This window comes from Coptis chinensis, chromosome 1 (assembly GCF_015680905.1).
Source record: "Coptis chinensis isolate HL-2020 chromosome 1, ASM1568090v1, whole genome shotgun sequence".
NCBI lineage: Eukaryota > Viridiplantae > Streptophyta > Magnoliopsida > Ranunculales > Ranunculaceae > Coptis > Coptis chinensis.
This window is the reverse complement of record NC_141456.1, coordinates 2,623,890-2,695,389: the sequence shown is the minus strand read 5'-3', so window position 1 is coordinate 2,695,389 and position 71,500 is coordinate 2,623,890. Positions and strand designations below refer to the sequence as shown.

At 35.4% G+C, this 71,500-nt stretch overlaps 6 protein-coding genes across 13 annotated transcripts; 3 read left to right on the top strand and 3 right to left on the bottom strand.

The window, feature by feature from the left end:
- Positions 1–297: 297 nt before the first annotated feature.
- On the top strand, positions 298–4,769 carry LOC147521283 (uncharacterized protein At4g15970-like). Of its 3 annotated transcripts, none has more exons than XM_086604339.1 (5): positions 298–711; positions 1,638–2,003; positions 3,133–3,614; positions 3,801–3,880; positions 4,430–4,769. In XM_086604339.1, exons 1-4 carry the CDS (start codon positions 463–465, stop codon positions 3,859–3,861), a joined length of 1,158 nt encoding a protein of 385 aa, XP_086460465.1. In that variant the 5' UTR covers positions 298–462; the 3' UTR covers positions 3,862–3,880; positions 4,430–4,769. The 3 variants fall into 3 exon arrangements, with proteins under 3 accessions (XP_086460465.1, XP_086460504.1, XP_086460540.1); XM_086604378.1 differs by having other exon boundaries at positions 326–711; positions 4,427–4,769; XM_086604414.1 differs by lacking the exon at positions 4,430–4,769 and adding an exon at positions 4,344–4,418 and having other exon boundaries at positions 326–711.
- Positions 4,770–11,989: 7,220 nt separating this feature from the next.
- On the top strand, positions 11,990–18,665 carry CYP59 (cyclophilin 59). Its single transcript, XM_086604229.1, has 14 exons — positions 11,990–12,272; positions 12,340–12,444; positions 12,520–12,637; positions 13,137–13,187; positions 13,284–13,375; positions 13,496–13,595; positions 14,136–14,258; positions 14,336–14,413; positions 14,670–14,716; positions 14,835–14,890; positions 15,483–15,523; positions 17,278–17,383; positions 17,794–17,929; positions 18,018–18,665. Exons 1-14 carry the CDS (start codon positions 12,175–12,177, stop codon positions 18,499–18,501), a joined length of 1,635 nt encoding a protein of 544 aa, XP_086460355.1. The 5' UTR covers positions 11,990–12,174; the 3' UTR covers positions 18,502–18,665.
- A 1,177-nt stretch (positions 18,666–19,842) lies between these two features.
- On the bottom strand, positions 19,843–29,658 carry ARC3 (GTP binding protein). Of its 4 annotated transcripts, none has more exons than XM_086604090.1 (16): positions 29,321–29,658; positions 29,183–29,241; positions 29,051–29,112; positions 28,161–28,295; positions 27,687–27,735; positions 27,112–27,227; positions 26,892–26,963; positions 26,510–26,620; positions 25,460–25,641; positions 24,814–25,098; positions 24,647–24,732; positions 23,496–23,893; positions 22,790–22,894; positions 22,565–22,702; positions 22,038–22,204; positions 19,843–20,468 (listed from the first exon to the last, which is right to left on the bottom strand). In XM_086604090.1, exons 1-16 carry the CDS (start codon positions 29,620–29,622, stop codon positions 20,408–20,410), a joined length of 2,328 nt encoding a protein of 775 aa, XP_086460216.1. In that variant the 5' UTR covers positions 29,623–29,658; the 3' UTR covers positions 19,843–20,407. The 4 variants fall into 4 exon arrangements, with proteins under 4 accessions (XP_086460216.1, XP_086460265.1, XP_086460238.1 ...); XM_086604139.1 differs by having other exon boundaries at positions 24,838–25,098; XM_086604112.1 differs by having other exon boundaries at positions 27,112–27,224.
- Positions 29,659–30,357: 699 nt separating this feature from the next.
- LOC147521280 (amino acid permease 6-like) lies at positions 30,358–35,214 on the top strand. The gene is made up of 7 exons (XM_086604282.1): positions 30,358–30,701; positions 30,812–31,045; positions 32,504–32,597; positions 32,688–32,902; positions 33,051–33,193; positions 34,099–34,326; positions 34,649–35,214. Exons 1-7 carry the CDS (start codon positions 30,596–30,598, stop codon positions 35,063–35,065), a joined length of 1,437 nt encoding a protein of 478 aa, XP_086460408.1. The 5' UTR covers positions 30,358–30,595; the 3' UTR covers positions 35,066–35,214.
- A 3,918-nt stretch (positions 35,215–39,132) lies between these two features.
- LOC147521279 (protein indeterminate-domain 4, chloroplastic-like) lies at positions 39,133–43,612 on the bottom strand. 3 transcript variants are annotated; one of them, XM_086604020.1, is made up of 4 exons: positions 43,467–43,612; positions 42,768–42,953; positions 42,158–42,554; positions 39,133–40,756 (listed from the first exon to the last, which is right to left on the bottom strand). In XM_086604020.1, exons 2-4 carry the CDS (start codon positions 42,916–42,918, stop codon positions 39,472–39,474), a joined length of 1,833 nt encoding a protein of 610 aa, XP_086460146.1. In that variant the 5' UTR covers positions 42,919–42,953; positions 43,467–43,612; the 3' UTR covers positions 39,133–39,471. The 3 variants fall into 3 exon arrangements, with proteins under 3 accessions (XP_086460146.1, XP_086460176.1, XP_086460111.1); XM_086604050.1 differs by lacking the exon at positions 43,467–43,612 and adding an exon at positions 43,254–43,415; XM_086603985.1 differs by lacking the exon at positions 43,467–43,612 and adding an exon at positions 43,262–43,412.
- Positions 43,613–54,612: 11,000 nt separating this feature from the next.
- LOC147521278 (protein CHROMATIN REMODELING 19-like) lies at positions 54,613–62,260 on the bottom strand. The gene is given in 13 exon segments (XM_086603941.1): positions 54,613–55,188; positions 55,277–55,495; positions 55,939–56,075; positions 56,392–56,469; positions 56,838–56,996; positions 57,078–57,251; positions 57,406–57,591; positions 59,238–59,258; positions 59,260–59,419; positions 59,487–59,737; positions 59,827–59,867; positions 61,424–61,541; positions 61,613–62,260. Coding segments are annotated over 13 exon segments (2,220 nt in total). The 5' UTR covers positions 62,126–62,260; the 3' UTR covers positions 54,613–55,025.
- Positions 62,261–71,500: the final 9,240 nt, after the last annotated feature.

Genomic DNA, 71,500 nt, shown 5'->3' with positions numbered 1-71,500 from the left:
ATACAAATTGATGTGACTAGAGGGTATTAGGCGATTAGGTTAGATAGCTCGAGATAACTAGAATCCCCAACAGAGGAAATCTCGCTTTGCTTGGGATTTGGGACCAAGTTTATCTAAACAGCTAAACTAAACTATACTTTGAATTTTGAAATTGACCAACATAGAAAGTTGGAAACAGTCAAAGTACAAAGATTTCATAACATCACAATCAATGCCACGTGCTGATTAAAAACGTTTGATAAACCCTTAATGACGGTTTAGTCTTTAAAATTAACACTCCTCTTAAACTCCTAACCCCTCTACGTCCACAACTAATATACATCAGCTTTGAAACCAATTCACACTTATATAAAAAGAGTTCCACATCAGCTTTGAAACTATAAAAAGAGTTCCGTCCTCGAAAGTTGTATTCTTTTTTCACACAATGGAAAAGAAGAAGAAATTAAGCCCTAGTTTTAATCGATGAGGAGAACGGGAAGATCGCGAAGAAGATCGACAATAATGTTGAAGATATTTCGTTCATACGGAAATACCAATACTGAAATTTCGTCAGATTCCGGCTTTATTTTTCGTCGGGTTCTGACATTCATGTTGTTTTTAGCAGCTGTCGCGTTTCCTTGTTTAGTAATTTATCAAGCTGCTTCTTCGTTTTCTTCTTCTTCAACCGTTGTTATTGATCACTCTACGTTCGACACCATCAATTCTACTTCGGTAACTGTTTCAATTCAATTAACATGTTTGTTTTTTTTTTCTTGTGTTTGCTGCACTTTTCGGCGCACGTTAGCATGTTTAGGTGCACGTTAGAGAGTTGAGAACTGATATGCTGTTTCAGTCGTAACTTTTAAGAGCATAGGTTGGTCTATGAAAAGTTGCCACGTGGAATAGTTAATTGGGCCAATACTTAATAGTTTACCTACGACCACGGAATCCTTTTCTAGAAACTGTTTTGATATGTTTTGACTTGGGAGTGTTGTGTGTTGGACTTGGTCTCGTTTCGCAACAATGTAACCTCAATGTCGAAGTCACCATTATATTTAATCAACATAATTTAGCATATAAAATTATGCACTTGGATATCATAATTGACTAGCGTAAAAGGCAAGAGTAGCACCTCTTATGTAGCGTATTGAATTGTTTCTCTACAAAATGGAGAGTTATTTACCAAAAGTAAGATATATGGTAATTCATCTATAAAACACACAGGTGGCAATTTTGGGATTTCACACTTGCATTGAACCCAGGCTTACGCAGATAAGAACTTGAGGTGTATCATAGGAAAAGGTTCTAGGCTTACATAAACATTGTGACATTATAGTATTATGAATATATTTGTAGTATTATCGGGAAAAAAAATGAATATATTTGTGGGCATTACACGGGTAGTTAGGCTCTTTTTATTATGAAGCCCAATATTTGTTAATGTACTATTCCCAAATGTATCAACTCGTGAATGGATATTGGCGGTCATTCTTTCTAATAGCTGTTGAAGAGCTGAACCAGACACCCCCCCCCCCCTTCTTTACCCATTCACATTGGAAGAATATATGTAAAGAGGATTCTTCAAATATTTGACAGAAGGGGCAAGAAAAGCCCAGGCTCATGATTTGCGTTTCATATATATATATATATATATGCAGGAACCTGATGAAGTTAGGCTGGATAGAGTTCTAAAGGAGGCATCAATGGATGATGGAACTGTTATACTGACGACTTTGAATGAAGCTTGGGCAGCCTCAGATTCAATTATTGATCTCTTTCTTGAGAGTTTCCGAATTGGAAATCAGACACATAGGCTTTTGAAGCATTTGGTGATCATTACATTGGACCGGAAAGCATACATTCGTTGCTTGGCCCTACACACCCATTGCTTTGCTCTTACCACAGAAGGGCTTGATTTCTCCAAGGAGGCATATTTTATGACACCTGACTACCTGAAGATGATGTGGAGAAGGATAGATTTTTTACGGTCTGTTCTTGAGATGGGATACAACTTCGTTTTTACGGTACTCTCTCTGTCTCTCTCTCCACATGTGTATCTTTGTGATAAATGTGTTTGCACATACACTCGTTTATGTTGAATAGACAATAACATGCTGTTTTATTTGATTATCAGAATACTACTGCAATCTGTGTTAATGAATCATAGTTGCTTTGCTACCCGCTACAGTAAGGCAGAATAGGGTTATAGAGATCTATCCACTTTACTGTCTTCTAAGAAGTATAATTTTTATATCTGTGGTCCTTCAGAAGAAGAGAAGCATATTGCTTATGGTTCAGTAATAACTAATAACTTCTTCTTCTTTTTCTTCCCTATCTTATAAGATGTATAATTTTTATATCTGTAGTCCTTCAGAAGAAGAGAAGCATATTGCTTATTGCTTATGGTTCAGTAATAACTATATTCTTCTTCTTCTTCTTCTTCTTATTGCCCTTTAACCATTAAATTTGTAGTTGAAGAACGTTTAGAACTTGTGCAAATTATTTTGCTCAAAAACAAAAATGCAATTGTAGGCATTGTTGTTTAGTACATTCTCTTCCATAGTTTATCTGATCAGCTGTAATTATGCGTCTAAAACGGAAGAATGATAGCTCCTGGATTTCATATATATGTAAGTTGATTCTTGGAGATATGCTCTTACTTCTGATTTGATGTTGTATAAATTATTTTCTTTCTTCTTTTTATGTTTCTCTAAAAAGAAATTTGGATGTTTGCCTATTAGGGTTATTGGCTTTAAATTATATTAGATAATATGAGGAGGATAAAAGTTGACTGGTTTAATTGGTAGGATGTCTGCCTCAGTTCAGCTTTCCTTTGGAATGCAATAAACTGTCCTATCCTTCCCCCCTCTTCCACACACACACACAATCCCAAAATTATATAAAAAGAACGGGAAAATCCCCGAGCCATCCCCAGATGATGAGAATAGAACTTGAACCCTGGATCTTTGGTACAACCACCAAAGGCCTGGGCATGATCTATTCAAGGAGTAGAAAGTCAACTTATCTTGCAAGCAAAGTGACATTCTTTATTCCTCATTCACCCTCCATAGTTATCTGTTCGTAAATCTTAACTTTTTTGCTCCATAGCTATTTTTACTCATTCTATTAGTTTTGGATGGTTTAATATTTCAGGATGCTGATGTAATGTGGTTTCGAGACCCATTTCCGCGCTTTTATTTAGATGCAGATTTCCAGATTGCTTGTGATCACTTTATGGGTAATTCCTTTGACCTCAATAATAAACCGAATGGTGGGTTTAACTATGTCAAATCCAATAACCGCACAATAGCATTCTACAAATATTGGTACTCTTCGAGAGAGACCCATCCAGGATACCATGATCAGGACGTGCTTAATATGATCAAGTTTGATCCTTTCATCACTGAAATCGGACTAACGATGAGATTTCTGAATACTGCTTACTTCGGTGGGTTATGTGAACCTAGCAAAAGTTTAAATCAAGTTTGTACGATGCATGCAAATTGTTGCTATGGTATGGATAGCAAGCTTCATGATTTGCGAATTATGCTTGAGGATTGGAGAAAGTTCATGACTCTGCCACCTAGTGTGAAGAGAGCATCGCTTTCATCTTGGAGGATCCCACAGAATTGCAGGTAGAAAATAAAATATTTTATCAAATTATTGCATGTTGTTCTCATCCATATCAAAGTATTCGTTATGTGGTCAATAACATATTCTGGATGATCTTAGACAAAAATCTCTTTTAGATAGTTTTTAACTTCTGTATTTCATTATTGTCTACTGCTACATGATTTTGTTTGACAACAATAATTTTTCAGTCTTGCATCCCTCCGTCATTATAGTTCAAGTTCACCTGTACAAGAAGAGGGGAAAGATTGACAGTGCAGACATTTCAAAGGTAAATCCCCATCCCCATCCCCCCCCCCCCCTCTTTTCTCACTCTCCTTTTTGTTTGTTTCAAATATTTTTCTTTTCTCAGTGTTGTTAGAAGGAAATTTGTCCTTTTCATGCTAGTGTTTCTCATTGAAATCAGTAAGATGTCAGTATATGATGAATATTACGACTTTTTGATTTTGTATTAAATAAAATGTGGGTATTCATACTATGGAAAACGAGATAGAAGCAATTGTTGGCGTACTATGGAAAACGAGATAGAAGCATACTAGGAAAAGTCTTAGGTTTTAAGTTGTCTGTTTTACTTCTTTTTTTTTCTGTAACACTTGCATTTCCATAACTGTTCTTCTATTCGACTTGCATTTTCTTTCTTTAAGTTGCTTATGTTTCTGATTTGTTTTGTATGACCTTGTCTTATTGTGGCTTGCTTGTTTAGATCCCCCTCCAAACCTGTTTTCTTTTTATAGGATTGTCCCCTCTTCAGGATGCTTTTGTAACATGCTTAAGCTAAATTCCCTTACTGAGTTTCAGCATTGCGTTTCTGCTTCAGCAGGTCTTAAACTGTGTTCTTCCTTCAAAGTTGTGGACAAAGGAGAAACTCCTCGCCATCTTGCTCTGTGAGGTGAATTTGTTGGGGCAAGCATCTAGTTGTTGCTGCCTGTGAATAAGTTTCCATCCGGCATTCTCATCAAACGGATTTTGGACAGCTTTAATGAAGCTTCACCGTCATACCATTCCCTATCTGTATTCTGTGTATACGTACACCATCCCTTTTTTTCCCCATAATTATTCTTGTAAGTTTTCTAGGTTTACAATTAGCACATTTTACCTGGTAAATTTTCTCATTTTTGTTCCTACACTGTATATATATATATTTTTTATATTGCCAACTATTATCTGTCTCAAACATTGTTCCATTGAAAGAAAAGAAGTGTGTTTAACATTATTAATGTAAAACCCACTGATTATTTTATGAGCTTTTGTGATGGCTATGGCTGCTCCGTTTTTTATGTGCATAAAATCAGCAAAATCATCTATATCTCTTCCAGCTCTTTTATCATTTAAGTGTGCAGTTGGTAAGAATCCTCGTAATAATGAAAATACGTAGGCATTCAATCGGCAGTCCTCGGGTTCTAAGCATATATATCTCAACTAGTAAAGGATGAGTGTACCTACTTCACGCAATTATGTATGCATGGAATGTAAGGCAAAGATGTAAAGACATTTATTTGTATATGGTTTACTAATAATACCATTGTATGCAATAGTAGGCTGCATAGGCTGTGCAAAGGAAAACCAGATACTGTAAAAGTAAAACAAAACACAAAATGTTCCCATGGAGAAGCAATTTTAGTGGATGATTACAATATTACACTGGTTAACTAACTAATATATCGGAATTTCCATAAAAACATCCTTAGAGCATCTCTAGGTGGACGTATCCATGGTCGCATTCTTCAAATTTGAAGAAATGCCCGGAATTTCACGAATTCCATTTCTAGGTTGGAGGTCTATCACCGCTTTGTTCGTGATTTTTGTTAAATTTGGCAATTTTGCGGATGCGGGCTCATAATAGTAATGAAAAAGTAGGATACCGCCATTACTAACAAGTAAATTGACTTTGACCCATCTAGAGTACGCCACTAAGTCTTTAATGTTGCTCAACGGGCAAAAAACGATTTCTACCTTCTATATCTACAAAAAATCTTCATTTTACACTCAACTCAAACATTTGTATCAAACAACTCAACCATTTCACATCAATCCTTAACAAACAACACACACATTATCGTAAAAAATGGATCATGAAGTAATGAGATATTTCCGCTTTAAGTCTTCATCTTCATCTTCATCTTCATCATTCGATTCTTCTTCTTCATCTCCTCCTTGAAGACTTCGGTAGATAGTCTTGATGAAGAATTTGTTAATGTCATGCCTCTTATGAAACACATCTTTTATTTATAGTTAAGTACATGCTCGAAAGGCACCACATGGTGGTTCAAAGAAGGTCGAAAAAATTAAACATAGAAAATATGCTCGACTTTGGAAATCTTGAAGAACAATGGCCGTCGATAATGTCTTTCGAAAAGAGGATTTCAAACGGCACTTTAGTGATGAAAAATCTTTATTTGTTCACATCTTCAACGATATTCAAACTCATTTTAAGTTTTTCACCTAAAGTTAACAACCGTAAACCCGGTATAGATCCTCCGGGTCAAAATTAAATTCTTGGTTATACAAAAAATCCGATCAACTTGACGATCAATTATACAAAAAAGCAAAGTGGAAAAAGCGTTGAGGCAACGTGATGCAATTATCAAAAAGTTCAAATCTAAAAAAAATATTGCGATATCTGAAACGCTTGCTTGCACATTTTACACGCGTGGATGGCGGGTATGTTGGAAAGCATTGATTGTATGCATTGGGAATGGCATAATTGTTGGATGGCAAACGATTGAGGTCGATTCGAAAAACCATCCGTTACTATAAAAAGACCACGTGGATATGGCATTCTTTCTTTTGGGATGCCGGGGAACACAATGACATCAATGTTGGACAACTCGCCCGGTATTTGAGCACGTGATCAATGGTACTTCTCCACCTATTTCTTTTGATGTAAATCAAAGATAACTATAATATGGGTTATTAAACGATGGTATCTATCCCGACTATCGGCATTTATACAAACAATTTCAAACCCTAATGCTCTAAAGTGGTTCGCAAGGATGCAAGAAGTCGCAAGAAAAGATATTAAAAAGAGCTTTTGGGGCAAAAAAGCTAAATTTAGTATTTTGGCAAAAGCTTGCAAATTATGGCATGTGGAGACAATGAGTATCGCATTATGAAGCATAATCATATCAACAATATGGTAATCGGATTAAGAATAAAAATTATGAAATGAGGAGGTACATTCACATCCGAGGAAGGGCAACTACAGATTCCACCTAAACACTAATTGAAGGGACTCTACGACGAGTTCAATCAAAGACTATGCATGATAACTTAAAACGACCTTGTCTTATCTAAGCATTAGGGGTTACATTGATTGTTGTAATCTTTTATTTATTTATTATATAATTAGAGTAACTCTAGTAGTATGTAATAAGGGTGATATGTAATAGTTATCTTTTATTTATTTATTTTTTTATTTTATGTGTTTGCAATCATGTATTAGTTGTCGTTCTATTAATAAAATTGTAATTCATTTTGCTAAATCAAATGAAGTAAATTATAAAAACAACATAATAATAACCAACAACATATCACCACAACATAATAATAATGACACAACATATCAAAATGATCAAATGAACAATTCTAAATCACCACAAATAATAATAATCATTATACAACAACCTCCTAGACTATCCTAAAAATGCAAGTGAACTCCTCCTTCTTCAAACTCTAATCGTCCATGCCGTGATGAACTCACCCTTGTCAGGCGATCAATGCAAATCATCAATGGCGTTGCAAATCGTCATAATCCAAATGAGCCTGGGAAAGAATAATTTGTAAGGAATCGAGGAAGCGGAAGCAAACACGAATGCTTGTCTCATATCTCATGCGAGGGTCAATAAATAATTATTCATTAATAATTTTTGACATTTTCATAATAAACCAAAATAATAAAACAAAACCAAAAAAAAATAATTAAGAGATAGATGAAAGGTCGCTCTGGATGCAGTGAGTGGCATCAATAGAAGAAATGGGTCGGTAAATCGTCCGCCACTCGGATCGCTCAAAAAAAACCAAGGCCAATTTGGAAGGGGATGCGGTCGAACAAATGTAACAGTCCATCTTTGAAGCGTGTCGGCGGATTGGCCAATTAACTGAATTCACGCGTCGAAATTTAAATTGCTAACCGAAAATGAATGTTGCATGCGATGCAAACCCATACCGGGAGCAAATGAATAGGAACCCGATGCGGTAGTTTGCTCATTCCGCAATGTAACTAGGTCTCGTCAGAGCTAAGTCCAATGTATACTTGACTTGCTCTAAGGTTTCCTTAGCCTCGATACATGGGTAGGTGGATCGGGGAGGGATACCAAAAGTATGGTGTGAAACTTAACATCTATCCCCTAAATACCACTCCATATCATCCCACAAGTGAATACCAATGAGAAATGAACAATGCATATCTGAATTGGCGGTGTTGATGATGTCCTCAAGGCCTCCAAACAATAGAAGCACATGTGGTGCTAAGCTCAATCTGGGTTTGGATAGAAGTTATGTTATGACCGATCTCACCGGGTCGACGCTCGACAAGGTGGTGCCAAGCCCTCGAGCCTAGGCCTCTCATCGGTATACTCTGTGAGGATAGGATTTAAACACGAAAATACTCATAAAACCATACCTCTAAAGAGAATGACAAACCTTCCCATCCGGGGAAAATCGACAACCAACTATGTGAGGCCTTCTATCTAAACAACGCAACAAATGATGATATGGCTCTACCAAAATTACACTCATGCAAGTGCTCAAAGTTAGCTAGATATCCCAAATTAATCGTGGAATGAGATGAAGGAAAAAAAAGACACCCATCAAATACATACATAAAGCTCTTTACATACTCATCAACATGTGTTTGACCATCATCGGAATCAAGTGACAAATAATCTATCAAAACTGCAATCCGAATCGGTAGTCAACGGTGTAATGTATGACCTTGATAGAAACTTGCCATACGACTCCTCGGTCGAATAAGGGAAGAAAGTCATCATTTGGGCACAACTCTCGAATTTTATTACATCTCAACGGATTACCTAATCCTATACTCAAACCGGATATCATGCAAAAATCTAATGGAGTGAAACCCAACTCTCCCCGAGGGAAGTGAAAAGTATGTGTACTATCCCACCATCTCTCAACTAAACCATTAATAACTCCCAATGTCGGTCTTATTATAAGGGATGTCAACTAGATGAGCAAAGGAGTCGCTAAAATTGCATCTCTAACATGGGTGACCGACTTTCTTAATATCATCCCACCACGCCCTAAGATGCGTGGAGTAACCGATACATAAACATCTCTACATGAAAATGAAACTAAAATTAAAAAAAATAAAAATAAAATATACGATTATTGAACTACTAAAATTAACTACTACTACTACTAATTTATGAAATTAAAATACATACCGTTGTTCAAGAACAACTCTTGAGACATGCCTATCATGAAATCTCTTAGACACCGGCCTAAGATTTGGAAATCAATAGCCTCCTCAGAAATTCAAAATCGACTTGGCGATATTGAAGCAAAGCAATGGATCGTCGACCTCTTGATTTCCTTGATTTCCGGCCGAAGTGGTTGGTTCATCATCTAGATTTTTACTTTGGGATTATCCCAAACGTATGCTTGTTTTCTTCTTCCTCATCTCCAAAGACTCCATCGTGTTTGGTTATTATAGGCAGGATTATGGTGTTGAAACTCATTTTTTTCCTACTAACTAGAATGAGTTGAAAAAAATTTGTAAAATGACAAAAGTCCATTTGGTAGCGACATTAAATAAAAACATGGCACGCGACATTAAAATCGGGCGCAGCCAGGCCGCCAAGATTAACCAGCATCGCTTAGCGACAGTTGATATCGGGCGTCTTTTTTTAATGTTAAGTGGGTCCCCAATGAATTTTGCTAATGGAATTTTGCGACCACCTAGAGTTGGTGAATTTGAAATTGAATTCAATTCTGTGGTAGCATTCTTCAAATTTGAAGAGTATGCTACCACCACCTAGAGATGCTCTTAGATATATATTATAGTTATACCCTCACTAATCTATTTTTTTGGAACACTAGAGACTCCAGTTTTTTTTAAACTCTATTACTCATAATTACGAAAAAGTTTGATACACACAAGTAAACAATCTCATCTAGAGTTTCACATAGTCTTTAACTTTCCTTAAACACTATAGCTAATTACGAAAAAACAATCACATTTAGTCTCCAACTTTTCCTAAATAATATAGCTAATTACGAAAAAATATGAGACAACAAACTAAATTGCTAAAAACAATAGTTTCCACTAAAAACGATTATCCTAAAACCCTTTCAATTTGATGCGTCATCCATAGTGGGATTTAGACATTTATTTATAGTTAAGAATTCCAAAAAGCACAATTCGACCACAATAATTACGACATATTCAAATTAAATTTATGAATTTATAATGTTTCAACATTATAATGTAATTTATAATTTTATAAAATACACACACACATTATATACCAAATCAAAACAAATTACATGTGGAAAATTAAATTATACAAAAAATAACATCACAAAATATATAATACTGCATGAAACTAATGTCAAAGAACAATTAACGAGGAACCAAAAACTATATGTAAATGCATCGAACTAACTTCAAATAATATTTAACTGGGAATCGGAAACTGGATACAAATGCAAGCATTAAACTAATCTTAAAAAGTAATTAATATAAAATCGGAATATGGATACAACTGCATTAAACTAACATCAAAGAATAATTAACGGAAAATCAAAACTTGGATGCAAATATATCAAACTAACATACAAAAATAATTGTTGAGAAATTGAAAACTTGATGCAAATGCATTGAACTAACCCTCAAATGTTAAATTAACGGGAAATCATAAACTAGATGTAAATGCATTTAACTAACCTCAAAGAAAAATTAATTATAAATTGGAAACACGATACAAATACATAGAACTAATCTTAAAAAATAATTAATGAGAAATCGAAACCGGATGCAATTGCATTGAACTAATCTCAATAAATAAACTTGATGCAAATGCATTGAACTAACCTCAAAAAATAATTAACGGAAAATCGGAAACTGGATGCAAATTCATTAAACTAACCTCAAACAATAATTAACGGAAAATCGGATACTAAATGCAAATGCAACCTTATTAAATAATAAACGAGAAATCGGAAACTGAATGCAAATGTATTAAACTAATATCAAATAATAATTAACGGGAAATCGGAAACTGGATGCAAATGCATTGAACTGACCTCAAAAAATAATTAACAATAAATTGGAAATTGGATGCAACTGCATTAAACTAACGTCATAGAATAATTAATAGGAAATTAGAAGTTGGATACAAATCCTTTTAAATTATTTAATGGGAAATCGGAAACGGTATGCAAATGCATCAAATAAACCTCAAATATTAATTAACGGAAAATCATAAACTGGATACAAATGCATTGAACTAACCTCAAAAAATAATTAACATAAAATAAAAAACCGGAACTAACCTCATAGAATAATTGGTGGGAAATCGGAACTAAATGCAAATGCATTGAAATAACCTCAAAGAATAGTTAACGGGAAATCAGAAACCATATGTAATTGCATCGAACTAACCTCAAAACATAAATAATTATAAACTAGATGCAGATGTATTGAACTAACTTTAAAAAGTTATTAACGGGTAATCGAAAATTGGATGCAAATGCAATGAACTAATATCAAATACTAATTAACGAAATATTGAAAAATGGATGAAATTGCACTGAACTAACTTAAATGAATAATTTACGGGAAATTATAAATTGGATGCAACTGCATTGAACTAACCTCAAAGAATAATTAACGGAAAAATCAGAAACTGGATGTAACTACATTAAACTAAAATAATATATTAACTAACGATAAATAAGAAATTGGATACAAATGCGTTAAAATAACCTTAAAGAATAATTAATTGAAAATCAGAAGTCGGATGTAATTGCATCGAACTAACCTCAAAACATAAATAACTAGAAATTGTAAACTAGATGCAAATATATCAAACTAACATCGAAAAATAATTAATGGAAAATCAGAAACTAAATGCAGATGTATTGAACTAACCTCAAAGTGTAATTAATGGGAGATTGGAACCTAGATGTATGCAAATGCAATAAACTAATTTCAAAAACTAATTAACGAAACATCAAAACTAGATGTTACTATACTAAATTAACCTTAATGAATAACTAACGAGAAATCATAAAGTTAATGCAATTGTACTGAACTAAACTCAAATAATAATTAACGGAAAATCGAATCTCAAATGCAACTACATTAAACTAACCTCAAAGAATAATTAATGGAAAATCAGAAATCCGTTGTAACCCTACTATATCTTGGGGCTTGGGAAATGGGCTTACTCAGAAGCCCGAATTCCGATGAGATCGAAAACATTGCCACTTCGACCGTTCGACTCGAATCACAAACATCCACAGTCGAAAGTCGAAACCTCATTAACAAAAAAAGAAAACCCTAACAAATTTCCTATTATCTCCTAGTGAACAACAGCAACAATGTCAGTAATGATAGAAACGAGTTTGGGTAGTATCGTAATTGATTTGGAACCAAAACTCTGTCCCATAACCACTAAAAACTTCTTGAAGCTTTGCAAGTAATAATTCTAAACTTTCATAACCTTTTTTTTTGTAAATTTATTTATTATGTTTGTTGGAATGCAGGATAAAGTATTACAATGGCTGTTTATTTCACACTGTTCAAAATAATTTCATTGCACAAACTGGTGATCCAACTGGAACCGGTAAAGGCGGTGATTCCATCTACAAGTAAGAACAATCTTCATTCTTTACTGTTATAGCTACAACTACTTGTTTTTATATTGTGATGACACTCTTTTTCAGATTTCTGTATGGGGACCAAGCTCGGTTTTTCGGCGATGAGATTCGTCCCGAGTTAAAGCATTCAAAGAAAGGCACAGTTGCTATGGCTAGTGCTGGTGAGAATCTTAATGCTTCTCAGGTATGGTCTCTATATGACATGCCACTTTTAACTAGATATGTTCATGTCGCAATTTTATATTGCAATTTTAAGTTTAATACATATTGTTATGAAGATGGAGACTTATTGTTTTACTACTACCATAAATGCTATTTGTATAGTTTGTAATGCAGGACTCACATCATACTCCAAAAACCATTACTTCTTTTGTACATTTTTGGTGGCCGCAAATTATTTGTTATATCCCGTTATATATAATCCCCCACTGTTTTATTTTATAGTTACTTTTATCTTAGTAAGTTCGAAGTCTCTTACTTGTGTAACTTGTGGCTTCATAAGTTATCCAATAGTTGGTCTGTCATTTAACAGTCATAAAATGTTGACCAGTGTTCCTTTTGTTCATCATTGTGGTTGGATATTCTCAGAAATAGTCATTCATGATAATATTTTGTGGCCTCATTATAACGTTTTGGGTCAAATAACTACTGATATACTCACTGCTTTCCCTTTTCTGATTCAGTTCTATTTCACATTACGTGATGATCTTGACTATCTTGATGAGAAACACACTGTAAGTCTTCTAAACTGCATTTCAATGCTTTGAGGTTTGCATCTCTCTCTTTTTTTTCCCCAGATTTTACTGACTTCTTGACGTCCCTTCATTCAGGTTTTTGGCAAAGTTGAAGAAGGGTTTGATACTTTGGAAAGGATAAATGAAGCATATGTGGATGAGAAGGAACGACCATATAAAAATATCAGGTCATTCTCATTTTCCTCTGTCCATTTCGATGGTCTGCCTTATGAACAATTTATAGTTTTCCATTGTATGTTCTTCGTTGGATTTATAACTTAAGCTTTCTCTTTGTCATAATGTAACAGAATTAAACATATTCATATACTGGAAGATCCTTTTGATGATCCTCCTCAGTTAGCAGAGTTGATTCCTGACGCTTCACCAGAGGGGAGACCACGTGATGAGGTAGTCTTCAATTGGCTGTTATATTTCATCTGATAGAAAGTATACTATTATCTGCCTGGAAAGAGACATTGGCGCTTCATATGGAAGGTTCATTAAATTAAAGTGATCCAATAATGTAGCCGGAACATTAAATGCAAGTCTATCATTTTTAGTTATGTCCATAGGATGATTGTTATGATTAAAATGGAGTGTAAGAGAACGCATAAAATGAAAGACTTTGGATAGGGCATCCCTAAACATTATGGATGAGGCGATGTTGGATAGAAATGCATTTGCGGAGAATGTGAATCTAGGACATGATGGTCAACTGGAAAAAGGACAATTTTGTGATTTGATTCAACGTTCGTCCAAGCTCAATTTTGTTGAACTATATATATTGATTTTTGATAAAGTTAACTCGGATAGTCTCTTGAACGTTTTTGACGAGTGGTTTGGTAGCTAAGAGTTATATTCTGAGCAACATTTTCAGGGTTCAATGACGTTTTTAATGTTTTGTTCATCTATCTAGTATTCATCGTTTTTCATCACTGCTCTACTCAGATTGATGATGATGTACGGCTTGAAGATGATTGGGTACCTATGGATGAGCAAATGGGCCCAGCAGAGCTTGAGGAGGTTATGCGTGAGAAGGAAGCGCATTCCAGCGCAGTTGTGCTCGAGAGTGTATGTATTTCTCATGTCTAGTTGGTATATGATAATATTTAGAGTAACTTAATTATCTTATTTTTTATGCATCACAGATTGGAGACATTCCTGAAGCTGAGGTCAAACCTCCAGAAAATGTATTGTTTGTTTGTAAGCTTAACCCAGTGACTGAGGTGAGTGTGTTCTTCCATAACAGTAAAAAAGTATTTTCTGATGTAAAGGCTTAGCTTACTTCCTAATGAAAAGACCTAGTTATCTGAAGTGAATGTCCTACTATGTCAATTTGTTCAAGTTATGTCCTACCTTCTTCATTAATTATGAAATAAAAAAAAACACACTGTTTATTTGATTATTCATTTGTTTATTATTATTCTTATTGGAGTGCATTGGGCTTGGCAAATAGCTTAGAGTGTATATGTTTAAATGCAGGATGAAGACCTCAATACAATCTTTTCGCGCTTTGGAAGTGTTGTATCGTGAGTGCTTAGCAAGACTACCTTTTTTCCTTATTTTTTTGGTCGAAATCATTTCAAGCATTTTGCGTACTTTACTTTTGTTACTCAATTATATTATATTGTGTATCTTTCATTCCAGGGCCGATATAATTCGCGATTTTAAGACTGGAGATAGTTTGTGTTATGCTTTCGTTGGTGAGTAACTCTCTCTCTCCCTCTGTGTGTGAATGCGTTCGGTGTTGGTGTGCTTCTTTTTGTTTATATATAGGCTGCTCCTTTGAATTCATCTTTCGTATAGAATACAAGCTTCCCGACCGTTCACACGAGGAAAAGGATCCAATTACTTTGTGTCTAAGCTTTCTGTTCTTCTTCATGTAGTGTAGTCAGCATCCGTAGCTCGCTACTTATATTTATATGAAGCACATTTATTATATTCCTTGACAAGTCCGATGCATTTTAAAGATTGATGAAGTGAGCAGTTAAGACAATGCTCGTTTATTAAGGTCTTGGCCTGACTAATCTTCTGAACAGTCAGAGAAGCCTATATCTATACTTTTCATCTGTACCTACTGCCTAGACTAATACACAGTATGCCAAGGCTTAGATTGATTATGTGTGTCTATACGACGTTGTTATGTATTTTGCCATATTTATAACTCAGCATAACTTTTTGGTGCTTGTTAAGGCTAGTTTATATCATATGATTGAATCCTTTAGCCTAATTTATGATGTAGCATGAAACTCTCATCTTTTGCATATAACGAAATCATTTTTTTTGTTATCCCAGAGTTTGAGACGGTCGAGGCATGTGAACAAGCGTACTTTAAGGTATGTCACATTGGCAGAATTTTTTGTATGTATATATAGTATAATCCCCTGCAAATAAGTGTTTGCACGTCTGAGGGCAGGTGAGGGTGCAGTTATGTGAATGGGTGTTTGTTCAGCTTGGATCCACATATTGCATTATGGTGTTCTTAAATTAGTATCACTAGAATAGGCAACATAGAAGTGACATGAAGTTTGACTGGCTGTTATTGTTATTGATTAGTTTTCTGGTGCATGTCTTTGCTGTTTGGCTGTTGTGGTATCCCATGTTAACCCGTGGTCACTTTTGCAGTGAAATGGTTTCAACTTGGTTTTAGAGAGGTATCAGGTTTAGTTCAGGACTATCCCTCAGGGTGCTGTAGTATGCATAGTACAAAATATCAGGATAAGGGGATATATCGATCTCTGAAATCTCAATATATTTCATTGATATATCCCCTTCTATGGGGATATTTTATAAAGAGATGCAGATAACGTCGACATATCGCTAAATATTGCTAAACCGTCGATATTTTTGATAGTTTGGCAATTTTTTGAGATATTCTTAGAAGATATTAAGGCTATCAGCAAAAGCATCTAGTATTTTAATCCAGATCTATGATCTAGAGAAGAAAATCAAAGAGAAAAATCTAAGAGGGTCGAATCAGAATCTCCCCTTTATCATCAACCCATCGATACAAAGTCTTTCTAATTTCTTAATCAAACACATCTCCCATAAATAATCTGCTGAAAATTGTTGAAATAATCCCATAAATACTCCCCTAAATAATCTGCTGGAAATTGAACAAAACTCAGAATCTTCGCCTATTTCTTCTTCTCAACAACACCAAGAGAGCTCATCTTGCGAATAACATTAAACATCTCTCTTGTGAGTACCCAACTTTCTCTTAGCAACTTTCAAAGCACACTTATCCTTCCCAACTTTCAAAGCTCATTAATTCTCTTTTCATGTGGTGCAAATCCCGCTACTTCCCTAATCAGATTCTTCACAAAGTGACCTTGCTAGTTTTCCTTTTGTGGTGAGTGAAGAAGGTTTGAAGCAGAGGAAGTTGTGAAGTTGAGGTGGCTGTAAAAAAGTAGCAGATATATCGTAAATTATCAAGTTTTGTGAGATATTGACGATAATTGCATTAGATAGTAATACTAGTACTAGTATCCATACCATATTGTCAGCACCAGGGGCGGATGCAGGATTCTCCACAAAGGGGGGAACTAGCGTTAATTGCCACTATTATTTGGTTTTTGATTTTTTTGGGGGTATAATTCATGAATAGTGACCACTATATATTATTTTTTTGGGGCAAAGTTAGGGGGCGCTAAAGCCCCGGACAGCCAACTCATAGATCCACCCCTGGTCAGCATCATCATATCTTTTACTAAGAATACGATAGATGTCACGATATTTTGTACTCTGGTAGTATGTGTTTTTGCAGCTTTATGAACCCACAAGCTTTCTTATATATTGCTGTGCCTCTCCTTCATTTGGGGTCTTACAATGATTATATTCGCCAATGCAAAGTGTATTCTCAAAATGTTAAAATTCAAGTAACCGACAATCTTTCATAAGTGCAATCTCAAAATGTTATTTTTAGTGGTAGGACTTTTAAGTTTCAATCAGTTGCTATGAAGTCTTATGTGCAGTATGCGTCTGATGGAGTTCAATTTTTTGCTTACAGTTCTACAGTTATTTTCCCCTTAACAGTACAAGTACTCAGTCATTTTTCATTTACTTTGGATGACCAACTAAATTTTGGCAGATGGATAATGCTTTAATTGATGATCGAAGGATACATGTGGACTTCAGTCAGAGTGTTTCTAAGTTATGGTCGCAGTTCAGGCGAAAGGAAAATCAAATGGGCAAAGGTAAACCATATATTCTCTTAGGGCTACTAAATGAGAACCTTCACAATGTCTGGTAATTGTTCAATCTTTTTGTAATGCACCAATTGTTTTTTAACCTATCACAATTGCAAAAGGAGACGATACAATGCAACTTCTATTCTGATTATAGTTTCTTTATGCGGTCTCTAGGCAACTCTTTACTTCTGTAGCTGTTTTTAGTTTTTTAAGCACATCTGAAATAGTTTATATAAACAAGAAAAGGTTAGCGTCCTTATGACATTTGTAGGAAAAAATTGAAAAAAAACTATGAATAGAGAGAGACTAGTCTCTGTATTTGCTAAAATATATTGGTGAACTTTTTTTTTTTTTTTTGGTGGTTAAAATTGAAGTTCCTTTCTGTGACCGTTAATATTTAACTGAAATGTGACTAGGGAGAGGATGCTTCAAATGTGGCGCTCTTGATCACATTGCTAAGGAGTGCTCTGGAGGTCCGAGTACCACAAAGCAACAACCAAAGTACGTATTAAAAGATGAGAATACCCAGATGGGTGGAGATGGAAACTCAAGGTGAAAATCTAATACTTTACACAGCTCTAGTTGGCGGTTCCAGGATTTATTATCACTGTTTTCTAACATAATGTAACCATCTGTTTAGGTATGATATGGTGTTTGATCCATTGAGTTCAGCAGAAGGAAAGAGTCACCATGAATCTGATCGGAAGATGAACAGACAAAGCACTGAGGGCTTGAAACAGAGAGATCGTGAGAAGAGAGACAATATAGGTGATAAGTATAGAGATGGTGAAAAAAGAAGAGGCTATAGGGACGATGTGAGGAACCACGAAAGCAGACGTAGTAGTGGAGGCAGAAAAGATGAGGAGTATCATGGTGATCGAGCAGTCAAAGATAAAGAGAGTCACAATAAGCACCATGCCCATGGGGACAGAAGAGACAAGCCAAGTTATGAAAAGAGTGATACCCAAAGAGACAGGAGGGATGTATTAGATTATCGTAAGGTTGAACGTGGAGACAGGAGGGATGATAGAGACCAAAGGCACGAGCATGGCTCCAGAAAAAGAAGCAGACACAGCGAACACGATCACTCTGAAAGAAGCTACAGAGAGGAGAAGCGGAGATGAAAATGGGAAATGTTTGTGTTGATCATTTGGCAATTTACAGTTTCATATAATTGCTGCTCTTCTCTATCTTTGTATCCAGGTTAGTGTGATTACAGATCCAGTAAGTAATGAACTCATGATCCTACTTGTTGGAATATATCCGGAACACTGGTATTTCATCGGCACTCCACAGTTTTGCAAACACAAAGCTAACTTCTGCATTTGTTGTTGTCTTGGCCTTCTCTAGTAATCTTGTTGGAGATATTTCACGTTTCTCACTTGAAAATGCAATTGAAATCGGAAATATGCAATGAATTGGTAGAGGATAATTTAAAACTAATTAATCAGTTGAGAGATTTGTAGGGCATGATAATGGAAAAAGTATTTAAATCCGTTGTGACTTGCCTGTATTTGATACCAGAAGAATTCGTGGTTAATTGTTACATTATTCATTACGAGGATCGTGAAACAAGGGACTATTATTAATGGTTATTGCTCTCACAAGGGTTTTGTTCACATCTTAATCTTACCGTTGGCAGTGCCACGACGGATATAAGATATGGGTGCATGAAAAGTTCACAATTACTTTTTCAATCAATGTCCTGCAAAGATATTGTTACGTGGAATACTATGCTTTCTGGTCAAGACTCAAGAGTGGTCATTCTGGAATGGAGCTTGATTTGTTTTATCAACTGCAATGTGAAAATCAGCATAGGCCAGATCCATAGTTAAGAGATTTGGGCCCTATCAAGAATTTAGAGATTTTAGCCCATAAGCGGTTGCAAACAGAACCTGCGTCTTGAACTAGCCCATAGTTAGGACAGCACCCAGCCACCCGCTCCACACTTCCACTGATAACCTGGATCCTCCGTCACTCTGTGGAGAGTGGGAACCCAAGGCTTCGACCTGAAACTATGGTGCACTTTAAAACTCAGCTAGAAGTTTTAGCATAAATCCTCCATCTTTATTTCTTGGTTTCTCTGAAAAATCACAATCTAAATTCAAGCCGTCGGTATGAATGACCTTGGAAAATTATTTCACCTCATCTTTATACATCCTTTATGAGTATGTACAGCTATCTCGTGATCAAATCACACCCCCAACCTTCGAAGCATGTGTGAACGTCTGAGACTTTACATCTCTGACAGTCTGACATAAAATAGTAGACTCCTTTGAGCTCCTATTCGTAATTTCATAGGTTTCGAATCTAAATTGAAAGTCAGTAAAACCTTTGGGTGATAATACCAGAAATTTGGGGCTCGAACCCCGCCAGTATCAAAGAATTACTGATCTCATTTAAAACAGGCTTGCCAATTAGAAAAAAAAAAACATGTCCTGCCTCTCTACCTCTCTAGACTTCGGTAAGATCAAGTTGTACCTAGTGTCATTACCAACATCCTTGATCAATTAAAGTTAATAAGTTCATACATTCGCCTGAAAGTTAATAAGTTCATACATTCGCCTGAATACCATCTAGTTGTTTGAGTTCAATAAACCAACTAAACCCAAATACTACATCTACATCATACAAAACTTGACTCTACTCGCGTATCTATTTATCTGTTCTTTTGGCAGTAAACCACATTTCTTCATCAGGTCCTCTTGCATGATTTCTTCAATAGTACAACGATGGTTAAGTTTCTGAACAAGTGATAAATGCAAGAAAAGGAAAATGAGAAGAAGCTGGGCTTTGGAGAAGGAACTGAATTGCTTAAATGTTGGAAATGCCAATGAGTGAAGACGAAAAGTTTCTAAGCTCATAAGGCATTGGGGAGGAGAAAGTGATTTAGGTCTAAAAGAGGGACTATAACAATTTTGCAGAGTTCCGAACTGATTCAATTTGGCTCTGTAGATGGGATATATACAGTCACTGCCACACCTCTGGTGACTTGTCTGTACATGTTCTCCAGCAGTCGTTTCAAAGACCCTAATCAGAGTCCAACTGTTCACAGCCTAAAAGTACCCCTTCATCCCAAATCTCAGTCCACCTGTACATTTAATACGTATAAATAATCACACTAAGTACTATAACAAGATTAAAAAGAAGGTACTATATAATTGAGAAAAGTAGAGTAAACAAGCCACTTTATGTAACAATATAAGTTTGTTTTATATATTTAAACTCAAGGTCAATTATCAAACACAGTAAAGTTCAAATGCAACGATTCTGATGCCCCGCAAAAAATGACAGATTAACACAATTATCCTTTTAGTCAAGCTTACCTTGACTTGGCAACTTTCCAAAAATTCCATAGTTAGTTAGTTACTACCCTTCCACATCCCCAACTGTATTGTTTACTTTATGGCACACAACGATTCTACCTCAATTATCTGAGGTTTCTATTATGTGAGGTCACACATTAAAAACATAATCCTCTTTATTGTGGGTAAAGGAATTCCTCTAAAAGCTAGTAAGAGATGATATTTAGTGTTACAACTTACCTGCATCAACATAGATGCTGGTCATGCAAGGCCATTGGTCAACTAGTCTATAGGATTTATCTGTGTTGCAGCATTGGTACAGGTACGAGTGCCTGATTCAGACACCGATACGGAGATTCGGACACAGAATAGTCTAAGAAAAAGATTTATGGACACGTCTAATATTCAATTTCATTTTGTTTTTATTTCTGTTAAAGAAACTATTGAAGAAGAAGGTTATAGAAAATATAAGTAATATTCTAATATTTTATCTTATTTCAGGTACATTATCATCCACCTCTTCATCTAGAACTCTAGAAGTGTCGGTGTCATATCTGAGTCGTGTATTCCGTGGGCATGTCAGACACGGGACACAGCACAAAAAATGAAGTACGCGTGCAACAGAGGATTTATACTAAATTTGAAAAGAGAGACCACTCTGTTGTGGCCTAATAGTAATAGTAATAATTCGAAGTAAAACTCCCAAATCTAGTGCATTCTGGAATGAAAATTTACAAAATTTACCAAAATTTGAAGCATAAACTTTTTGGAAAGCTAAAGATATTTGAGAACTACACCAGCTGGTAGTACAACATACTTTCTAAAGTATTAAACACAAAGTGGTAAAGAACCTCAACCAGAAGCTAAATATATCGGAAGTGTCCAAGACAATGTTCTTCTGAAAAAATCATGTGTTGGAGGCTAGAAGTTTATGCAAGAAGTTAGATTAAAGAAAAGTATAAGTTTGCTACAGTAAATAGGGCTTAAAATAACCAGCCGTTCTTTCTCCAATCATATATAAAGGTCATTGGCGAAATCCATATATGAAGGCAAAAGCCATCGGGAGTACAGCAACAAAAAATGAGTCTCAATGCAGTTGGATACAAAGACAAGTAAAGCGTGGATTGTGATTCTGATTATTTGTCAAAAGGATCTCATGCTCGAGAACTAGAGAACATTAAGATGAACATGAACGTATTAAAGATGAAAGGAAACATTTCACAAATATTTAGAAATTAATTACATATGTGAAGCAAAATTAGTTTAGTCCCGATGAATGTAAACTTGCAACTCTAGCATGCTATAGAAAATGGACACGACTGTACTGCATAAGATGGGTGAACCATATATCTTACCTTACTCCATCAGCACTGATACACAAGCTGTGGCCATGCCGCCAGCCATCTTCGAAATGACCAAAAAAGATCTCACCATTTTTTGAATAGAAGCGTCCTTCACCATTTGCTTTTCCCTTCCAGAAATTTGCAAACCATCGATCACCGGAGCGAAAATAAAACCAGCCCTGAAAGAAGACCGACATTTATTTGCTTTCCAATTTACATTTTACAGATGATGATCATCAGACTAAGTATTTTGCTATGGAACTGAAACTTTTATTTATACATATAGCATAACAGAGAGGAACACATTTGAACTTGGAACATGTTCACAAAAGAAACACATTCAACAGCACTATTCATACATATTTGAATATGCAGAAAAGATGTCAAATCTCTTATCAATACAAAAAACTCCAAACAGTGAAGCACTATATTCATGATCAAAATATTAAAGGACCATTATGATTGTTTGACTAATTTTTTTTTTAGGTAATCACGATAATTAATTTTTTAAGTTGGCATGTAAAGTTAAATGAGCATACCTTTCCATGTATAAGGTCATCTCTCCATGATCCTTGGAAGACATCCCCATTACTATAGTAGAATGTACCCACACCTGATTTCTTACCATAACGCCACACGCCATCATAGATGCTTCCATCCACAAGGGTTAGACGTCCCTGTGAGGCCAAAGTATCAGGTTATTCAGCAAATGAACAAAGTAATGGCATATACCAACTGAAATGCTCCCTTGTGCAAAAGAATACCTTTCCTTCAGGTAGACCTCCTTGGCAACGCCCCCTGTAACTTCCTCCGCGATATTGCATCTGAATAATAGGAGCCCATTTTTTCTGTGAATCACGCTCACTTTCCTGAATGGAAATCATTTATTAAGTGAAACTCAGCCTATGTGATCACTATTATTTACCGAACTCTGTATTATAGAATTTGGGAGTATTACTGCATAAAAAAGACCTGCTTCAAAGTAATAGCTACTGAAATCGAGGAACTCAAGAGTCGAGAACAAATATTTTTCTTATACAAGATTTTGAAAAGTTTTCTACTTGTACTACTCAAAGTCTCAAACTACAATCACATTTCTAATTCCTTGATAAGTGAACATTTGACACTAGCAATTTTACTATGATCCTCAATGGTAATAACTGAGGGGCTGTCCTGCCTTCCACATGGAACAAAGACATCCACATCCAGGCTGCCTGGGATGTCAGCCTTTCACATGGAATGACATCCACATTCCACTAGGCTGCCCCCCTCTTGCAACTGGACCCCAATCTGGTAAAGATGAGTAGCATAGTCTGATAGGACAAGAATATCTACTGATGCAAAATTAATATACAATCCAGCTTACACTAAGCAATGAAACCATAAGTAGTTCAAGCAATCCCTTAACAATGGATATCTCATGGAAACACATATGTTAGCAAGGCATAATCTCATGAAACTTAACCTTACCAGCATGGATGCCGCACGCGTTGAAAGCAATCCTGGCTTCTTAGAAGTATAACTGTTTTTTCCTTTTAAAATTGTCGATGTCGCATTATATATGTCCATTACAGCTTCAACACCTGCATCAGTTAATGCATCCCAGGAAGGCACATTTGGACTTCCTGGTGTCTTCCCATTCATATCATTTGAAATTCTCGACTTCAAGGATTGCATGTTTGTAAATTCTGGAGTCTCCATTGACCGTTCAGAGGGTTTGACACCAACTGGAAGAGTGTAGGTACACTGATTGCCAAGAACAGTATTAGATCCAGAAATAGCTGCTCTCTCTTTGGCCCATTCTTCTGCAACGTCGAAACTAGGCCCATTCCACCAAATGAGTGGCTCCCTATCAAAAGGTGGCTCATCTGCACAATGCATAAAAACCAAGATTCTTTAAATTCGTGGTATATATAAGTGGATCATCAACAAGAAGACTGTGTTCTTACAATACAGTCATACAGACTTTATTTAACAAATTCACAAGTAGGTAGGGGTCTTTGAGAAACGAGAGAGGACTTTCACAAGTTGGTGGGGCAGGTCAAGGGAACAGTTTTTAATTGGGAAAGTGTTTGTACTACTTTCAGGGAACTTTGAAGATCTAATATGTAATTGGAATACACTCGTAAGTTGAGATTTTTGGGGTTGGGAGCATGAGAGAGTCAAGTAGCTTCTTGGTGCTTTGACCTTTACAAATGTGTCTGTGTACACATAGTTCTTTTATGAAGTAGAATGAACTCTATAGATACTAATTATTATTATTATTAAATAATAATAAAAAACCAAATTTCACTTAAAAATAGAAAAAACAAATAGTAATATAGAGTACAGAATAAAGAAATTAAGAGCAAGAGGACGAGTGCAGACGAACGAAGAAATTAAGAGTAAGAGGTAGACTGCAGGCAAACGGACTCTATTCTCTCAGGATAAAATATTTAAGGTATAATAGAGTAACAATATTTGCTTAAAGGGCCACAGAAATCTGGCTTTGTAGTTGCTGTTGTTGTTTTGGAAAAAATCCTCTATACATTTCCATCATGTAGTAGTATGGTAGTGCCACAAACACAACCTAATAAAACAGATACAACATTAACTATCATCGACTATTTTATAGTATATACCTTGAGAAATTTGATTATAATCATCAGGAAGTAAATTGTCACTAGCACTTGAAATCTCAACCTTGGTTCTTTCGTGTTCAGTATACCTACAATGAAAATATAGTATCAAATGTGACCAAAACATTAGGTAATCTGAAAAAAAGGGGGGGAGGAATTAAACAGAAAACCTGAAAGCAGGACTTTGAACATACTTGCGACCTGATGGCGACTGCAGTTTATCCAAGTATCTATTAGGACTGCTGCTGTTATCATCTAAAGAATTCAAATTCACCATAGCTTCAGTACTCATTGAACTTGTGTGCTCTACAGCGTGAGGGCTTTCAATTAAATGATCTGGTAGAGGTTCTTTAGATTCTGGACGGTCTCTCCCAAAAAGAGAGAGAACAAAAGGAAAGCGTTGGGCCAAACCAGATAAAATCCCATTTGTCTGCGAAACCTTTTCTCTTAGACCGCTAACCATCAGAGGGAAGAAACATCAGAACAGAAGTAACTCACAACTATGGAAAGAACCAGTTGAAATGACTTCGGCTTGCAAGTTATTGGATTATAAATATTTAAACCGTAACAGACTTTTATAAAGACCATATGTTATTGAATAACAACTTTGTGGTTTATTTGACTTGAAAATACGATACTACAATTGAGAGTTTAGTTGTTTGGGTATATATAAGTTCAGGCGCATGCATTTACTTAATTCAGTTGCATGTGTTATATACTTATACTAGGTATCTTTCCTGGAATCTCTACTAAAACATAATCAAAAGTTACACTATTCATATTAATCAACATTCTCATAAGATAATGACATCTTACCCACAAACTATAACTGTTGAAACAAACAGGTTAGGCTCCAGATTGGGTTCATGAACTATAGAAAGAACAAGTTCGTTTTGCCATCCTGTAGCCTGACGGAAGGTATGCAAGAAGGTGTGAAAATTACTGTTGTCAATGACAACTGCACAAGCAAGGGTCCAGAACACTACACCATTCAGCTCCTGTAACAGCACAAAATATTACGACACGAGTTTAGCTTGACGGACAGAGCACTCTGAGTGTGCTGTTGTATTTGGCAACAAAAATGGAGATAATACAAAGACAAACCGAGGGTCGCTGATTGCAGAAGGAAACCATCATGGCTTCTCTAGATAGGTGACCCATCTAATAGATATTTCTACCCTCAAGAACATTTGTGGGTGAGATTTCATGGGAGAATTCACACAGGTTGAAGTAAGTGCAAAAGGAAATTCCAATCTCATATACATTCCTCACTGAAAAGTGGGATATATCCACAAAATTTTCCTGTACAGTCCAATACACCCTGAGTCATTCGGGCTACAAAGGGAAACAAAGGGTTGCATCACCTAAGATACTTGATAAAGGCTTTAATTCGTTTTTCACATGATGATTCATAAATTGTATACCCTATTGGTGAAGCATGATAGGTCCATGTTAGCTTATTACAGACAGTTATTGAATAAGACTAATGCACACTATTAACTATGTATTAAAGAGCCAATGATAGAGGTTTTCTGGACCTTTTGGAGTGGGGTTTAATGCAGGTGAGTTGTGTGTAAACTGCATATAAATCTATAAAGGCCTTGAAATTGTGTATGACCCATAGTGAAGGCATTGAAGCGGATTAGCTGTGTGAAATAGATATCTAAGGTCCATGGTGATTTGAGTACAGTCCTTAAGGTGATAGGACCCCTGGTGGGTGAGCAATGTTTAATATCTACTTAAAAGCCATTGGATAGTAGTAAAGAAAGCCATTGATAATGAGCACCATTCAGAACAAGAGCTACTGGCTATACTATTTCTTTTTCGCCCTCGCTCAGTGTCCCTATGTCACGAAAAGAATTGTACCTTTAAACCACCAGCAATAAAAGGACAATCAAAGACAGCCCGTACAATTGATGATTTCATGTTGTTACCAGCTCCATATCCAACTCTTGCTTCTTCAGAGCTTTCCAACAGCTGTTATAGAAATAAAATCTCCATAATGTTTTAGAATTGATCAAAGGATCAGACAAAACATGAGAGAATAAAAGGAACAAATGAGAAAGTAGAAAAAAGGTTTTACAAAAATTGAAAATCCAATTAGGATATAATATTTATTGGTCATAAGATTAAGATATGCTCTGATGCAGTAATGAAGATTATGAACTATCCTAGTTAGGTCTGGAGTATCACATCAGATATATAATTAGGGAATGACACAAGTAAAGTTAGAGAAAGATAAACTTACTGTTAGTAACTCTGGGACACCGAATTCCTTCTTAATATTTTGTGGACACTCAAAAAGTTTCTTTTGCTTTGCCTGCAATATTCACAACTACAGTTCTTTTGTCAGAATTCATTTTGACGAGTTGCACCTTTTCTGTTGACCAAATGTCCAGCATAGATGAAAGAATAAAGCTTTGGTCTCATCCTTGCACAGATGATTGCAGAGAATTCAAAGAACTTACAGACATGAGAACAAAGATGGAGTTAATGGACAACAGAACAACATTATTTGCACTCTTCAAAGCCTCTGCCAGAGTTACCACTTCCTTTTTGAGCAACACATCAGTGTCCACCACTGCTAATAAAAAAATGAAACGAAGATGATTACAAGATTCTTCTATTCAAGAATGTAGAGAGGGGAAATCTTAGAAAATAAACAGCATCTGGTAGTGTTCCTTTGAAAGGTAGAATAGAATTAAAAAGAGAAAGAAATAGAATTAAAAAGAGAAGGAAAAATGGGTGGGTTCCATATTTTATTACGTAAAAATGACAGCTATCCCCAAGTAAATATAGCTGTTCATAGTCCTAATGTGTTATAATGCAAAGCGATCCCTGTGTCCAAGAATTCTTGTTAGACTGATATGATGTTGCACTCTGTGGGTCTAAGGCCACATGGACTATAAGATGATTTCTGAATGACGTTAGAGAAGTTAGTATGTATACCCCATAACAGGGTGTTCTTGTCTTTGTTACATAATATGGCAATTAGAAGATAAATTAAAACTTATGAATATATGATATCAAAAGAAGATCTCACCAATACAACAATTTGTGTGCTCCCGCAGTTTAGTTACCAACTCTGTGACCTGCAATTTCACGCAATCATTAAGCTTAAATTGAACTTGTCTGGTTTAAAATGTAAGATCCAAAGTTCCAAACCATGCCGTCAAGATACATACATACATACATGCATAATACATAAGCACGTACTTACCTACCTACCTTATACACACACACAAATTAAATTGCCCACGCATAATAAGAGTTCCTACAAAGACATAACCCTCTAAGTAGTGCCCAATTGTCTACGGGTATATGGGCTGCGAGTTATGGCTCTCTCCACCAGTTTCATCTACGCAACCAAACTTTGGCGTATGTAAGGGTGGCTCTAGTACATGTTGGCATGCCTCCAACACACCCATGCTTAGGTCACGACCTATGGCACACATACCTTGGACACTACATATAAATTCATGATAAAGTAAAATCCTTGCTTGCAAGCGCATTATACCTCCTCTTGACGTCTTCGTCCCTCAAAGCTAAAAGGTTTCAGTACAATACCAACAGCCAGTCCTTCTGCTGATTTAACAGCTTTGAGAAGCTCAATCGCTGTAATGTGATCTGAGCCATATCCTGCACTTGCCACCTATATAAAAAAGAACCACAGACAGTAGCCGATGGGAATTAGAAAGTGTGAGACTCAAGCACCAAAAAGAAAAATCTGTTCACCAAAATCCTTTAAAGTTTGTACTTTAGCATAATTTCATATCTTTGCATCCCACTGTTAGGCGAGAAAGTGTAATACAAGCACATAAAATATCTTTGTACTTAGTTTGAGCCCTAGTACAAAATATCCCGATATATCGTGATATTTGGGGATATCTATCCAAATTTCAAAAAAAGATATATAAATATCACGATATGTTCAGAGATATATATGACTGCAAATATCGACGATATTTGTGATATTTGGAGATATTTAGCAATATTTTGTGTATATAACAATTTTATTTAATATTTACCATTATATTTCAAATAAATATAAATAATGTATCATGATATATCAATAAATATCCACAATATCTACAATATTTGTCGATATTTTGGATATATCCACAATATTTGTATGTGAAACAATGTCAAATATCCTCAAAGAAGGGAATATATCCACGATACATATCCAGAAATTGAATATCGATAAATACCCATATCCTGATATTTTGTACTATGGTTTGAGCTGCATGAAAGCATTTTTCACATTGGCCCATTTATAATATAATTCTCCATCGACTTTTATAGATGATGACTACAGAACAATGTGATTTCCAAACTTAAAGCAAAAAACACAAGCATTGATTAATCCTAAAAAACAGGGAAATAAAAGAGAAGGAATGTACAAACAAGGATCACGGTCCGAGGAGCTGACAATTGGAATTCTTGAAGTTCCATACTCATCATTGCATCTGGATAACAAGTCAATAAATAATCCATTTAAGATAAAAAGTTTATATTACAACAAACTAAACAGAATACCTTCTCCAATAGTCCTCTGTTGTAATTTCACCGGTGACGAATCACTCGAGATTATATTCCTGCATTCAAATTGAAACCCTAATTTGAAACAACTTCAAAAAAATTCAAAAAAAAAAAAAAAAAAAAAAAATGTATTACCAGAATCTGATAGAAGAAAACGAGGACTGAAAAGGAGAGTCGAGACAGAAATCAAGAATAGCATCTTTTCTACTACCAATTCCAATTACTTGAACGAAATTATTATCTTCTCTCCATTCAACATCTTTACATTGTGGATATAAATAATAATCATTCGAAATTTGATCTGATTTTAACGAAATTTGTGGTTGGAATGAGACGTGATTAGGGTTTCTGTAATTTTTTCTGCGTTTAGAGAAATTGAAAAGTTGATTTGAGTTGGGGGGAAAAGAGGATAGTGTGGAGTGAAGGCAGAGCTCCATGAATTATTATTATCAAGTCTCAAATTTTCAAATGCCACGTTTTCAGTTTTCATAGATGTATTTATAGACGGTGGACTGTGGGTAAAACTTAAGCCCAGTTGTTACCGGGTCAAAATAAAGTCCAGCTGTCTTCCGTAAAACTTAAGCCCAGTTGTTTCTGCCCAAATTGATGATACAATCCGACATTTCATGGGGCGGGTTGGGTCGGTCTTTAAAATTTCAGCCCAAATTCTAGTCCGACCAATTCGGGTTGAATCGGGTTATGTTGGGTTGGTAAAAAAAATTCGAATTTTTTTTTGGAATTATAAGATAAAAAACACTGAAATTGAAATCTTATAATAAAATAAAAACATGTTTGATTGTTTGAAAAGAAAACTAACTTTATTGATTACATTATTTTATCTAAAATAGAAATTTTCAATCTTATTTTTAATAAAAATAGAAAGAATTAAATATATATGTACATATATGCAAACCAAGTCTAACCCAAAACTGAGTTGGGTTTTGATTTTATAAAACCAAATCCGGACCACGGATCATGTTATCCCAAGACCAACAAAAATCGGGTTTTAATCGGCTTGGGCTAACCCGACCCAAATTTCACCCCTATTTATACTCATTTGTATCTGGACTTGTTTATAGATTTATTCTTAAATTTCTGATACACGTTCTTTTTTCTTCATGATACAACGCATATTATTGTTGGTAAGTTAGCTGTTATATGGCATTGAATATAGACACCTAAGACATTAACCCAAAAAGGAAAGCATGATAATATGCCTTAATTTGCTTCAATACTGTGAAAGAAATTTTTCTATAAAGGCAACACATATCTTTTTAATCGACTAACACGATTTATTTTTCATCCACGTATTTCTTTGCCCGTTAGTTATTTATTCAGTCTTCTGCGGTATTCTTTCTTCATCATAAATTACACACTGACATACAAATCAAGAGAGAGTGAGGCGTGGCTATGGAGATGCATAATAGAACCTCAGTCATCAATCAAAATCCCGAGATAACAGAACATGGTTTAGATGGTGACATTTTCGATGATGATGGCCGAGTTAAACGAACAGGTATTTTTATAATTAATTTTTCATTATGTTTTTAAAGTAGTTGTTTCATTCTTTGTTTTACCTGTATCTTGATTTCTTATGGTGACTGCGGTTGCATGTTTTTGGTGAAGGGACATTGTTGACTGCAAGCGCACATATAATAACTGCAGTTATCGGTTCTGGGGTGCTCTCATTAGCATGGGCTTTAGCTCAGTTGGGTTGGATAGCTGGCCCAATAGCCCTCATGACGTTCGCACTCATTACTTTGTTCACTTCTATGTTACTGGCAGATTGTTACCGATCACCTGATCCACTTACAGGGAAGAGAAACTATACCTACAGTGATGCTGTGGGAGCTAACTTAGGTAATTCTAATGGGATTTGTCATCTTATAAATCCTTTGAAGGCAATAACTTAATTGTACAAAATAGATTTTTTTTCAATCCATTTATATAAATGTGTGTTGAAAACACTGCAAGTTATTTTCTTCAATCGCTTTTTTACATACTAAAATTTATTCAAATTCTATACACATATTGAGATAGAACCTAAGAGATTTGAGTCTCTTAGTTCCCTTTACCGCATATTAGAGATTGACAAACATTTTTACAGTGGGTAAGTGAGAAAATGCATTGTGTAGAAGGGGCACATCTAGGATTGTGATTCAAGTGGGGTTGCTACTACTAAATACACTACAAATATTTTTTTTTGCGGTGACTTATACACAATTATAACTATTTTTTTTTTCGGCAAAAAATGGGTGGGTTGCAGCCCTGTGCAGAATATTGTGAAATTCGATAAGAGGCTCGAATGACGAATCCAATATAAACTTTGTTGGTAATTTAATTTTAGACTGTGATTTGGTCAAATTGTCAAATCCCTGTTGATCTTAGTAACACATATTGATATATATCTACTGGTCTTTCTTGGCAAAATGAGTTTTTTTTTTTTTTTCTCGATGGTCAGTGGTAAAATGGATTGAGTGGTATTGTTTATAGTAGTGTAGTAAAGGCGCAAATAAGCGCGCGCATAAGGCGCAAGACGCACTTTAGTGCCTTGCTTTGACCAAGGCGCGAGAGGTAACATAAGGCGTGCGTTTTTTGTGCCTTTTTAGCATTTTGTTGGTATGAGAGACAATGGCGATGCCTTATCAATTTTTAGATTTTTTGTTTTTTTTACAATTTTTGCTATACGTGACACATTTACACTCGATCCAATTGTTGTGCATATAAGAAATTGTACAAATTTAGTAAGTTTCATTGTGGAATTTAATTTTGACTAGTTTTTGTTAAGTTGTATGGATTGAGAGAAGACACAAAGATAAATTAAATTTTAAATGAAGTTTTACGGAAATCTAAAATTTGAATCACGTGTTCTATTTTATGAAGAACTCATTTGGCTCAATTCGATCGGTTCATTATTTTAATTTATTGAAATTGAGCTAAATTGTATTGAGAGATACTAGTTTTATTTTGCTTTTTACTTATTGTTTAAGATTTTTCTTTTAAATGACTACAATGGTTTTATGTTTACAATCACATAAAATTAATTTTAAAGTTTGGTTAAGCAAACCAGTGATAATTCATGTCATATTTAATATTTATTTTATTACTACACACCTCACTTTAATCAGGCGCGCGCCACAAAGGCACAAGAGGGTGTTGCGCCTTAGGTGTGCTTTAACGCCTTGACTACACTGGTTTATACCCCTTTCTATGTAGTTTTATTTTATGGGCCTAGTTTTATATCTGGTGTGGCTACGACCTATGTTCGTTTTCTATTAATTGCATGTTTGTCGAATATTCCTCCTCTGGTTTCCTCAGGAAGCTTCCAGTTTAAACTTTGTGGGGTCACTCAGTACGCAAATCTTGTGGTAATTACAATTGGATACACTATCACTGCCTCCATCAGTTTGGCGTAAGATTCACTGCCTACAATTGAATTAACGTTCACTAACTTAATTAATTTAGTGCCAAGATTTTTCTAATCCATGAATATTTCTTTCAGAGCTATCATCAGGTCCAACTGTTTCCATAAGAACGGCCAGGATGCCGACTGCCATGTAACAAATTATCCATTCATGATCATATTTGCAATCATCCAAATAATTCTCTCCCAAATTCCCAATTTTCATAAGCTTTCATGGCTATCTATAGTAGCAGCCATCATGTCTTTTGCTTATGCCATCATAGGCTTAGGTCTTGCAGCATCCAAACTTGCAGGTTAGTTAACCAAAAGAGAGACATATTTTCTTCTTTCTTTATTTATTTTTTTCTTAAAAAAAATTCCTTATTAATTAGAAGAACATATTACTGTATTAGCTTTCTTAGTTAGTAGGGCATGGTCTCCTTTTCATTTTCATTTAAGCAGGAGGGAGCGATGCAAGAACAACACTCACTGGTGTGACAATTGGGGTTGATGTTTCTCAGGCAAAGAAAGTTTACAGGGTCTTTCAATCCTTGGGAAACATTGCTTCTGCCTACTTCTACTCTACTGTCCTCATCGAGATACAGGCAAGCGAACTCCACCATAGAATTTCCCTGCATTCCCAAACTTTTCTGTGAAAAATGACTCAAAAAATGGGCTTTTATGAATATTTTGACTACACGGGCTTCTAAAGTGGGCCACAACTTAAAGCCCCTTACGAAAAGAAGTTTTAACCGTACGTTGTTTGCATCTAATTATAACTTATTAAAGCCCATCCATCGATCATGAAAAATAAGTTTGATTGGACGTTGTTTGCATCTCATTCTAAGCCTTTAAAATCGGTTTTTAAAACTAATGAAGTCGAAGTCCACCGAAGAACAAATGTTATGATTAAGGCGGTTAATCAGTCTCGATTTAATGTGTTTTATATTGGAGGTATATATTTGATACTTTCAAAATATATAATCATATAAGATATTTATATATATTTATTGTCTATGAACCCAACAAAAATATCAAATTTTCATAATCATGCCTAATCAATCATTTTTAGAATACTACATATATGCCAAATGTCAACAATTATGTTTAATATTTTAAATAAATAATTTTGGCCTAGAAAAGAGCTATAATTATATTAGAGAGATGATACAATAATTTGTATATTTAACATTAGAGAAGAAAATAAGTAAACTCTTAGGTTTTGTTATATTAGGTTATATTATTATTAATAGGTTTAAAATCCAATTTGTTAATTTTAAATTTTTGGATGGGGAACTAACAATTTTATAAAATTTTTTTTATTATTTAAACATAAATCGGTCAAAATAGACTAATTAAATCGGTTTAGTGAGAAAATTTTAAAATTTGGTAAAAACTAATCAGGTTACAAAGGATACACGATTAATCTACGATTAATAGGATTAATAGGCTGATATAACCGATATTGATAGCATAGATCTCATTAGTTCACACAACTATATGTTCACAGAATACACTGAAGTCAGGTCCACCAGAGAACAAAGTTATGAAGAAGGCTGCTACCATTGGAGTCTCGATAACAACTGTGTTCTATATGCTATGTGGTTGTGTTGGGTATGCAGCATTTGGTAATGATGCACCGGGGAACTTTCTCACTGGATTTGGTGTCTATGAACCCTACTGGCTCATCGACTTGGGTAATGCCTGCATCGTTGTTCATCTTATTGGGGCCTATCAGGTAAAAATGTCAACAACCTTGAATCATCTGTATTGGTGTTAGAACATTAATTTTGGCCTAGTTTTCGCTAGATTACAATCTATTTACGAGAATATTCTCAATTTACTAGGTAACTTTCACTTTGTTATAGATTTCTAGTTCATTGGTTAATTGAAGGCCCATCATACCTTGCGCAAAAACTGTTGACTGGGCCCCTAGATTTGGATCAGAAGGGATCAAACTTTATTTTGAGCGACTATAATGATTCTAAACATTCAAGCCCAAATCCCAAGTACCTTGTGTTGGATTAAAATTTCAATAATTTGACTTATGTAACATGCAGGTATTCGCCCAGCCCATATTCAGTTTTGTCGAAGGATGGTGCCAAAATCGTTGGCCTAACAATGGATTCATAACATCGGAGAAAGGTGTCAACATTCCACTGCTTGGCGTCTACAACGTCAATTTCTTTAGATTAGTGTGGAGAACCATGTTCGTGGTATTAATTTCTGTGGTTGCCATGATTCTTCCGTTCTTCAATGATTTCTTGGGATTAATTGGTGCTGCAGCGTTTTGGCCTTTAACCGTATACTTCCCCGTAGAAATGTACCTCGCTCAATCAAAGTTGGGAACATTTTCAGCAAAACGGATATCGCTCAAAATATTGAGTTGGGCCTGTTGTATTGTATCAATCGTAGCTGCTGTTGGATCCATTCAAAGCCTAATTGTAAATGTCGGAACATTTAAAGCCTTCAGCTAATTCCAACGCCAAAACCATGGTTAGTTATTATGGTTACTTCAAGTCAACGGGATGTTTTTCAAAACAAAAAATTATTTCCTATTATTTTAGATTAAATTGCCGTTGTTTATTTTAGATTATTAATTTTAATGCGCAAATTACGATGTTAACTTCTCTGCCAAAACATTTGAATTTTAACATTTTACAGTTTCCACTGCTCCAAGAGCATCTTTCACTCAGGTAAGAATTTTCAATTAAACTTGGACAGATAAATGATACGCATTGGAGTTGTGCAGACTGCAGAATTGCAGATGCTCTTCTAACTTTTCAAGTATTCATCAACTTTATACAACAAATCAGGCCTCACAGCAATGATCAATTTTGAATCTAAATTTTACTCACTATGTGCTTGGATATATTTGAAATTCTCCTAACGAATTAATGGCTAGAATTAACCAATCACACTGCAGGTTTCTGGTGTACATGTCTGCCAATGTTGGTCGAAACATTTTTGGGTAAGTGGGCTCCAAATGCTGTACTATGGGACCATAGTTTGAGATTTTGAAATCCTAAAAATTTCGAATTATTGAAAATCCGGAATTCCAATCATTCCGAACATATTTCGAAATTAGTAATTTTCAATCTTATATTAAAATTTCAATTCAGTTTCGTTTGAAATATCTGACAGAATTTCGAGATTCCATTCGAAATCATGAACACTGACTATGGCCCATTTGACATGCCATTAGATTTCGTGTGACATTGTGGCAAGTTTGCAACTTGCAAATTATCTCCTTATCAAAGAGGTGTTATTACCAATAAACAATCTATTTTGAAGTTATAAGTTGATGTTAGAGTTGACGAATGCTTCCAGCAAATAAGCCAAAATCTATGGAAACAATACAAAAGACATACTTTTTCCTGTCTTTTGATCAATATTCAACATTAATTCACGCGTACCGTTGCTTACTTGTTTTAACAAAAGAATATGACACACTGATTTCTATATTTCTTTATGCTTCCCAAACACTTTATGACTAAACACTATTTTAATCTGTTTTCTGCCTATTTTAGTTAGAATGGAAGATTTTGTTATGGTTGTCTTCATTCAGGGTTATGAGATTCTGGCTAGCCTTCTTCTAATTTTTCGTCTTATTATATTATTATCCAAAGAATATCATAATTAAACAGTTCTACCTAATGTAAAGAATTTTCTTCCCGTTTAATAATCAGAATCCTCTTAATTAGTTAAATAATTGTAACATTAGAACTCATCATATATACTTTGGTTTGTTTGGCTTCTCTCAGTTTGATTGAGATAATGTTGTTTTTTGTTTCCTCTTAATCTGCAAACTAGCTGCCGGGTTACAACTTGACTGAGGCTCAACCTGAACTTAGGTTGTGTGCTCCGATCCCCAGACAAAAATATCGGAATTGATGAAATATAAACAAGTTGAACCTTTTATTTTCACCAGAATTCAACATATTTCAAAACTTACGGTAACTTGAAAATAATTGTCGAGTTAGGCTGGTAGATATGATTCGCATTTTCATGTTGATTAGCTACGTTAAGATCAAAATCGTTAAGTTGCTCAGAAAGCTGAGTTTGGTTTGAGATTGTGAGGTATAGTAAATTAATTAGAATGATGTGAACTTGCACTTTCTTGTGACTTAGGTACGATGACTCCTTTCAGTTGAGGCATACATTACCGTAAGTTTTGTTTTTAATGGATGGACACTGGACAAGGACAAATTAAGTTATTAAAGCACATGATTGCAGTTATTCACAAGAAAAGTACGTACCCTCGCGAAAATTGTGTATATTGCAGGACGGATTAACAAAATTTCTGTGTCTTATTCAAAACACAAAATTGTCTAGCAACAAGCTAGCAATGCATCAAGATACTAGTTTTAGCGACAATATCCTTCTGAGTACAAATTTATGTATTAAAGCGTTGGAACTTAGAATGGTGATTATATAAGTTAGCTGGTTGTAATATGCAACCGATCACTAGTGTGGCTGTCAGATCTCGAACTGATCCTTATGAAGTTATGATCAATGCATATACACTGATAGTAGATCGTACCTCAAGAATATGTTAGATATAAGAAAGTCCGCACAGGTGACCCAAGTGTTAATAGCTGCGCTAATTTGGGAAACAAGAGGATTATTACATGAAAATGAAAGAGAATCGAAGAAAAGAAAAAGGAAGGATTCACTCATTCACATGTGAATGCCAAACCTGTCTCTCACCATTATTTGGTACTAAACAGTACTTGAACATATACGTGAAATGTAGGCAAGTGAGGAGCAGTCTGATAACTGATAACACATCAAGGTACAAGTACATCAATGATCAAAAAACCTGTAGGGCCAGATGGATGCATGTATTACATGAATGTATAGAATAGGTTCCCACCACTTTCACACAACGTACACATATGAAAATAGGCTTTCTTTTGTGCAAGTACTTGTGTACCCTTTTCCAGTTTCCTTCACCTCTCATCTCTCTCATCATTGCATGTTGTGTACAACACTAGAGAAAAATTTCATCTTAGGCATCAATACAGCAATGATTATGGGAAAGAAAGAAAGAAAAAGATGAAAGTTATGAAAAGCTGAACTGCTTTCCAGTAAAAGACTAGATTTATCCTCGATAATTCCAAAACGACAAAACTGCCACCCAGGTTGGACCATAATTACTATAACGACATTACTAGATTCTTGCCTTTTTTTCTGCTCCCTCTGCTAAACTCTAGATCCCCAGGCACTCATACTATCTATATATCTCTTTCAATCCATCATTTCAAAAAGCTAAAAACCAAAAAAGTTATGAGTTTAACTATCGTGCACATTGCGCAGGAAGCTTAAGGGAAAACAATGAACAAGGTGCACGTGGGAGGTTTGATGAATAGAGTCAACGGTAAGAGAAGTGTTTTTCAACACCATGTCAACCATAGAATTCAGCATTTCTACCAATTGAATTTGTATTTAGTCTTAGTAGTAGTATAGTACCCTTCTTAGGAAATAGGAATGGAGTGTGCCCGTAATATTATCCAGAGACTTCTATCTATTTATTTTTCAAAATTGATTCCAAATGCATAGCTTAGAGAATTAGAAGTTTTTTTTTTGGTAATTTTAGAGAATTAGAAGTTGAAATGTCTGAATTACCAACGAGTCAAAAACTCAAATTGTTTTGCGATAGCTTCAGTAATATTTGGAAATTTCCAGACGTTATTTTTGTACAGATTCTGATGAAATTGATTTCTTAAGTGACATGTGGAATGTATTGATATTGGTGTGTTCATCAGATCACTTAATAATTTAGAATCTATATATATCAGATTTGGTCAAGAAGATCAGTTTCTTTCTCTCTATAATAAAGTAAGAGATTATTATAACGGAAGGTATACATAAGAAAGAATGTGCATCTATAGTTTAGTATAGGCTGGCTGGCTCCCGACAAGCAGAAAAAAACACCATGGGAGACAAAAATGCTCAGCGAAATCTAAATAATTCCATATTAATATCTAAATATAGAATACTGTACAATTATTTAGCTCTTTTTCCCTGTCACACACATGAAAACATATATGTAAGTCTTAGATGAATACTCGAATTTCTCCTCTCCCAACAAACACATGGAGATTTCAGACTTACATACTTCCTTGGAACATTGCATGGATTATCAACATATAAGCCTCCTCACATTGTATTTGTACGAGATTTAAAATATTATATCTTCATAGTACGTAGTCGTAAGCAATGTAAGCCATACAATATAATGTACTAAATCTCAACTGTATAGGAGTTTAACAAATCCAGTAGACGAAATTGCTTATATTGTAGCACTAATATGTCATTATTTTTTCTTGTACTACTTATTTACCCCATCTATTCTAATACATGTTTTTTCTAGAAACCAACAACATAAAAGAACTAGCACTATTTTCTAATTTTCTAATTAGATCAATTTGCTATTATTCAATCTATTTTCGGCTTGTATATATATCCATTTACAAACAAACCAAAAATAAAATGCAACCTTTAATTATTGGCCATGGAGACCAGATACGGGATAATTACATGTCCTCAACAAAGATATGTTTTTCATTATATTGCTAGTTCTCCAATTGGCCATGGAGCTGAGGCTTTATATTCAGATAGAAAGAGGACAAAAAGGAGCAAATCAAAGAAAATATAAACTTAGTACATGACTATCTATTACGCAAAAACAACTTCTTATCACAAAACTAAAATTAAGTGAAACACTCTAGGGGAGACAACAGAAAGCCTTAAGGCAAATTTACGTAAGCAATCCTACTACGATGAAACAACAACAACAACAACAACAACAACACAGCATTATAATTCTCCAACAAAGTCGACAATTCGAATGCTTACCTAATTTTCCTAGCTCTTCTTCTCACTGCAAATTGCCACCCCCAAATGATCGATTTTCGGCTGCAGATTTTATGTCCGAGTCCAAAGAGCTGATATCAAGTCCATGATGCTGTTCTCTCTGAGATACACCACCACTCATGCTTCTTACCATCCCTCCAACACCTAGAAAGTCCCTAGTTAATCTGTCTGACCCTCCGATACTAACTGTTAGATTCTGATGCATCTTAGTTTCGTCCATGTTGTGCAAATTCGAGTTACTGTGTTGTTGATCCAGTGAGAGTCTATTCGTGTTAAAACCAGTAAAACTGGTCTCTTGCCCATGTCCACCATTACCTCCATATGAATTAGGCCCACTTCCAAATATTGGAGAATTACCATTTGCAAGAGAATTCATAAGATCTTGAAGGTGGTTTTCATTTTCAATCTGTGATCTTAGATTCTCACCACTACTACCTCCAGTGAAACTACCTCTAAAATTAGCTGACATTTGTGGCCTATCTGATCTGGCACTGCTTGAAGATGAGCTGCCAAAACCTCTTAGCAATGTGGCACTATTGGCACTTGTAGTTGAGCCCATTTGAGCTGCTTTCTGAAGCAATGCTGTTGCAGACATTTGAGGTAGCGCATTTTCATTTTGTACAGAAGTATTGTAGAGAGAAGACACATTGCTATTCATGTGATCACCCATTATGTTCCCAGAAAAGAGGGTTGTTCCTTCGGTTCCGGCATTCCCACCATTAAACTGATCCGGCATTAGCAAGCCCGTAGACGAGAGGTGGTTGTTACTGTTATTGTTATTAGTATTGCTGCTGTTGTTCATGTTGCTAGTAGTACTGCTATTGGAAAAAAAGCTGAGGTTGAAAAGATTGGCAGCAGCAGCAGCGGCCGCAGGAGAAGAGTTATTGGCATTGGACTGAAGTTCCGGCAGTTGCATCAATCCGTGAAAATTCTTGTTTTGCATTAGCCCATGGTGAGACTGGGAATCTTCATGGAAGTCTTGGTTTGAGGGACCTTGAAGGAAGAAGGCCGACGATGGCGATTGTTGTGGAGGACGATACGATGAATTGGATGGAGGAATGAGGTGATCATACTGATTTTGTCCAGCACCGCCAAGTCGCAATATATCATTTGATGAATGGCTTTGATCTTGTAACGAGGACATCTGGGAGCCAACTTGAGATAGTGCTAATGTCATGTTGCTACCTCCGTATAAGTGACTCCCCATTGTGCCAAGTCCGGTAGGAAGCCTTGCACTCTCTTGTGCCAATGCATCACAGAAGGCCCTATGTGTGATGAAGCTATCGCGCCTGTAATCATTGGACAACAAATGCCGTAAGATCACCTTGTTTAAGACTTAGAATCGAAGTGGAAATAGAAAACTAGTTACTCAAAGTCAGGCAAAATATGATTCGAAGTAAATATTTGGCGCAGTCAAATAACGGTTGAAATTATTAAACATTAATGCGAAGAGTTAGGTCAACGTAGGTTTTTCAACGGTAAAAGTTCACAGTGGAAATTCAACTCTAGAATTGACTCAATCAATTGAGCAATGCACAGCTGGACCACCAAAAGAAGAAAGAAACGGAAGATAATATATATGAAAAATACACACTGAAGTACTGAACAAGTCATTCACCTTGAAAGGAAGAGAAATCAATTGGGGGAGAAGAAAGAATCTTGCTTGCACTTAGAAAATATTCAACCAATTCAATAAAGAACGCACATTTGAGTACTGGTTAAATAATAAATGCAACAGAAAAGAATTCATCAATGCTGAAGTCTATATCACTTCAATTAATGCAAAACCCATGAACTGTCTGTTTTCCAATCTAAGAATTTTGCCAAATTGATGTAAGTCACCATTAAAGAACCCCCCAATTTAAGGAACCCTTTGGTTCACTTAATGCTACTGCAACCTATGGGGAATATTTTTGTTTGGACATAGTTTTTTCATATGTGAGTTTGTGAAGACAAGAAAGAAGACCATCTTCGTAACTTGTTCTAGACTTAATATTGCACAAACCCAAGTCATGATGATGTTGGGAAGAGAGAGAGGGGAAGAAAAGAAGAGAATCTTGGGTATATTTGTTTCTTCACTGGCTAACCCTAGTGTTTTACTTTTCACGAAAAGGGTACTGTAAGAACCCCAGTTCTGATCACATCTAGCCAACCCACATGAAAACAAACCTGCAAGAAACCACCTCCTTTTGGGTACTTGGCATGGCAGCACGTGAATAGGGGAAGAGTAGAGAGAGAAAGAAAGTGAGCTAGAGAGAAGGGCGGTAGTTTCAAGGGTGTAAGAAAAAGATGAACTGTTTTTTGTTGTTTTGATTCTCTTTCTTTCTTTCAAGGCCAGTTTGTGAAGATTTTTCATGTCACGTGTGACCAGTTTCTTCTCCACTTTCTTACACGTAGTGGTAGTAGGAGTAACAGAAGAACCTCCAAAACGAAAGAATACAAAGTGAGATGGAAAAGATAACATAATACTTGTAACAAAATGAAAAAAAAAAACCAAATAACCAAAATCTACACACTAACTTTATCTTCTTAGACATCTAAACACAAAGACAAAGTTATTAGACGAATTGATGAGAAGGGGCATTGATATGATTGAAATAAGCTATAGTCATGGTACGGAAATAATCTGGAAGTTGATAGCTAGCCTAGGCAGATTGAGGACTGAGTAAAATTTGATCGAAATGAATCACCTTGAGAAAAGAGTACCACAATCACATCTATATTCTCGAGTACCACAAGTCTTAGAATGCGCCTTCCAATCAGATTGAACTGCATATCTCTTAGAGCACTTATCACACTTCCATTTCTTCTCTCCATGTTTTCTACAGAAGTGTTTCTTAATACCAGTAAGGTCGCCCAGAGCTCGCGAAGGATCGTGGTGGACGCATGTGGGTTCTGGACACAAATACACTTTCCTCTTCACTTCTTTTGTAGTCTTCTGTTTTAGCTTCCAAGGGAGGTTATGTCCTCTTCTGTGAAGTTGTAGGTTTTGCTCCCTTTGGAAGCCTTTGTTACATACCTCACATATGAACCTGTTTGTGGCCATTAGAGTCTTGGGAGATAGTGCAATCACTTCTGCATCTGGATCTGTAGTAAAGAAAAGAAAAAACCAAAAACAAGAACAATCCAAAATATAAGAAAACAATAAGGAAAAAGTTAGTAAAAATCAAAATTCAAGTACCCCTCCCTCCCCATTTCATTTTCAGCACTTGAGTATAAAATTAGGGTTACTCAAATGGGATTGAAGAGTGAGAAATTAAGCATCAGCAAAAAAAAATAAAATAAAATTAGGCTACTTGCTTGGTGTTCCTGGAAGATTCCTCTTCTTTTTCTGAGTAGTTGTGGTTGGAGCTGCTGATGAAGTGGGTGTAGATTGCTGTTGTTGTTTTATCTGGGTTTGATCTTCTTCTCTGATTCCGAAGAACGGTGTGGACGAGGAACCGGCAGCCATATTCAACAACTTCTTGTTCTTCCTCCTTTATTATCCTTTCACCAAGTCACCAAACTACAAGTGAGTAATTCTACAATAATCCAAAATTTTCACTAGAGCAAGCACATGAAATCTCAAACTTGTTTTAATTTTCTTATTTCTTTAGCTAGACACCTTGTTTGGACTCTTGCTAAGAAGAAATAAAATTGAATTAAGAGCTTGTGGGTGTTGATCTTCCTTCACTATACTCCCTAGAAAACTTCCAAAAACTTGTTCAAAAGATGAAATAAAAACAAGAAGATAAAATCTAAAGAAAAGAGTGGACTAAAAACATGAAGTGAGAGTAGATAATCAACTGAAAGACCTCTTTTTCTTTCTCTTGTTCTCTTCTTGCACTCACTTGATATATTGTTTGTTGTTAAGGAGAGAGAAAGGAATTGAACAAGAGCTTTTTATTATTCTCTATCTCTATTATCATCATTTGGTTGTCATACTCACTCCAACTCATACACATAACATACATAGAGGCTAATATAGACTACATACATGCACTATGCATACATACATACTTTTTCTTCTCTTCAAAATTTTTTGTTGATTTCCTTCAAAGCCTTCCCATCACAAATAAAACTATAAAAATTAGTATTTATTGAACAAGTGAGAAGAAAGGGGTTGTGGTGGACTGCTGATGTTGTTGTTGTTCATTCATGCTCTTCTCACGCAGGCTATTGTGTCGTTATTCGGCGATTGATTGGGGCCACCGACCTGTAGGGCTTACCCTCTCCCATCTCCTTCTCTAATTTCGTATCTTTCTTACTCATGTCAAGACAAACTTCCTTTCATCACCCTCTTCCCCACAGTTAAAAGCTATAAATAGTATATATTTTGAGTTTAAACAAAAAGAAAAACTGCCTCTCTTTTTCAACTTTTTTAACCATCTATCTCACTCCAGATTCTTCTCCTCTAGGCATTTTGATGTTTATCCAACTTCAGGGTGTTTTTAGCCTCCATGTGGCATTTGAAGTGCTGGATTGATTGCAGTACAACATTTGTATGTCTGGAGTACATTGAGAAGGTGGTGGACGAATTTGCTGCTTAAACGCACTTAAGACTCACTTGGCAGTTAGATTTGCAAAATTATTGCTATTTGACATACATTGTTTGAGAGATATGTGCAATGAGTACCAGGCATTTGGAAAGGTATAGTACATGCTTCTAATGATTAAGGGGAGTCAGGACTCGGAACAGAGAAGAGCTCAAGAACAAACTTAGTTCTAGATTTGTCTAAAATCAGCTCATTACTGACTAAAAGGTACTTGGTGTGTACATTGCAGGACTAAGAGGTCATTGAATTGGTCCCAAGCTGAAAAAGATTAATTTTCCCCCACGGTAGTCAAGTGCGTGCTGCTAGCATGAGCTGTGGGCTGACAGGAATGAAAATGATCGACTAGGAAATTCACGAATTACATTCCCGTAACATTGGCATTAAATTTGAAAAACCTGCAATATCAAATATTCATGTTCCTAGTGACACTACCCAAGGCCAATTAGAGTGCTTAAGAAGGTCATGAACATTGGCAACAACTTGCACTGTTTCCATTAAAGATGTTTAACGTTATATACTTCCAGGCTTGTTGTTCCCGCGTCACATCTCTACTCATTTCGAGAAACAATATAAATGGTCAGTGAAATCTGGACTCATTATTTGGGAAAATGATATCGTTTTCATTGTCGACTTGTGCAATATACCTCGCATCTTTTGCAAAACCGTAACGCTAGGGTTGTTAATAGGTCAGTGCGTCTTTCTATTATTGGTCGACTTGTGCAATATACCTCGCATCTTTTGCAAAACCTTAACGCTAGGGTTGTTAATAGGTCAGTTGCTTCTTTCTATTATTGGTTAATCAATTTTCAGTCCTAAACTTAAATTGTGCGCTGAAAATTTACCTTGATCAGTTAATGTTTCAATTCACTCTTGTTTGATGGAATTTCTTCGATTTGGTAACAATTTCATTAGTACTGGAACCAATATTTGTAGACATCATGTCTAAATTTATTTCAAACGTTTTAATTAACAAAAGGCACCCTTAACAAAATTTCACGTTTCCTATTATTCAACATGAAATTCTCACCAAGTTCTGATGCAGCCTTTACTGAAAAGTACTGAAAGTTATTAGAATACCAAAATTTCTGTAACACCTCGGGCCTGTAACTTGTCGGAATATTGAAATTTTTAAAATTGTCCGTTTGCGTATTGGGTAAGAGTTTAAGTGCTAATTCTAATTGCAATTTGGTTTGCTTCAGTATGTAGCTATGGTTGTTGTAATCATATATGGCTTCACATTTGACATATAAAGCCTCGTATATGTTGTTCTAGGGCCGCTCTGCTTATTGCTAATTAATTTAGAATTGGATGTTTTGAATTTAAGACATTCAAATTCAGACTGTCATTTGGATGAATTTTGTGTCATGCTGAACTCAAAGTGGCATATTTTGATCGATATATTGAGCAGTATAATAAATATTACAGTAGACGATCAGTAAAAACTAAAAACAAAACTCATTTTTCTAGGGATCGATCTCTTTGTCCAACCGAAGGGAACACTTGCCTAATTGCTTTTGGTAATATTTACATTGGCCTTATGGACCAAATTAACCAGCATTCAATTATTTGATGGACTTAGAAGGGTAATTAAGGAGATTAATTCTGGTCCCAAAACCTTGTCTAAGTTAGACAACTGGTATTTGGTGGAGCAATCAAGCTAGCTAGATTCTTATGTCTTTTCTTGTTACAGTTGAAAATGCACCAGCATTGGTTTCTCTTTTATGACAATGGAAAATCAGGAACACTACGCTTGAAAAGGAAATAACGAACACAAGTTTGTCATGTGGAATTTCATGCATAAAATTGGATGTTATTTGGAAATATGTGTAATCTAGTATAAACAAACATTTACAATGGGCCTCTCTCACAAATGCACAATAAATTTATGGATGTGTACACAGAATGATAAATACAAGCAGAATGTTTGGAGACAAGGAGAGAATAATAACATAGCTAATGTCTTCATCTGAAGACTACCACACTGCCATAGAACAATTAATAATTTTATGTGAGAAGACAAATTAACTCTAGATCAGACTAGATTGAAGCTCAAGGGAGGGACAAAGAAGCCTTCTCAAAAATGACTTGAAAAAGGCTCTTACCTTTTGTTGCTTACCTTGTAAACAGGAAAATTTTGTTTCTTACTTGCATAAAAGCTTTTTGTTACCTTTTCCTTTGGTATCTTTTTTTAATTTCCTATAACTTCTCTAAGGAAAACCAAATGAATGAAGTCTCTTTATATATTAGTGAAAAGCTTGACTCTTGTCAACAGGAACTTTGTGAACATACTCACTATTATACTCAAGTTTTTGACAATTTCAGCTTCTTTGGCCTCTTCTATATCTAAGATCTAACACTCAAGCTCCCGTTTTTTTTGATTGGCAAGCTCCCTTTTCATAAGCACTAGACCGTATATCTTGGGTTGGTTATGGAAAAAAAAAATATACATCTTGGGTTTGATTAATAGTGTTTTGGTATACGTCACAGGGGTATTTTGGTCATTTTACTATTTTTTAAAAAAAAAATATTTTTCTTGTCTTCTTTTTAAGGGGTAAAAAGGTTATTTTATATCAAATTTACTTTTTTATATATAAATGTGGATCCACTAAGTGCAAAAGGTAAAAAATATATTGACACATGTCATTTGAGATTTGATCTTATTATATTGAGGGCATCTAGAGGGTGTATGAGTGTGCAGGAATGAGGGCCCTTGGACCGTACTTATTTGTTGTAATACACCAGTATTTGTGCCTATATGAGTGGGCCCAAATGCTATACGCTGAGTACACTCTGCGCACACTAGTTTTTTGGTATTATCATAACACACATACAATTTATTTTAGAATTAGTAGAAAATCTTTTGTTTACGTTGGATTTTTTTTAATAATTTGGATTTGTAAATATGCACGAGCATAATTTTGTAATTTCACATTTTTATCAAGATGAGAGTCCTAATTTCTCAAATTTACTTTATTCATATGTGGGTCCTATTCAAGAAAAAACAAAAACTGAAAAGTAAATAGTTTGAGGTTTTATCACTCATATACCACATAATTTTTTTTTTTTTTTATTGTTTGTTGAAATTTATAATTTCTTTAATGCATTAATCAATTAAGTTTTTTTTTTTACCAAGTTGGAGTAATAATAAATACGCACGACGTGCGCGTGCATAGTTGCTAGTGAGACAAAGGTTACCAGAATTGCATTAAGCAGTACTCTTAGTTTAAAATCTGTCCTTATGTCAAAAATGAGTGTAGGGCCTAGTAATTGGTATTGGCCCACGAAGGGCCATTAGAAAGTGACAGAACAAAGGTTTTTTTTTATTCTTCGATAGTAAGTTATTTGTGATAGTGTGTAGGAGAGTGCTATATTTTTTTGCATGATTCAGTATAAAAATTTGGTCGACTTGGTTTTGGGGTATCAAGTAGTTTTAGATGAATGAAGCGCAACCAACCATGTCTGATCCGATCAAATCATCTAAGAATCCTGTGTGGAGCCAGGAGCCAGGAGCCAGGTCAACGAATCACACAATTGCAAGCCCATTGTCTGGAGGGGGTTAAGTTTGACTCATGCTCTTGGATCAATTCTTACCTTCAATACCATCTCCTGTTGTTGTTATAAACTTATAATGCTATCCAATGTTCAATACTAGAATTTTGATTTTAGCAACTAAATGGTGTTCGACTTATAGATTGAAGGAAATGTCGATCTACCATAACTAAAGATATACTGGCAAAGTTTGAAATGAGACTAAAGCTAGCCCAAAACGGTTCACCCGGGAAAACCAAATTATTCATCTCAGAAATGATTTGGTAATTGTTCGTTATGCGCTCATGGAGGGTGGGCCTTGTAAGTGGACAAAGGTCCCAATTGCATGCACTTTATCCTTAAACAAAAAGAACAAAACAATATTGCATACATGGGCAGGGTCTGGATGACTGGATCCCCTACAATTATTAAACCCCGAGTAAATTCCTTTTGTAAAAAATATTTTTCTTTCCCTAAACACGGTTTGGGTCTTTTCCTTCTTCTAGACCGAAGTATTTGCGCCAAAAACCTCTCCATTCAGCACGTATGCGCACACAGCAAAACCACCGCAGTCATAAAATGTCATGGATATTTTTCTTTTGGTTTCTTGTGCTAATATGGCATCAAGCAGGAGTTAATCTCCCCAGGAGCTTGCCCCATTTTTTCTCGGTGTTATCTCGTCTCTTTTTCACTTTTTAGTCTTAGAATTCACTATGTCAAAGTTCTATATGTCAATCTGATTATTAGAAGGCTTACTTTCATAGGCAATCATACCAAATTGTTCTTGTTTGATCGAAGAGACAAAAAATTATTTTGAATGGTTGTGATTAATTCTCTTTTGGTGATAATTAGTTCTAAGAAAAAGCTTGCAGTATATGTAACACATCACAACTTTAGTTTGGTGGGCCTTCAAAAACTGTACGGCCCGACAAACCCAAATCTTCATTGTGTGTTGTCCTGTCCTTCACGGCCTATGCTCTAAACATCCAATACACATGCAGAAAAGCAGATGCATAGATCCAAAAAAACTGATAAGATAAAAAAAAAAAAAAAAAAAAGATCCAGCTATAACAATATAACTGAAGTACTTAAAAATTGCATATGAAAGAAAGAAAATGTATAATTAGAGTCATTTTTAAGGTATTCTTATATAATTTTTAATCGATGAAGTGATCACATTGAAATAAAAAAAATACAATAACAAAAATGTTGAAATATACAATGAGATGAGGAGCATGGAATCTTCGTCAATAATAGAATGGCGGAGAATGTAAAATATTTGACAATATTAATTAATATTTTGTCAAATTATATGAAATATATGATGTATGAAAGACACGTTCTAAAATATTCTAGACTATTATGATTTATTGAATTTTATTTTTATTTGAGTTTTATGTAATTTTCTATAAATATCTTTCAAGAGTCTGATGGGTTTGCAACTTTGATTTAAACGATTTGTCCTATTATTATTTTCTTCGATTTTTTTTAAAAAAAATAATAACTTTTGGTTATAACTTCTTGCATTAGTGGAGTCCTCTACTTTAGTGTAATTTTTTCACAATTAAAATATTTTTCATGAATAAACTGAGATAAAATAATTTACATAAGAGCATTCCCAATGCATGTCAATGTTATTCACCTTCACGTAGGCTTATTTTTTTTTTTTTTCTTTTCCATGAGGTGAAAAATGCAATGGTGAATATTAATTTCGGACGGGATGTTGGATTATTAATGTAAAAATCGAAAAAATGGGTTTGGCCTTAAATGAAACATTAAAATGTAAAGTTAAAAAAAAAAAAAAATTGAAAAAAACGAGACATTCCGTCTAGAAAAAAAAAAACCGATTTTTTAAAAAAACACACGAGACCGAATCTAACATTTCGTCCGAAATTTACAACTCAACCACTATCTCGGTTAAATGTTTCACCATCGTTTTGATTTGGGAAAATAGTCACCTTGATATTCACTTTTGTATTGGCAAAGGTTTTCAACCATAATGAGGTGAATATTGTCATATTCCCACCATATCCACCTGGAAAAATAGTCACCTTGATATTCATTTTTGTATTGGCAAAGATTTTGAACCATAATGAGGTGAATATTGTCACATTCCCACCATATCCACATGCATTGGGAATGCTCTGAGCCTCGACAAATTAATTAACGTTGCAGCAGAATGAATCAATTAATACACATTTATGAGCATGATGAGGTCAGGAGCGATGAGATGAAATCATGAAAACCTATTTCATGTTTTGAAAGGAAAAAGGACGGCATCGGAAAGCTGTTAGTTGGCATGTCATGTTGGTGCATGATTCCATAAAACAGGATATTTGTTACATCAGCCAGTGGTCTCGTTACATGGTACCACTTTAATACCAGTTCCACACTATAGATGAGCCTGATGTGAAACTGTGAAGGAATCTTTCTCTTGTATTTTATCCTCTCTCTATCATGAGTTTGCCCGTGAACCCTTTGTTATTTGTCTGCTTTCAGTTTCTTGCAGTCATATTGCCAACAACAAGAAGAATATCACCTGAAAAAAAACAATAAAAATAATAAATAAACAAATTGCTAATATGTATCTAAATCAGTTCTCATGTACGTCCATCGTATTGACGGCCAGGATGCCGATATAAATGCCAATAATCCTTGAAACTTAAAATCCCAAAAACTACCCACACACTGTAGATTACATTCTTCAAATTTGGGCAGATCTCACTCGTATTCGTGATTCTAAACGAAACTTCAGAATTCCGCCTAATATTTTGGTTTTTTAAAAAATTAGAATTCCAAATATAAAATCAAAATATCTGAAATTCCAAATGTGATAGAATTGAAATTTAATAAATTTCAGTTTTTAAATTTGTTGGAATTCTAAAAATTCCAAAATCCCGAACTATAGATCTCTATGAATGTATGATCTGACACCATACATAGACTTTGTTGCAATACTAAAAATAATGACCACACTACTGGTGTTCGAAATGTTTACACAAAAAACACGTCAACTAGAACCACCAGGGCTGGTCCGGCCTTGGGTTTGCTCGATCCCCAAAGGTCATTAGCTCGATTTCCCTAAAGGTCACTGGTGAGGCAGTATCCGGCTAAATTTTCAACCAGAACCCTCGGATTAGTCGAGGTATGCATAAACTAATCTTAACACCTAGTAAAAAAAACTAGAACCACCAGACTCTTGTGGAATGTGAGAACCACCAGACTCTTGTGAAATGTGACGAAAAGCCCTGACAAACATCAAAATTACAGCAAATTTGAAATTGACGACTATTGCGAGATATTGCCTCCACTTTAATAGGGCATCACAGTTAAGTCTGAAAAAGTAAAGAATAAAAAATAAAAAATAAAAAAACTATTCCATCCAAAAATATTGTTGATATGGTCCCGCCAGTACCTTATCGCCCACGTATCGATTGCTAGTCGCCATCCATCACATGCAACCTGCAGAAAAGCCACATGGTCGTGGAATTGTCTAGTCGGATTTTCATATAATTTTCTAAATTATGATGCATGTATGTTGGATAATGATTAGGAATGTAGGACACACTCAAAAAACAAAACGAGAGATTGATTCGAAAAAAAGAGAGAAAAACACTGAAAGGAGAAAATGTACTGTACATATATTTTTTTCCCTAAACTAAAAGAGTCCCAAATTTGAAGTTTATTTAAATGCTATTTTCTTTTTCTTTTTTTACTTCTTTCTCCCTAACCCAATTAATCAACTACTTAAACCACCACTTGCCCCTAAGTTAAGCGCTCATGCTTTGAAAAAGGTTTATGCATATTAGAAATTCTGTTCTTAGATCATGCTATGACATTCTAATGTAGTAAAGTATATTATGAAATTTGAGAAAAGGGTGGAAAAATTAAGGAGAAGAACAAATATGAGAAGTATTGAACTTAATAACTCCAAGAGGGGCAAATAAATATGAATTATCATTAATCAAAAGACACATGTCTAGTGATGGCACTTTGGCTAGTTGAGGAAAAGTAGTTTAGTGCATTCATACTTTCACAGGCATTTATGAAAATTAGGGTTTACGGAAACTGTCAAAATGTGATATATATACCTTTTGTGCCGAGTCTTGTAAATTACAATTTTTATCCAAAGTGTTTCCATCAAATTCTATGTCCATTCAATTCGTTAGAGGCGAAAAACATTTGATGTTGATTCCCAGTAAGAAAAGACGTCACATCCCTATCTAAAATTCTTAATTTTTGTGGTAATCATATCCTCAATTAATGAGGGACATATCATATCTTATTATAGTTCATATTTTTAAATTGTTGATGTTAACAATCTGGACTAATATTTCTTACTTGTTGACATATAAAGTTATACCTAAAATATAAACTACACAAGAATCAAATACCTTATTTTAATATAGAAAAAAAAAAACAAAGAAAAGAACGGTTAAGTGAAAAAGGCATACAATTTGGCTTAATTATGTCTAAACTTGAAAAAATATATATATAAATCTCTACACTATATGATAGGCGGGTATTCCGGAAGCCCCCTCAACTCTCGAATAGGCAAATTGCAATCTCTCTTTTGTTATTATTTAGTCATTCCTCCGATCTGGGATCAGCTAAATACTATGAAGTATGAATTTGTGGGTTAACACCATCCAGTAAAAATTTGTGGTCTGGTTCATCTCGCTATCCTGAGTTGCGAAAGACAAAACAAAAGAGAAATATTGAAGTGAGAAATGCTCGTGCGAAAAAATAATAGTCAAATTAAACAAGTGGTGACTCGGAGTCACGAGTGTCGTTTATGATGTCTGTCTCACGAGTTTAGCCGGCAGGGATTCTCAACAGTGTGGTGGAACCTACACATCAGAGAAGTATGGGACCACAGTGAGTGAACGGGAATCTTTACAACCCTCAAAAGGCCGTCTTCCCATAGTGACATCTCCGCTCTTCTCCACGCTGCTGCACATACATCAATTTCACCACATCTAAGTATCTAACTAAATTTAGCTCTGGTTATTTTGTTTACCCTGCGTACTATTTGGAATTCAAACTTCACAGACCATGACATCTTTTATCTCCCTGGCGGCTGTGTGCCTGTGGATAGTCGATGTACCGTTTTACACCTGGAAAGTCGAAACATAAGCTACAGCCTACAAATACATGTTGTTTTCTTCTTTTAAGAGTATTCCCAATGAATATCAATGTTATGGCTCAATTTTTCTTCCTTTCTACCGTTTTAGTGAAAAACAAAATGAGATTGTTCAATGCAAAAGTGAATATTAATCTCGAACGGGATGTTGGATTTCATCTGAATGTAAAAATCGAAAAAATGCGTTGGACGGAATGAAACATTCCGTCTGAAATTTAAAAAAAAAAAAAAAACGCAAGACGGAATGAAATATTCCGTCCGAAAAAAAAAACAATTAAAAAAAACACACAAGACGGAATCTAACATCCCGTCCGAAGTTAACAACTCAACACTATCTCGATTGAAAGTTTCAACTTCGTTTTGACTTTAAAAAATAATCACCTTGATATTCACTTTTGTATTAGGCAAAAAATTTAAACCATAAAGAGGTGAATATTGTCACATTCCCACCATAACCACCTACATTGGGAATGCTCTAATAAAATTACAAGTAAATTAAATGTAGATATATACTCTCATACACAAAATTTATATTTACACGTACATATGATTATTTTTAATTAAAGTTGATTGGGATGTTTGCAGTCAGTCAAGACGAACTTGTTTGGCCCAAGTCATTCTCTATCAATTACAGCTTACTGATTAGATAAAAAAATATTGGTTATTGATTAGATTCTGTAGGGAAATTGGTCTCCCTCAAGTCTCAGACGGGATTTTTCAATATTTAAAAGGAGCTTTGATTGAGATTGTAGTGAAGGTGACGGCTTGTGGGTCCATAGAATTTAGATTTAAGATAGAACTTTGATACACACGCGCCAATGATGCAAAGTCTTCCCAGATCTGAAATAGCAAAAGAAGATTAGTCTTGTAGAGTAGTCAGCTTGTTATAAACCAACGCTAAACAAGCGCAATTTATTTGAAAGACTTTCCTAACCATTTTATCATGGTTAAGTAGATCCTATTTGACTTGGTAAGTGGACGGCCATTCTTTCAATATTTGGCCTAATACTTCAGCCACCTGAGGGCTCCATCATTTGAAAAATCTATCCTGTTGGATTTTTGCTACTTCTCACAGGAACATCTGCAAAAGAAACGTAATTTTACCAAATATTCGTATCGGTATTGATCTCAGACTTTGCTACCCAACTATCCTTAGAGGCTAGAGGATCGCTGCAAGCAGGGGTGGGCAGCTGCACCTCCTGAACTTTCCAAAAAAAACAAAATTACAGTCATGTCTCAATTTACTGTGTCGTGCATTTGTTTTTATTTTAATTTCCAAACGTGCAAAACTTTGCTACCTTTGAGAGCACCTTGTTCAAACTTAGAGTAGAAAAAAAATAAAACGCCCTCGTTCCTAATCTGTTTCACAAAAACTCAAAACTCAAATACAAAACCTTGTACATGGCTTCTATTATTGTCTGGCTTGTGTGGCTTGGCTTGCTAATTACTTCAAATTTATTCTACCAATCACTACTCCCATTGAAAATATTTTCAGCTTTGTATATTGTAAAGAATCGACTCCAGAATTGTATAGGAAATAAGTGTTTGAACATATTTTCAGCTTTGTATATTGTAAAGAATCGACTCCAGAATTGTATAGGAAATAAGTGTTTGAACGTTATTTAGTAACATACATTGAGAAAGAGATATTTAAAAACATTGATTATAAAGCAATTATGGTTGCTTTCAGAAAATGGATACTTACTATGTACATTTGTAATTTATTTGTTTGATTTAATTAATATACACATATTTGGAATTTCCGATTTTTGGTATAATTAATTTTGTGTCGCTTTTCTAATGAGTTGGCATATTAATCTGCCTACCCTGATATAAAATCCTGGCTCCATAAAATGGTAACTCAACAACCCCTATAACATATTATCACAAATATCACTCACCTAATTCACTTCTACTGTCTGTAAAATTAGCTAAACGATTTTAAGGATGAGCAGTTGTCATAAAATAAGACGATTAGAGTAATAGCTCTGCAGTCATTCGTAATGTAAGAATATAGATGCGATAAGAATATAATGTGATACAACAATCCAACTTTAATGGAGGGGAAACTGATTGCCAAGCTTCGTCACACTCCACAAACTCCTTCAACCGTCAGAATTTTGATCAGTTTAGTATTACTTTTCAAAACCTTCCTCTATTTTGATCAGTTTAGTATTATTTTTCAAATCCTTCCTCTACAAATCCTTGATTCCTGAAGCAATTTGATTCTTATTTGCAAGGAAGGGAAGGGCTTATAAGAGGTTTAAGATCATGAGATCAACGTGTTCAACTTGTGAAGCAAAAGACAGTAGTAGACAATGTTGCTACTCACATTCACCCCATATACACCATCTACCCCAACAAAAGTGCTGAAAGTATCTCTCCCATAGTCTTCTCAGGCACGTTACATTGACTGTCCAATTCCACCCCCGACTCCAGAACCGCAGCATCCAAAATCAGTTTTCTCTTTGCAATTTCAAAAACATTCTCATCAACTGTGTCCTTTGTAACAAGCCTGAATAGGAAACAACAATTGAATAATATAGTGTGCCAGAATATGATTAATATTGGAATTTGAAGGGAGGTCATTGAAGAACACACACCTATATACAGTGACTGGCTTTGTTTGGCCTATACGATGGCAGCGGTCTTCTGCTTGCCGGTCAATCTGTGGATTGAAATCCATATCATGTACGATAACAGTGTCTGCTCCAGTTAAATTCAGTCCTTGCCCTCCAGCTCTTGTTGATAGCAAGCATGCAAAGATAGATTTATCATTGTTGAACGTGTCGACTATGTTCTGCCTTTCGGTTACCTGGGTACTGGAATTTAAACAGGGAAATTGATGTAGATTGTCATCTTTAACAGAAAAGAGTGTTAATGACTACAAAGACACAGCAATTATGCATACATGCACACGCTGACAAACGAACCACACCCTCTATATTGAGACTAAGTGAGTGAATGCGAAGTAGTAACTCTTAAAAAACTATTTTGTGCAACCTCCAGTGCTTGCCACTTGGAACTGAGATAACAACAAAAGACATACAAATTTGGTCCATCCCTTAAATATAAATCCAGGCTTTTACTTACTCGTAAGCAATGGATACAAGTGCTTGAAAACTCGGAAAAATGTAACTCAACCTGGTAATAAAGCTCAATAATAATGCAATTTATCATTTGATTTTGGAAGCATGATTTTGAAATACGTCCATGAGGGATGACACTGTGACAGTATGATAAGCTAAAGTACAATGCATGCTACCTTCCATCAAGCCGTTTGTATGTAACTCCAATGACATCCAATGTCCACTCCAGAATATCAAGCATTGAGGTCCACTGGCTAAAAATCAGCACACGGTGACCACCTCTTTGTAGCATAGGTAAAAGTTCAGCCAACACCTGCAGCATAAGTATCATAATAGTTATTTTAACACATAACTCTAAAATAGAAGAAGAAGAAGAAAAATCGCAATATTAATATTTCCGTTGAATCAATGTATATGTACTGAAATCATATCACCCTATTTCCCTGAGAAGTAGTAGCCTCTGATACAAGTTACTACATGTGATTCCACAATTTTTTTAAAGGAATTGTACGAAAAAAAGAAATTAACGAGTAAAAGTAATTGACAAATTAAAGCTAATTTCTTTTTTAAGGGAATCATACAAAAACAATAATTTTTTCAAAAAAATTAAAACTAGCGAGTAAACTGACCTCACATTTCGCTGAAGCGAAGGCGTGTTCATCTCCCAATATTCCTTCTTCTTCGGCACCAAGATATGACAGTAAAAGCTGCAAAGAACAGCGTAAATGATACTAGACTTACCATATGCCAGAGCATTACAGCAAGTACCAAAATAATTGAAAATTTTGGACTCCAAAATTGAATGAAAATATTCAGGTTAGAGGAAAAACACAACTATTGCTAATCAAACCAGTATTCTGAAAGTTTTATTTATAATAAATTGTGCGTATGAACCTAATCATATTACATATACACTTACAAAACAACCAAATAGACAAAACAAGGTAAAGGAAAAGGAAATGATAGAAAATAATTAAAATAATAACACTAAAATAACAATAATAAATACTTGAAACTGGACAAATCGTAAAACCAATAATAAAGTAGCAAATGGAGGATCAAGAACATGATTTACCTGATGAATGGAGAAATCGTTGTAACTTTTGAGTTCATTTATCACTCTTTCTAACGTGCATTCAAAGCCAAATGCGCCTTTTGGATACAACTTTCTAGCAAAACGAACAACATCTTGATCACTATAAATACGCCTCACCAATAAAGGATGATTAGCAATCTGAAAAAGTATAAGCGTATGGAATCAGAACTGAAGGACCTCAATCACAGCAGGAATATACAAACACAAAAATATCAGCACCTTACGAAATTGAAAAAAGTAGTTGGAAATCTGACGTCGTGGAAGAAATGCCTCAACACTATTAGATGTAACATCTGAAAGCTTTGACATACGTGCTCGGGAAGCTGCACGATACTCCTCAATGGCCTCTTTATATGCTTGATCCTGTTGTTTCGCCATAGGCACACACTTAACCTGAAGTAAGTTTTCCTTAGATCAGCATAAGTACAGTAAAATGAATGGAAAGAATAGCAAAAGGCAACGAACGTCCCATATACAAGGTTAGGTATCCAAAGAACATAAATGATCAATGTTGTAAACTTAAATAGGTAAAAGTAATCCAGTATACCTGCTGTATCTTTGGTGTGAGTTGCTGCATAACATCAGATTTCAAACGTCTCAATATAAATGGTCCCAATATGGACTTTATCCGAGTAATTAACTCTTTATCTTCTGCACTTAATAGTTTTTTTAGATCCACGTCTCCAGTTTGAAAGAGATCGGGCATCATGAATTCCAGCAATGACCATAACTCCTGAAAAATAATAAATTAGGTCTCCGACAGTGGCATCATAGCATGCATTTTGTTTAGGACCAAACCCAAGTGCAAACAAAGAGATACAGGAACACATCCAAACGTTGACAATGGTGTTATTCCAAAATAAAGGTGTAATACCACCCCCAATACATTACCTCATTACATCAGTGAACGCAAGTAAAAGTGTTCCATGAAAATCTTGTTTTGTCAAGCTACGCTGTATAGAAACTATTTCAGTCTGTCATATATTAATTTCCTTAACCTTCAATTGTAATGCACAACCTTGATCTAAATTAAGCTCAAAATGTATAATTCAATATATGCAAATATAAAATATTACTACCCAACTTCTATGCAAATATTAGTTCACGAAAGAGATCGGGTATCATGAATTCCAGTAATGACGATAACTCCTGAAAAATAATACATTAGGCCTCAGACAGTAGCATCATAGCATGCATTTTGTTTAGGGCCAAACCCAAGCACAAACAAAGAGATACAGGAACACATCCAAACGTTGACAATGGTATTATTCCAAAATAAAGGTGTAATACCACCCCCAATACATTACCTCATTACATCAGTGAACGCAAGTCTAAGTGTTCCATGAAAATCTTGTTTTGTCAAGCTACGCTGTATAGAAACTATTTCTGTTTGTCATATATTAATTTCCTTAACCTTCAATTGTATGCACAACCTTGATCTAAATTAAGCTCAAAATGTAAAATTCAATATATGCAAATATAAAATATTACCACCCAACTTCTATGCAAATATTAGTTCACGGAAGGTATATTTCTAATTACAATAATGATTTATCAAGACAAATGCCATCTGCGAAAATGTATAAAAGAACACAGTGAGGTAGAGACTGCTCAAACGCGAGGGACCCTACTTGTCATGTCACATTAACAGAATTACTATTACACATGAACTGATATTATACAAGCTTTTGAAGACTTTCTCCAACATGGAACTGAATACCCGAAGTTCAACAAAGTGCAATAGCCCATAAATGCAGCTTCTATGATCGATATCAATGAAAATGAATGCACAAGCAGCTGAAAACATCCTGGTTTTTAAAGTATACTGGCCTACCAGTTAGCATCTTAAGTGGACTAAAACCCCAAATAATAGATAAATTTGCTTGAATGCACACATATGAGAAAGCAAAATAACACTCCATAACAACCAATGTGACTAAATATCCTGACAATCTATTCATATCTCCTAATTTCAGGTATCACAAGAGTTCAACATGCTAATCTTGAAATTCATGCATATATCGTTTCATTATTTTATTATGCAATTGCATTTATACACATATAAAGTAGGTACTTCCGATTTTTAATGATACGCTCAGTGTATAATGAACACACACATACACGCATAGTGCATGCATAGATACACACATTCATGACTCATGCATAGTATCTATGCTCAGCGTTCCGGACCCCTAATGCATTATACAGCATATGATATATGTCACTGACTCACTGCAAGGATGTTTCTGGATTTATTGTCAAACAATTTGAAGAACATACCATCAGAATATGAAGATTTACCGTAGAGTAGAGCAACCATTGCCTTAATATAGAATATGCCATAACAAACATAAACAGAAAACTTGAAGGAGAGATTACATGAAGATCATTTTGGAGTGGCGGCCCCTGTAAGCATAAGGCGCTGATTAGCATTCTGTGCTACAGACATCAGATTTTTCCACCTATAGCTGTTTTTATCTTTCAACGCATGAGCTTCATCCATCAGGACACAGCTCCATCGACAACGCTTCAGAATCTTACGGTCATCTTTCTGCTGCGCGCTGCAAGAGTATTGGTTACAATCTAATACTTGATATCCAACAAGAAATTTCCAGGAGGACAACAAACCTGTGTCTTTCAAATAGTGAATAACAAACTAAAAGCACATTGAATGGAGGTCGCCGACCAGACTTGGCAAATGACGTCAACACCTTCAAATGGGCTACTCGTCCAGCCCCATGAAACTGTAATACAGAAAATGATGGGCACCACTTCTTTAACTCTCTTTCCCAGTTCTCTAATAGAGAAGCAGGGCATACAATTAAGTGGGGACCTGGATCATTGTCCAAGTGTTTCAACAAAGTAAGATATGTGATAGCCTGGGAGACAAGAGACCCGTAAAATGTTAAGCACGAAATGCCATAAAAAAGACTACTCATACGGCAAAAGTCACTGATACCCTTCATACCTGAATGGTCTTACCAAGGCCCATCTCATCCGCCAAGATAGCTGCAAGAGAGATAACTTAGAACATGCCAGAACAAGTCTCTCAAAACTGTGCCTGGACTGATAATATGAAATAGTGAACGAAATCACATTCAAGCATTTTCAGGCAATCTTAGATACAACATCACCGATAATACCAAACGTAGATACAATCTTAGATCCAACATCACCGATAATACCAAACTGTTCTTATAACCACTTAACTATGTTTAGTTAATACCAAACTTTTTTTGATTTTCCGATGATAGTTCATACCAAACTGATGTCAATCAAACAAGTAGGATAGAAAGATTTGGGAAATTAAGATCTTGCATCATAAGCATAAGCGGTGGCTAATATCTATTGCAACTTACAAGAAAATGCACATAGTTATATTATTACTGAAAACAACCGGACATGGTCATAAGAGGAGATCCCGCATAGACAGAGAAAATGAATACTTGTTGTAAGCTGTATCACTAGACCATTATTTTCTAAGCTCTTCAGTGCAGTTCTCATATATCCTGCTGTTACTTTACACAATCTTCCCGTTTTTATGTTCTCCAATTGTTTCTCTACTGACTAGTGAAGGCAACATCTGCAAGAGAGAAGCCAGGACACTCATTTTAAGTGGTCCAAAAGCGAACCCTTGCTACCCATACAGCTTATTCGCCAAACATGATGCCTTCAAGGTTAATCATTTCCATCACATTACAACTATAGTAAAACCCAGGTAAGGATCAGCGTTTAAGATATGACAGTTACTCCAACTCACTATGTCAGGTTTGTACCTGGAAATGGCAGAGAAAAAAACTGTGATGGTATCTTAGCAACACTGCCGTTTGACACGGAGATGATCTAGTTGAATTCCTAAACTTCTCTTGGACATAAAGGCTATTCTTTAAAAACTCTTATAAAAAAACAAGGTTTGATAGTAAATGGCATGGGTGGACTGGTAGACAAAACACTCTTAAAAAGATAAGAATCAAACAACCACCCATTGCCTCAAAAAGCGTTTCCTATAAACCAATCCATCAACCATAAAAACACATGACTTCAAATAGAACTGAACCACATAATGGCACCAAAGACGAAACCTACAGGAGGAAAGAATGAAGTCCCACAACCCAAGGATGATTTTCAACTGACTCAATTATCAACTATAGCTACCATTTAGATTAGTTTCGGATTTTCAGTAATCATGGTGTTATTTTCTACTCTAAGCATCACCACTATGAATCCCCTAATCACTTTCCCAACTCCAATATCTAGTAACATTACAATCTCTTAACAAAGTTTGGTATCTATAGATGTATCTAGTGAAACATTTAGTCCACTACATAAGGGGTCTAATAACATGGGCCATAAACGTAATTGTTTCTATCCAGTAGTTTACACTTCACTTGATGTAGTTGTTTGGCAACAAAGAAAGTCCTCTTCACCACAAATGTGAACTTTTATATATTAAATTTAGCTTGAATATGCAAAGCATTAAAGTTGTAAACTTTACTTCACATTGCATCCTACATTCCTAATGCACGAAACCAAAAAACAGCTGTAGTATGTAAATAAACATATACCTCCTGCGACATTTTTCCTATGCAACAAAAGAAGAAAGTTAACACCAACAAGCTGATAAGGTTTAAGAACAGGCTGAAAATCTGATTCTTCAATTTCACAAGCTGCATTAATATCCTCCTGTAAAACAAAACCAACAACCGAATTCTAACCTCTACTTTTCAACAAAATCATAATTACATCAGTCATACCTGTGTAACAATCCTAACACTAGAATTCTCAACTTCAGCATATCTATCACAGTTACACATAGAAGAGCCATATAATTCTTTCCTTAACTCCTCAGATATTTTCGAACATTTTCGCAACGCCATCCCAACAACATCATTTTTGTTATTCTCATCCACCTCCACCTCCACCTCCACGTCATCACAATCATCATCACTATCATCTACAGAAAAAATCTCAACTTCAGATGAAGACTTAATTTCACAAACCTCCACGTCATCATCATCATCATCACTATCTTCACTGATTATAAATCTTCTACCTCTATTTCTATGTGGTCTTATTTCTTCAACGTCGTCCACGTCATCATCTTCTAAACTTTCTTTTATTCCGGTTGATATTTCGCCGTTTTTCGGACGATATGAAAATGATTCGATGGGTGGTGGGGGTGAGTTTTTGTTTAAAATTCGGGATGGGTTAAATGAGTGCTTCTCCCACTGGTCTGGGGAAATTTCGTTAATGTGACGCTTCTTCATTTGGAGGGTCTAGGGTTTTTATTTTTTCTTTTTATTTTTCTTTTGGGTGGAAGAAATAAATAGATTGGGAATTTTGAACAAAAAAATTTAAGCACTTTTTGAGACAAGTGCAAAAAGGCGGGTAAAGAAGTAATTGGTTGGGGTTTTGGTGAACGTACGCATTTTGCGTAATTTGCGTATAAGACCGACACAATGATTTATGAATCTCAACTACAATGTGTACGGTCTGGTTCAGTTTCAGTTTTGAGCTTGATTAAGAAATTTGGGCTTGTGTTGGATTGGTCCAATTTGTCCATTGGCATTCTTAAGGAATTGTCCAACCTGTAAAAGGAATAAGGCCATGTATATCAGGTCTTAGTATTTGGTCCGGTCCATTTTATGAATTGGAGCCACAACTAATGAAGGTGGATTGTAAAACCAAAAAATCCGTGTATAGTAGATATTTGGGGAAAATAAAAACATAACTAAAAAAAAAAAAAAAAAAGGAATTGGGTCATATTCTCCATATTGTTTACTAACTTCACTCTATGACCCCAACTCATCTATTCTTTCGACAAAATTAAAATCACAATTCATACTCACCCCACCACAAACAATCCACTATTATCTTTAAGTATTTTCGAATCGGTTGAAATCAATTAATCAAAATTTGTTGTTAATTTTAAGTTGGGTGTTTTGTTTGTGGGTTTGAAGAAAATTCTTTTGTATTTTTATAGCGTCATGAATTCAAAGAAGATCTTAGAAGATTGGATTTGTTGTCTACTTTGTGATAATAAAATTTAGGAGAATTTTGAGTTAACCCCCCACAGATGAGTAGCAGTTTGACTAAACCCCCCATTTTTAAAATCATTTGAGTTTGCCCCCCACTCAGTCAATTTTTGTGTAGAATGAGGCGTTGGTATTTTAGCTATTGACCATTTTACCCTTATGAAATATTGCCACCCACATTAACACGTTAAACCTAGCTTTGCGAAAACCCCCCAAACGTTACCATTATTTAATTCTTGCACTCTCTCTCTCTCATTTTTTACATAATACCCATTTTGCCCTTTATGTTGGGTTTCCGCCACATTAAAGCGTAATACCCATTTGGGAAAACCACCCAAATATTGCCCTAATCTAACTCTCTCTCTCTCTCTCTCTCTTCTTGATTCGATCTCTGTATGTGGAGATTGTTGGTAAGTCTCTCTTGATTTCTCTCGATCTCAGTATGTGGAGATTACATTTTTGTTTCATTTTTTTGTACTCATAGTCTCTCTCTCTCTCTCTCTCTCTCTCTCTCTCTCTCTCTCTCTCTCTCTCTCTCTCTCTCTCTCTCTCTCTCTCTCTCTCTCCTCTTTGTTTGTGTTTTGGTTTTAGGGTTTAGGTTTTACTTGTAAGGGGAATTCTCATTTTGTTGTATGTTGTAGTTTGAGAGAAAATGGTTGCTTTAAGGTATCGAAGTTCTTAAATTGCATATTAATGGTGAATGGAGAGAAGCTACTAGGGATGGTGTTAGTAATGTGTATATGGGTGGGCATGAACTAAAATACGAGTTAATTGATGGCGAGAAGGCAAACATGGCGAATTAGTCGAGTGGATCACAAAAAGTTGTTCAAACGCAACCTGTAATCCTATATTGGAGATTAATTGGAATGAACGAGGAAATCTAAGGCGCCTAGTTTTGATGATGATTTGAAGTATATGTGGGTTTATGCAAAAGCCGATAGAAGTGGATATACTAATTTGTATGTGAAAATTCATCGAGGGTTGAGGAATTGTCGAAAGTAGTCTTGATGAGGGAAGAAGTAAGTGACGATGAGGAAGAAGTAAGTGATGATGATGTTGTAATTGTAGGAGGGAAACAAATATAAGAAGGGATTGAATTTGATCTCGATGAGTGGCCAACTGTGGAAGAAGTTAATAGGATTGTGGACTTAACAAGTGGTTCATGTAAGGGTAGAAAACTTTTAGAGTACAATATTGATGGTAGTGGGTCTCAGCCCCAGACTTTAAGTGGTGAATCACTTGGAGGGGACCATTTGGGTGAGGTGGAAACCCAAACTAGTTGGTCTACTGAAGGAAGACCAGAAAGCTCTAAGTCCCAAAGCAGCTCTAAACAGAGTCAAAAAGAAAAGTAAGGCAAACTATACTTCCCAAGCCTCTTCTTCTCAAGTTGCAGGTACATCTTCATTTATTGGGTTTACTTCTGAGCTTATTTTTCATTTATTCTTCTTACATATCTCATTACCCCTTATTCATTAGATGAAGTTGTTGATGACTACTTCAACTTGGATTTTCTAAACTTTGGAGTGGATGACCATGCTGCTGGTACTGCTAATGTGACCACTGATAATGGTATATTAATTAGATTGGTTTTAATTTCATATGTAACCATTTTCTATTACAGTGTCTAATTACATTGGTTTTAATTTCATATGTAGATGAAACCCAAACTGGTGGAGCACATACAGAAGGGGGTAGATTAAATGTGGATCAAATTGATCGTAAGAGGCTTACCATAGTGAGTTCTCATCGGATGAAGAATACATACGATCTTTGATAGAGAGTGATAGTGAAGAAGAACAGGTTGGTTGAAGAAAACTTGAGAGGAAATGATAATGTTGTAGATGAAAGGGATGTTGGTAGGATAAATGAGGTCTTGAGAAAACATACAACATACCAACCGATGAAGGAGTGGTTGGGGTTCCACAATCTTTGAAGTTGGAGGTTGGGCGATCTTTGGAAGGATAGGTATGAGTGTAGGGATTATGTCGACTTTATGCTATTAGTAATAAGTTTGTTCTTGAATACACAAGAAATGATAGTAATAAGATTGAATGGAAATGCAAAGGTCGATGGTCGTCCCCTGGATGATTTATGTGAGGGTGTTACCAAATAAACATACAATGAAGTGTAGGAAGTTGGTGAACACACATACATGAAGTCCGATAGGGAAGACAAGAATCGATGGCAAATGCAAGTTGGATAGCAACCGGACTTGAGAAAGAAATGAGGCTTCATTATAGGGTATACAAACCTAATGATGTTATGGTGGAAATGATGGATAAGTATCAGGTTAGGATTAAGTATTGGCAAGCTTGGCATGCAAAGAACATGGCAATGGAGAAGATCCATGGTTGTTATGATACTTTTATGCAAAATTACGAAGTTGTGTAGGCAAACTTTTGCAAGCTAACCCCGGGAAGTGTTGCAAAAGCACTCTGACATGAAAATTTCCATACTTTTATTTTTGTGTGTATTGCATTCAAGGCTAGTCTAGATGGTTTTGTGCTGAAATTTGTAGGCTATGATAGGACTTCGATGGTTGTTTCTTGAAGCGGAAAGCATGAAGGTGTTTGCCTATCTATTATTGCATTGGATGGTAACAATGGATTGTTCCCGTTGCTTTTTATTTTGTATTGCTGAAAATCTGAGAGACATGGACTGGTTTTCTAGAGAAGATGGCACCACACTTAAATAGGCACCCTCGAAGTTGACTATTATCTCGGAAGAGCGAAAAGGATCTGCGGTTCAGTTACAAAACTGTTTTCCCCGGTTGTAACCGGAGGTATTGTTCGCACACATGGTCAAGAACATGAAAACTAAGTACGAGGAGGAGTTGAGCTTGAAGCCTGGAGTGCTGCCAAAACATATTCAGAGTCAGAGTTTACAAAAGCTTGACAGTGGAGCAAAAGACTATCTGATGGGTGAAGATCCAAGGTTGTGGGCAAGATCATACTTTGATGAAGTGTGTAAGTCTGATCATTTGTCTAACAACTTTTCAAAAGCATGGAATAGTCATATATTGATGGCTAGGGACAAACCCATTGTCAAAATGATTTCACAAGTGATGATCTTGCAAATGAAGTTATTATATGACAGGAAAGAGAAATGTGAGCTATGGAATGATAATGATTTAGTGCCAAGGGTTAAGGATATTATTATTGACCTTAGCAGCAAAATTGGAAATTTGAATGTGAGTGGTTCAAAGAATTGAAGGCACATTTTTAGTGACTAATGTCTTTCTTGGAAAATGGTGGAATGTGGACTTAAAGAGACACACATGTGATTGTCATGAATGGCAAGTCACCGGCATTCCTTGCCTTCATCTTCAGAATTTGTCATTAAACCAAGGAGGCAACAATGGATTGAGTAAGATCATTGAATTTCTCTTTTCGTGAATCATTTATGTCTTTTCGTGAATCCTTTTCGTCTGTCTTTGTCTTTTTTGTTAAAGGGAATTTTGACTTAACCCCCAAAGTTTGGTAGCGTTTTTGACTAAACCCCCAAAGTTGGATAGCGTTTTGACTAAACCCCCATTTTAAAAAATCATTTATGTCTGTCTTTCTATGAATCATTTTGTGAATAATTTCTGCTATCTTGTGGAATCATTTATGTCTTTTGTGAATCATTTTATGTCCGTCTTTCTGTGAAGGAGTCATTTCTATCTTCTTCTTCGTGAGTCATTTATGTGAATCATTTCGCCTCTTTCGTGAATCATTATACCTCCATTTGTGTTGTTTTAGGTATTGTAGCCCTTATTTCTCTGCAAGCAACTTACAAAAGAGCTTGTCTTTGGTCACATTGTACCTTACTTGCATGAAGATGAATGGCCTATTGTAAGTATAGTTGCACTCCATTTCATGTTTGGTATTATAGTTGTAGTATGTTATCCGATAGTAGTGTGTTTGTAAACAGCCTACTCAAGAAGAGTATATCTATCCACCAATCGGACAAAACGGCTGGCGGGCCAAGGGTGAATAGAAGAAGAGGTGCAGATGAATCTAACGAAGTAAAAGGTGTTCAAGGTGCCAAGTTTATGGGCATAATAATGGAGAGGTTGTCAAGGAGGTTAGGTGGGAGATAATGTCAATGCGAAGCCACCGCCATTGCAAATTTGTTGCAGAGGAGAATTTCATAGAGAAAGAGGAAGGCCTGGGAGACCAAGAACAAGGCCACTCCCAAACCCCTTTCTTCTCGGACCAATCAATGCACAAGATGGGAGTCAAGTTCTCGGAAGGTGATTTGCCGCCAAGAGGTAGAGGCGAGGAGGTGGTAGGGTAGGGGTACAAGTGGTGAGGATGAGAGCCAACCGCCTACAAGTGAATATGGGAGTCAAGTTGTTGAAGGTGATTTGCCGCCAAGAGGTAGAGGCAGAGGTGTTAGAGGTAGGGGGGGTAGGGGTACAAGTGGGTGAGGATGAGAGCCAAGGATCGCAAGTGAAGATGGGAGTCAACACCTGCAAGTGGGAGAGGAAGTAGAGGTGGTAGAAGGCGGGAGTAGGGGTGGGGGGAGAAATGCTACGGATGGGAGCCAAGAGGGGACCGCAAGTGAGGATGGGGGGGGAAGGAAGAGGCGAGGGAGGAGGTGCTAGGGGGGGTAGGAGGGGGGGAAATGTTTCTAATCAAGATCATCCATCCGAACTTTTATTTGGAAGTTCACAAGGTCCACAACCTAGCCGGTCCGAACCTATTCAAACTCAAGAAAGTGTTGCTCCATTGAGGCCGAACATACCCTGCAATGCCACCAATGCCACCTCCAAGAAAGAGGTCGGGGAAGGGTACAACATCCTCTCAAGCTTCTTGACAAAGAGTCTTGACTACATTAATGCTATGTTTTTATGGGGTTTTGTAAGTGTTGTGTTATGGATTTGTTGTAAGACCGAGGTTAAGTTAAGTGTTATGTGTAAGACTTCAATGATTTTGTCTGTAAGACTTAATGATTTGTGTAAAATGTACTTGATTTGTTGTGTCGGACACGAGTCAAGTGCTATGTAAAATGTACTTGATTTGTTATTCTATTAAGTGTTAGAGAAGTGTTATGTATGCTTGTTGTTGTGTTATGGATTTGTTGTAAGACTTCTTAAGTCGCCGTGTTTTGATCATTTTAAGGCATGTTTGCTGTTATGCATTTTTTATCATATTAACATGTTAGACTTAAATGTAGACTTGAACACTATGTCAGAATTAAATATAGACTTGAATATATCCATTACATTAAAATGCTAATTTCCTCACAAGTTCGGGTTACATCGGACCTAATCGCCTTCAATATTCATCTTAATAACACCATCAATACACAACTTAAGTTTCCCTCCTCTTTAGACTTCTCTTTGTTCTTCACTTCACTCCTTTCCACTTCCACTTCCACGCCTTCCCTTTTGCTTTAGTTGGTACATCTATCCATTTGTAAACCGCAGATCTTGGTGCACTATTACATCCGAGGAATCTCAATCCTTTAGTGTGTTCTTGCCCACTCCAAATGAACCCTCATAGTATCCGGACATCCTAAAAACAGGGGATAATCAAGCCAACGACAATCAACCTTCCAAATTGCCCTCGCATCCCCACAAACAAAACAAGACCCATAGTTGATTGCTTTTGATGATGACATTGCAATCTGAAAACAGAACAAAACAAATTAAGGTTGAGGTTTAATATTAGTTAGTGTAGACCCCCCAAACGTCAATATGTTATTTGCATAAACCCCCCAATGTTTAAGTAAACAGTCAACGAAGAAGAAGAAGAAGAAGCAGAATAAGAAGAAGGTCAGGAAGAAGATTAAGTGTAATAATAGAACCTGAGATGGTTGATTTGTGTTGCTAACCTCGTAAGTGCCACCGCCCATAAAAATGAGATGAGATTTGTGTTGATTGCAGACTAAAGGGTCGAGCCGTCAAGGAGGTGATGAGATTTATATAAAACTCAACGGCTATTTCATAAGGGCAAAATGGGTATTATGTAAAATACGAGAGAGAGAGTGCAAGAATTAAATAATGGCAACGTTTGGGGGGTTTTCGCAAAGCTAGGTTTAACGTGTTAATGTGGGTGACAATATTTCATAAGGGTAAAATGGTCAATAGCTAAAATACCAACGCCATTACACACAAAATTGACTGTGAGTGGGGGCAAACTCAAATGATTTTAAAAATGGGGGGTTTAGTCAAACCGCTACTCATCTGTGGGGGGTTAACTCAAAATTCCCCTAAAATTTATTGTGTCAATCAAATTGAAACATTGCACTGATTTTGGATTAATCATTTCAAAACTTGTTTTTATATTTTCTATGTCAATCGTAGACAAACACTGGACAAAGTATAGAGAAAACAACGAAAGTGAGACCAAACAACTTCCATTCCCACTTTGTGTTGTTTGTACATCTACTGCGTTGGATCATTTAAACTAGGTTAGCTACTACACATTTTTCTACTGCCAAACAGAGTCTTAATGTGGTGGCGATACTAGTATACAGTACTACACGTCTATTGTTCAAAATAAAAATAAAAATACAAAACTACAAAGAAACAAACAAGTGTTGATCACCTTGCTGCTATTAGCAAACAATGAGGAAGTCATGCACTTTGACTCCCCTTTTGATCACCTTATAAAACTTGGTAAGGATCCCAGATGGGAGTTGTAACTTTCAAGTTATAATATATATGCAGGTTTGGATATGCCTAACCCAGTTACCATTCCAAACAAAAAAAAAAACTTTATTGACCGTTAGGTATACACATAATAAGACAGAAAATTGGGTATAGGTACACACATCTGTCTCAAATTTCAGACTGACTTTTACAATTTTGACCTCTTTTATTAGTCCCAACTAAATAAGCCAACTACCAACAAAAAAAAAACTACAAACTAAATCAGTTACCAAAAGAGTAGTAGGTTAATCAAAATAACTAAAATTCATCTGAAATCTATAAAATTCCAATTAAAAGTTAGATGAATTTATGGAGAGACCAAAACAATGTAGAAAACATCAACTTAAAAAACGGAAAAAATATATGTTGATTACAACTAATGTCAATACAGCTTTAACAATTTAAAATGCATCTCTGATAATTTTGAATAGTATGTTTAAGCTTTGTTTGATGTAATTCAAATTGTGAAATTGTGAAAGGACAAATGATTTTTTTTTATAAGACAATTGTATTATTTGATTGCAGTACATCTTAGAGCAATACACACGCATCCTTGCTTGATGAGTGGCCTCGATTGACACACACACACCTACAGCCTGCACATTAGATTTTCATATTATTTATTTGTGGAAGAAATTGATAGTTACAAATGAAAGGGTAAAAAGGATAAATAAGAAGTTTTAAAAACAGTTAATACATCCAAAAAGTAACTTGTTGTTAAAATTGGAGTAGAATCAAAATATAATATTGGTCTTTCTCTAGACAAAAAACACACTAAAGAAAGTATTTAGAGCCCCATTTCTAACATAATAAATTAATAAGAAGCTGCTAATTTAAAGTGATTTCGTTATGGATATTTTGCACTAGTAGCCAGTGTGAATATTCTGGGAAGCATTCCGAGAGATTCCAAGTCTACGAGGAGTCAAGGACCAAAGCACGGAATGTCTTCAAGTGGTCGTTCGGTCATTTTCAGTACAGAACATGAATCACATTTTGAAAAAAAAAACAACAAAACATGAATCACGTGCTTGACCACTTTTGCTTGGCTGTAGTGTTTGACAATGTGAAAAAAAAACCTGGGTTCATGACTTCTTCCAATATGGAATATCGATATATTATTGGGTTCCTATTCACCTGAAATATAACGTGCGATGCACATGACTAATCCTTTTTCTTAACTTTTACCAATGTCACTTGAAAAACAAAAATTTTGTCTTAATTCTCAAATATTATTAATGTTGGGAAAAATTATGCAAATTGATTCCTACTAATATAGTTTATATATGTACACTCCAAACTCCAATCAAATATAAACTTTCATTACAACCAACAACCACAAACCTAAATTGAAGAATCAACAACCTCAATAAACAATAACAATGTAGAGTAAAGACATAACACAATATGTAACATGATTCGTCCAATAACGTTTACTTCCACAATAGTAAATCATTTATAAGATTGAGAATGATTATTACAATTACTCTTCTCAAGTCGCTCCAACACTTACTAGATCTCTCTTCTTGTATCTCTCTCTTCTTACAAATTTATCTATTTGTAAGAGATTCATCTCAATTTTGGTTTTTCTTAAAATTTTTTTTTTTTTCTAATTCTTATTTTGGGTATGAAACCATAACTTCTTTTTATATCTTATCCGCAATTTTGGTGAGCCATGATCCATTTTGTAAAAAATGCCTGGGTTTTGTCATTTCGTTCACATTTCAATAAAATTGCAAAGCGTTATTTATAAACAAAACTAAATCGATCACGTGATGTTTGTGAAAATAGATTTAGGTGAGAAAATGATGAAAAAAAAAGAAAATTGACTTTGATTTCGGAGATAGAAAATCCGTTTGAACGAATCATATCTCCAATAAAAGAGTTAGTCTCGATTTTTGATCCCTAATAACGACTCTTCATCTCTGAACGAGCATTATTAGCGCGTGGAATCGATTCAGAACCCCATC

Coding starts and splice junctions, on each gene's coding strand:
- LOC147521279 (XM_086604020.1), bottom strand. CDS start 42,918: ATGGCTGCCGGTTCCTCGTCCACACCGTTCTTCGGAATCAGAGAAGAA. Junction 42,555..42,767: donor GAATCTTCCAGGAACACCAA/GCAAGTAGCCTA, acceptor TCTTTACTACAG/ATCCAGATGCAGAAGTGATT. Junction 40,757..42,157: donor TGTGGTACTCTTTTCTCAAG/GTGATTCATTTC, acceptor CAATGATTACAG/GCGCGATAGCTTCATCACAC.
- ARC3 (XM_086604090.1), bottom strand. CDS start 29,622: ATGGAGCTCTGCCTTCACTCCACACTATCCTCTTTTCCCCCCAACTCA. Junction 29,242..29,320: donor TTTTCTTCTATCAGATTCTG/GTAATACATTTT, acceptor ATTTGAATGCAG/GAATATAATCTCGAGTGATT. Junction 25,642..26,509: donor TTATTGCTGGTGGTTTAAAG/GTACAATTCTTT, acceptor GTGCTGTTACAG/GAGCTGAATGGTGTAGTGTT.
- CYP59 (XM_086604229.1), top strand. CDS start 12,175: ATGTCAGTAATGATAGAAACGAGTTTGGGTAGTATCGTAATTGATTTG. Junction 14,259..14,335: donor GCGCAGTTGTGCTCGAGAGT/GTATGTATTTCT, acceptor TATGCATCACAG/ATTGGAGACATTCCTGAAGC. Junction 14,891..15,482: donor TTTGTGTTATGCTTTCGTTG/GTGAGTAACTCT, acceptor TTGTTATCCCAG/AGTTTGAGACGGTCGAGGCA.
- LOC147521283 (XM_086604339.1), top strand. CDS start 463: ATGAGGAGAACGGGAAGATCGCGAAGAAGATCGACAATAATGTTGAAG. Junction 712..1,637: donor ACACCATCAATTCTACTTCG/GTAACTGTTTCA, acceptor ATATATATGCAG/GAACCTGATGAAGTTAGGCT. Junction 3,615..3,800: donor AGGATCCCACAGAATTGCAG/GTAGAAAATAAA, acceptor ATAATTTTTCAG/TCTTGCATCCCTCCGTCATT.
- LOC147521280 (XM_086604282.1), top strand. CDS start 30,596: ATGGAGATGCATAATAGAACCTCAGTCATCAATCAAAATCCCGAGATA. Junction 33,194..34,098: donor CTGTCCTCATCGAGATACAG/GCAAGCGAACTC, acceptor ATATGTTCACAG/AATACACTGAAGTCAGGTCC. Junction 34,327..34,648: donor ATCTTATTGGGGCCTATCAG/GTAAAAATGTCA, acceptor TGTAACATGCAG/GTATTCGCCCAGCCCATATT.